General features: G+C 41.6%; 2 protein-coding genes across 10 annotated transcripts in view; one reads left to right on the forward strand and one right to left on the reverse strand.

Moving 5' to 3' along the window:
• Positions 1 to 1,343: 1,343 nt before the first annotated feature.
• Positions 1,344 to 59,688, forward strand: PRKCD (protein kinase C delta). Of its 3 annotated transcripts, none has more exons than XM_027886488.1 (18): positions 1,344 to 1,452; positions 33,487 to 33,621; positions 37,689 to 37,888; positions 39,150 to 39,210; positions 47,265 to 47,421; positions 48,105 to 48,136; positions 48,829 to 48,914; positions 49,239 to 49,368; positions 49,979 to 50,079; positions 50,831 to 50,927; positions 52,071 to 52,201; positions 52,834 to 53,007; positions 53,546 to 53,637; positions 54,508 to 54,570; positions 56,669 to 56,807; positions 57,641 to 57,829; positions 58,080 to 58,208; positions 59,077 to 59,688. In XM_027886488.1, exons 2-18 carry the CDS (start codon positions 33,507 to 33,509, stop codon positions 59,233 to 59,235), a joined length of 2,055 nt encoding a protein of 684 aa, XP_027742289.1. In that variant the 5' UTR covers positions 1,344 to 1,452; positions 33,487 to 33,506; the 3' UTR covers positions 59,236 to 59,688. The 3 variants fall into 3 exon arrangements, with proteins under 3 accessions (XP_027742289.1, XP_027742291.1, XP_027742292.1); XM_027886490.1 differs by having other exon boundaries at positions 52,074 to 52,201; XM_027886491.1 differs by lacking the exons at positions 1,344 to 1,452; positions 33,487 to 33,621; positions 37,689 to 37,888; positions 39,150 to 39,210 and adding an exon at positions 41,764 to 41,897.
• Positions 59,689 to 62,018: 2,330 nt separating this feature from the next.
• The window catches only part of LOC114058792 (6-phosphofructo-2-kinase/fructose-2,6-bisphosphatase 4), a 51,322-nt gene continuing 42,028 nt past the window's right edge, over positions 62,019 to 71,312 (reverse strand). For 5 of the 7 annotated variants that reach the window (XM_027886495.1, XM_027886498.1, XM_027886496.1 and 2 more), the window contains exons 14-15: positions 69,658 to 69,713; positions 62,019 to 64,874 (exon numbers count right to left, since the gene is read on the reverse strand). In XM_027886495.1, the coding sequence (XP_027742296.1) occupies positions 64,868 to 64,874; positions 69,658 to 69,713 (63 nt within the window). In that variant the 3' untranslated portion in view covers positions 62,019 to 64,867. Of the gene's footprint in view, positions 64,875 to 69,621; positions 69,714 to 71,312 lie in introns of all 7 variants that reach the window. The other 2 variants (XM_027886493.1, XM_027886494.1) reach the window with 2 other exon arrangements.

A 71,312-nucleotide genomic window follows, 5' to 3' on the forward strand; every position in this document is an offset into this window, starting at 1 on the left:
CAAATTAAACTCTCCATATATAAATCAACTATTGACAATGCTGATTTATTTACGCACTATAGTCTTTCTAAGATGATATCAGACAGAACAGAGGAGGAACTTTGACTTTACCTTATGAATAACAAGTGAAATGTTCTGTAAAGAATCCTGACATGAAATGGGTGGAATTTGGCACTTCAGAAATCTCTCTGCAGCCATCCAACAGCTCGGGCACAGCCCCTGCAATGCCCTGACACCCCCCCTGCCCACTGGGGTCTGGCATCTGCTTGGAGAAACATCCACAGTTACCACAGCATCACAAAAAGCCTCTGGGAATTTCCTCACTGTTTTCAGCTGGAGCAGAATGAGGTCATTTAAGACAAAAACATGAGAGCAATTATACCTGACCTGTATCAGTCAAAATATGATGACAAAGGTCTGCCTTGGGCTCTTACAAGAGTATGGTGGTGTTTTCTCTGGTTCCTACACTTCACACATTCCTGTTCTGCAACCCATCCCTAAAACATCTCATTTTAACACAAACAATTACAATACTTAAAAAAAAAAAATGAGTCCCATCCCTTAGAGGAGAGAGCATGGACTGGGGGCCCAAGCTGGGGAAACAAAATGTCCTGTGAAGGCCCTCAGCTTCGGGCACGTCACCTAAGACCGTCTCTGCAGTGAGGTCGCTGAGGTGACAGCAGTGCCCACAGAACCACAGCCTACCCAGTTTTGGCCCCATTATAAAACAACAACCGTGATTTTTTTTTTACCTCACTTAAGAGAGGCCTTTAATTAAAAAGGTCAGACGAAAAAGCGTGGCAAAGGCGTGAGGGCACCTGAGTGCTGTGAGAACACCTGAGCGCTGCTCGGCACCGGGCAGGGGCTCGCTCCAAGCTCCGGCTCGTCAAACCCAGGTGCTCTCCGCTGGTCTAAGTTGACCAGAACACACACACACACACACACACAGAAAAACAAACCAAAAAAACCTCCGCAAAACAAACCAACCAAAAGCCAGCCGAGCCCCAAGGCGCTGCTCGCGCTGTAGCCCCCTCACAGTGCCACGCCGCCCGCCCAGGTAGGTGCGGTGCTGTGTGGCCAGCGGCCAGCCCGGGCATCTCCGGCGGCCACAGACCGAGGGTCAGGGGCGTTCCCACACGCAACCGCCTACTCGGGAGAGAACGGGGAGGGAGCAGAGAGGGGAACGAGCCGCAAAACACCGGAGAAGCGCAACCACCACCCCCCTCCGCACCTCGGGACCGGGGCGGCCGCACCAGGTGAGCGCGGCCGGAGCAACGCCCCGTGGGCGGAGCGGAGCGCGGGGCGGGGAGCGCCGGGCTGGGCCGGGGACACACTCGCTCCCTCCTTCCCTCTCCTCCGCCTGCACTGCTTTCGTTCACTCCTTCTCTTTCTCTCGGGACAGCGCCCGAACCTCGGCGGCGGCCGCGGCCCCCGACGGCTCCCAGGACGCGGGTGAGTGTCGGTACCTGCCCCCGGCGCGGGGCTCGCCCCGCTCGGCAGTTCCTGCCCCGCCTGGCGCGGGGTGAAGGAGGAAGCGAGACGGGCTCGGCTCCCTCCGGCCCGGGCGGCTTCCGTGGGGCGCCCGGCGGGCAGGGAGAGAGGAAGAGAGCGAGGGCCGCCCGGGGGCTCGTCTCGGTGTCCCGGCGGGGCGGGCGCGGGGCCGGGCGGTGCCTCCGGAGGGGCTGCGGGGCGGGAGGCGGGGGGGCTACCCCGGCACTGGGGCTGCTCCCACGGCGCCTCCATGTTGGGCTCCGGGGCGGGGGGCTGCGGGCTCTGTCCGCCCAGACCTCCCCGCCGCCTCCCTCGGGGTGCCGGGGATGGGTCCGTTTCGCTCGGTCCTGGCGAAGCGCGACCCTGGGCGGGGAGAGTCTGTCCGGCTGCGGGAGGGACGGGACCGTGCCCCGTGCGGGGAGGCAGCGAGATCCCTGCCGCCAGTCCTTGACAGAAACATGGAGTTTCCTCCTGGCAGAAATGCCAACTTTGGCAATACCAACTTCTTTTTTCCCCACCCGGCCGCCTGGATACTCTGTTTCAGTCTCCGCGCGACAGCGAGTTAGGAGATAAAATGCACAATCTTTTACGTGCTCAGGTTTCCAGCTGAATGGAGACAGACAATAAGGACTGAAGGAGCAGGAATGCCTGATGCTTTTGTGTATGCACATGCCAGCCGTGCATCTATTAAAAAAACAATTTTCAGTTCATCACTAGAGAATTCCCCGTTTGCATTAGGGGATGAAATATTAAAATAACTGGATCGTGTCATTCTGCGGTTACGTTTGACATCTGTTTACTTGTGGGCCCTGACTCTTACACCACTTCACTTCTAGACTGTTCAAGTAGCTCAGAGCAGAGTGTTGATCTGGACACAGGAGCTCTTACAGGACATTTATGTGCAAGGATAATATTGCCCTGTATCCTGTCTCTTGACTTTATAGGGCAGAACTGAATGTGCAGAGCAGATGGGTGTGGGAGAATCAGTTCTCATGCTAAATATTTTCCTAGCTTTAGAAACTCATTTAAAGACTGTATTGCAATATCTAATATATGTACAAATAGCCAATGTCAAAATCCTAGATACACTTGTGTGTTTAATGCCTTTTAAATCTTTCTTGGTCCTTGGCCTTGTACAGTCATTGCTCTATTAACAATGTAATAGCAAATGACCTCTTTGGCTTTCCAGCTCTCAAATAAGGCAGTCTAGCTTTGTGCTAATCAAATAGGAAGCTATAACCAAGCAAACCCAGTGTAGCTTTCTGAGCATGACACTATGAAGAAGTGCTTCTGAAGTGGTTAAGCAATAATTCATAAACATCTTTTTTTTTTTTTTTTTCAAAAAGTGTATATGCAGAATTTCCTGTTTAGTTCCTGAAAATGGCTGTATTAAAAAATTAGCTGCTTGTTTTTGGACTGATAGATTTTGGTCACCGCAAGACATTACTGTGAGAAGCTGCAAATATGCTCCAAGGAGAGAAGCAAACTTAGGGCTGCAAAACACAGGATTAGATTTTTTTTTTTTTTTAACAAAATGTTTCTCACCCTCACTGTGGTTTTCATAATAAAACGCAAGTGTGTGCATTAGTTTAATAAAGGATGAAATACTGGAATTTTCAATTTTCTTGATCCACATAGTTTTACTCAAAGTTATCTTATTGTAAAACTGAATATAGCCAAGTTTTAAGGATGTGTGATTATCAGAATAAAGTATATCACTTTTGAAATTTTGACTGTTTAAAAATTGAAACGTGTAATAAAGGTATTAATTATTATTGTTTGTATGTAGTGCTAAACTCAAAAAAAAAATTAGAGGCAGCATGAAAGAATCAAGAGTTAGCAATACTTTGAAATTTTCATCCTACATCGCATAATTCAGATTTAGGTATGAAGGAATTGCTGCCACTCAGTGGCTGATACAAACATACAGAGAAATATATTCAGTTACACAGATGTGATGTTTGTGTGGTTAATGAATAAGTCATATGGTAATTCTGTTCAGTCAATACGTGTGAGAGAATTGGTCAGGAAGATGCTTGCATTGTTCTCAATAGAAAAGAGCTGATTCTCCATTTTTTTCCCATTTTGTATTTAACGAATGATAACCCACCTTTTCATTAGGCATAATTATACAGTAGGGTCATACTTTTCTTACTGAATGGAACAGCGAAATAGCGTAATGATTTTTACTTTTTGATCACACAGCATAGGCAAAAAGATACTCTGTAAAGAAGGAATTATTTACGAACTAGAAACTATTTCCAAACGAGAAAACTTAGGAAATTCAGCTACTTTTCTGAAAGAGAAATATTTAAAAGAATCTCTCAAAGGGAGCTTGGCTATTTGATGCTATATAGATCAAGGAAATAACAATAAAACTTGGAAAGATGCCATCTTTCATTAAAATAACTGATTTCCTGTGAAAAGCAGGGAAGCTTTCAGGCCTCTGAGTTTATTTTGATGTCTAAAAGCCACAGTCATTACAATTAAAGTTCATCTCAGGTTGAGTCCAATCCCTGGCAGTGTTCAAGGCCAGGTTGGATGGGACTTTGAGCAACCTGGTTTAGTGAAGGTGTCCTTGCCCGTGGCAGGGGATGTTGGAACCAGATGATCTCTAAGGTTCCTACCAACCTACACCACCCTGTGATTCTATGAGTACTTCACAGCCTAATAGTCTAAATTAACCATCCATCCTTGTTTCCACTTGAAGGGCTGCACTGTCACCTGTCCCTGTGCAGAGGCACAAATCCTCTGCCCTCTGGAGTGCTGCCCATCCATAGCTGGAGCTGCTGCTCCCAAAATGAGGAGCCCCTTCATCACCTCTCTCCAGAGCTGCACAGGGACTGGAGGTGGGACTGTAGCACATGTGGATGTATGAAAGCTCACTCAGTGCAGCTGATCTGTGTCAATACTTTACAGGTGTCAGCCAGCACTGAGGTATGTGCCCACATTGTGTTCAGTGACACCGGTATTTGAGGTCCCAAAGCTAACTCAGGTGTGTCTCTTCGTGATGCAATCCAAATTCATTCTGTACCTATAGTCCTTGCATTTACAAAGCAGATACCTAACCTACTGTGAAAAGAATGGAGGAAAAAAGGAATAGGCTACGGATTGAAATGTTTGTTGCAGATGAGTCAGAGCTGAATGTGAAGGATGACAAGGAGGGATTTACCAGTGGAGTCTGGGGGCTGGTTGACTTCATTAGGAACCAAATTCCTCTGTTAATCATCTGCTGATGAGAAAGATTATGTGACTTTTCTCTGGGTTCATCCTTGCATTAAATGCATCTTCTCCATTCTGCTTATCAGGCTCTGTCCAAAAGCTGCCTAAAAAGCACCAAAACAGTCTGTGTTCCAGTAGTTCTTTTAATCTGTTGATCCATGGCAAAACTTGTCATTTCTCTCTGAGTCGTCCTTTACCTGCACAGTCTGAGTGCAGAATGTGGTTCGTAGAGCTCTGTGTGGAGCCAAAGGACAAGGAGCAGGAATGAGGAAAGGGGGAAAGCTACACCACCCATTCAGAGCCACTGGCGTAGCACATTAAAAGTAATCATTCTGCATCCGCTTGGCTGCACTTTGCAAAGATGCAATTAGCTGAAATGAGCCTGGGAGAGCTCTTTACAGCCTTAGTAAAATAGTGCTGAAGTAGCTTGTGTTGTGTTCGCATTTCAAAGGCAGTTATTTCTACCCGAAAGAGTTTTTACACTTTCTTAAAGAGGCATCACCTCTCTAAGTCAGAGCTACCCCAAAAGCTTTTTATGGTATTTGAGTACTTTTGCAAAAGTCTGCTCTGTATGAAGCAATGTACTGCCTGTAGCTCTACAGAGCCGTCTAGATTATCCATACTGCCTTTATGATTGGAAGCTGCACCAGTGGGCTGCTCCTGTGCCAGAGACACCAGGAAAGGTAGAGACCTGAGGGATCTGGCACACAGGAACACTGGGAACTGCACAAATCTCACCTTGGCAAGAGTCGTGCAAGAATTATTTTTGGTCTGTTCTAGACCAGGCTCTGTTATTACGAGATACACAAAATGGAAATCTGATGTGTATCTGTATGTTTCAGATTATTTTCTGGGTTTTTTTGTTTGTTTGGTTGGTTTTTTTCCTTTCAATTACAATTTATGGACATCATGTCTGCCTTTCAGTGATGGGAAGGTGCCCTGACATCCAGGAAGTAAGCTATGTTTTGAACCTGTTGCTTTTTTCTGATTGACAATAGAGTTGACAGTTTCTGACTAAAGGATGGGAGCGATGCAGCCCAGATTTATATCAATAGCTGCAAATCCAGGAGGCAGGCCATAAAATAAATTCTTTATGAATATTTCTCAAGCCAAGAAAGTGCATAAAACCACTGAATACTTTTTATGGTATTCTCTTACAGAAATTATTATGTTTCCTGGTAATTGCTTTGCCATTGAGGGTAATGCTCTCTCTGGAAAAGTTTATTTAAGGATATTTAAGCATATTTGGTACTCATATGGTAATAATCACCATCCATAAAGTCTGGGAATGACTATCACAGATAACTTCATGAAGCTGAATGCACATGAAGCTTTTAGCCCTGCATGGTACTTGCCTGACTGCTAAGTCAGGAGGGTGTGTTCTTGCCATCTCCTCCCATTTTATCAGCCAACCATCAAACTAAAAAAAAAAAAAAAAAAAGAAGCAGCACCTCTCTACACCCCAGAAGAAGATTATTTTTAATTCCAAGGTGCTGCCTACTTATGAGAATAAAACAGATATGCAAAGTGTATATATATATATTTATATACACACGTGTGTATATATATACACACACGTGTGTGTGTGTGTGTGTATATATGCTGCTGTTTCTAATACTTTTCCTTAGAGCTGTGAGCAAACTATGGTCTTGTTTGGTTGAAATTAACCAAGTAGTTTCACTTTTACCCTTTGGTAGTGAGAGTGGGGTTGGGATAGCTCCTAAGAGACTGGCTGATAGGTCCAGGTATGATTGCACTGGGCAGTCTGTGGCAAAGAGACCCTGCTAAAACAAGCTCTTCCCAAACAACTTAGTAAGGGTTCCCCTCCTTTCTGCAGAGGTGCCTGTGGGCTGCCTTCCCTTCCACCTCACTGGGCTCGGAGGAGTTGTCTGAATTAGTATCTTGTTTCTCACCTCCTGGATGGCTGAAAACCCCTGAAATGTCGTGTAGATTCTGTGCATGAGTGGCTTTGATTTGCATTTGCAGTCTCATAAATGATTTAGGTATTTATAGACTTGGTTTAATCCTGGCTACCCGCTATCAATACAGCATGTCTTGAAACATATGCAGTAAATCCTAACTTCAGCCTTAGCTTTTTTCCCCTTGAAGTAATTCATGCTACTGATTTGGAGCTGGAAGCCTAGACCTCTGTTGGTTTAGCCTCCTTGTTTGTTGTGTGACAAATTGCAAATGATGAGATGACAGAGAGAAAACTGCATGGATGTTTAGCCCTCAAGTGTCAAGTTAGTTTCTGAGTGTTTGGTTTTATTTTTCCCCATCAACACCAATTTATTACACATCTAATAAAATCCTTGTCCGTATACTTGACTCTTTATCATGTTCTCTGGTTTCTTGAGGAAGTGCAGTTGAAGCCTTGCCATAGTTTTTCTGCTGAAGGAACTCATGAAATCTGAGTGTTTGTCAGAACCACTTTGTTCCTCATCATAACAAAAATATTTAATTTACTTCGGTGCATTGAATGTATCAATGTTTACTATGAGGACCAGCTTAAGGGAAACAGGATTTTTGGTTGTGATACAGAATTTGTCTTTCTGTTAGTAAAGCTTTTTTTTTTTTTTAAACTTATAACCAGATTGTTTTTGTATATGATGTTTGAACATATAGACAGATACTTGAAAAGATGATCAAAACTGTCTAGCAGCCAAACTCAAGGTTAAGCTTGGCTTCTGCAGTCTGCCTTTGTGTGGGGAATTCTGAGTACAAAGTTATTGCTAACACGTTGTTTGATGGCTGAACTGTGCTCTTCTGGGAGGAGGCTGTATTTGATTCTCGTTTGAACAAAAGAGGAATCTTGTATTTCTTTCTTTAAAAAAACAGTCCCTCCTTTTCCAAAAGCCCTCCGTGCAAAAGTTTGTTAGAAAGATGTGGTCCAGCCAGTAACAAGTAGTGCTCATCGTATGCTTTCAAGTCATATTCTCAAGGAAAATAAATAGACATATTACAATAGTGTTGAAAGACTGTCATGTTTGAAACATGACACTGAGTGCCCTGTACGTTTTATCTCAAGATATTTATGCCATGTTTTGTAATGCCTCTGGGTGACTGCGTTTCGCTGGCAAGACTGTGAAACCACAGTGGGCATTTTGTACCTCACTGACTTCGTTAGGGCCTGTTGAGAAAATATTTCACTTGCTAAAGAACATGGTTGTGTGACAGAACATCTTACTGAAAAACTCTTGTGAAAGTAAGATTTATTCCTGATTTATTTTTGTAAAGTGTGTTTAATGTATAGTCCTGTAAGAGAGCACAGATGGCTGTCTTACATCAAGCAGGTGCTGCCAGGATCTTTCATTTTGATAACGAACTCTGGTTTTTCAGATTAAATTAAAATCTAGATCTGAAACCCTTAGTCATACAAGTATCTCTGCAGGTGAAGGAGTAGATTTGATTATAGATGCTTTCAGTATTGATAGATACCTGGCTTTGGTATTCTTAATAGTCTGGTTCCTGCGCTCCCTGAGCAGTGATGATCACATTTCTTCAGATCCAGTGTGCTGGTCTGTTAATGTGGTGTTCGTGCTGAGCTGTGAATTGCTCAACAAGAGTTTAGCTGTTTCCTTATGTGTCTATTGGCTGATGACTGTGGCCTTCGTGAACTCACATCTTCTCACTAATGACTTGGGGATGCTGATTGCCAAATATCCAGAGCACATTCACGTGTAAGGGAATTCGTGGGAGCACTCTAAGATTACATTTATGTTCCTCGGTAACAGACAGGAGCTGACAGTAAAGATTTCTGTTTGACAAAGAAAGCAGCATCCCAGGGGCAAGAGCTTCTTAACATGGCCCTGCACTCTTCCAGTTAATTTGAGAGCTAAAATGCATCCAGTTTTGCTTTGGACTAAATACACTGAGCCATTGGCACTTGAAAGTGCCTTGCTCTATTTCTTAAAAGATCAGGTTATTGCATCTGCGCCACAGACACCCCGTGTGTCCACTGAAGGGGATATGGAGGTTGCTGATGAGGGAAAATGGGAATGCCAAAGCTGCCATTTAGGCAAGGAAGCTGATTGATTTCTGCTGTAAGAAGGCGAGAGCAGGTGGGAGAGAGAGCAGCAATAAGAGTATAGAGATGGACCTGGAGTGCTGCAGGGGCATCACAGCCCAGAGTGATGAGAAGAGCCAGGCTGTGCGATGCTGCTCGTCCGTGTTTGTCAGAGGGTGCTACCAGTCCTGTTGTGGTCCCTTCATCTTCATGAACTCCAGCTCCTCCCCAAAACTTTGTAATGCAACCCAAATGCCCACTGGCCAGAGCCAGGGTGGGGAGAAGAAATGGAGCTCTCGTTTGTTGCTGTACTCTGTTTTGCTGTTTCAGTTTAATTTGCAAGTTTGCTTATTTCTAGCAGTGCCACTAAGATTTTCAAGGCAACCCCAGAGTTTTAATGTAATCTGTACCAGTATCTGTCAGATTGGTTTTCCTGACCTATTTTGGGTCTTGCAATTTGGAGTTAATGTTACTTTCCTTTTCCAGTGGGTGGCAGTTGAAGCAAAGAGAAATGTTTATTTGCTTGGAAGTTTATATAGATATGTATTTAAGGAATGGAGAATAAGCCAAAATAGGCCGGTCCTTCACTGTCTCTCCTTATGTTGAGTTCTGTTCTTTTTTCTATTGCAGCTCCTAGCTGGAGAAAAGAACAAATGAAAGGACCTCTTGTGACCAAAATCTGCTTTTAGTTTCAATCTCCTGCTTTTGTTCATTGTTCTGTTCCTTACTTCTTTATTCTCTTACTGGTTAATAACTGCGAGCCCAATCTTTCCATCCCTGGATCTCTGCATTGCATAAGCCTCATTTCCAACCTTTGAAGCAGGGAGCTGCTGACTTCTTGCAGCAAAGTGTTCACCTTCTCAGAACTCTGTTTTGATTTTGAATATAACACGTAGCAGCATTTCTTTCTTCTTTTAACAAGCAAATCTTGGCAAGAAACCTTTCATACTGATTCATAGAAATTTGGTGTATGTTATAACCCTAATAGCTATTTCCTGAAAGGGCCAAATCTTGACTGAAATGTACTTTAGTGCACATTTCTTGTATGGAGTTTGTGTATATCTTATGCACAGCTGAGTTCAAGCATATGTTTTTAAAATGAGCAGTGATTGGAATCTAGAATGCTAAATAAAGTACACAGTGCATTTAGTAAATATAAAATTATAAGTAAAACATAAGTAAAATACATATAAATATATCTGTACTGTATAAATTACTGAAGTTCTAAATCTAGTAATGATTAGGTTAAATCTATTTTGTAAAATTGTAAGAAGTGTGCATATCAGTGCTGAAACCAAAAGTCAGACTGCGAATTGTTCTTGAATCACAGAACAGAATTTAATGTACTTTAAGAATCAAAGTTTACTTCCCCCCCCCCCCCAATATTAAAACAGTGCAGTGAAAGGCCTTTTGCAGCACTTGCCAGTGCTTCATGTTGTGGGTAAATACTTAATGCTGCAGAAAAAGCTGGTGAAGTCTTTTAGTTTAATGATTTTTTTTCTAGGGATGAACTAGCCATTCATCTTCTATAATATGTGATTATAGCAAATTTAGCAATTAATCCCCCATCATCCCCATCTTTTCCCTGAAGAAAATGAGCTTTTACATAGGTATTTAATGATTGAGTCAGTTTATCATAGCTAAGCCTTATCTAAGCATATGTGGCAGTCCACTTTAAGTCTGCTCTTTCGTTGGTGCAGTTAAATACAAAAGCTTATGCAAACACAATAATTCTAAATGTTTATAAACTGATTTGCCACTTGTGTGGATACAAATTCTGCTGCTGCTGCTAGAGCAGGGTTCAGTTTGACTGACAGATGAAACTTGTAAAATGATTTAGGACTCTAAATGGAAAAATATCCAGGAAGAAATTTCCGTCCACATGAAATAAATGATGATGACTAAATTACCAGAGCAGCAAGAGCCTTGTCTGGTTGATAACAAAACTGATTTTACTTATCAGCAGTACTCTATGACCGTGATAACCTAAAATGGAAATTTTTCATAAGTGAAAAATCCTCTGAAAGCCATGACATAGCATGATTTCAGTTTTGTCAAAGGAACACACACTGAAACAGAATATTACTCTTTTGAGTGTCATGACTTTTTTTTTTTTTTGCTACAAGACTTTATAATCACATATGTGATGACGTATTGCAAGTCAGTAAGTGGAAAAAAACCCGAGCCACTTTTATTTTCAGTTCTTTAAAGTTAACTGTCAATTACTGGAATGTCATTTGCTGGAAAATGAAGCTTCTATAGATGGTGAAGAAAGGGCTCTAAATTCTTTTAAAACGTTTTGATACACACATAGTTCTGGAGGTTTTTACACTTTCTTGATGACTCTATCACACTGACAAACAAATCTTGTTTGGGGGCCTATGGAAGGATTTTAGCATTATTTCTAGTCTAGATTGAAAAAATTATGTACTTTTATTATGGTGTTGGTATTTTTCTTTCTTTAATTTTTTTTTTTTCAGAAACCTGATTTTCTTACTACTACTTCATGCTGCTTTCCAGTCAGTAAGCTGATCCTAATACTAAAAAATTTCTGAGTCTCAAACAGAGGGATGTTTTCTTTGTTTGCTTTAAACAAACCACGCAAGTTACACAGCTCTGTTTTGAATTAGCAGCTCTCCAAGCTGGGCTGTACAGTTAATACTTCTCAGACACTGTGGTGAGGCAGCAGTATGAGCATTCAAGCACTTCAAAGGAAAGACAAGCATATCTAGTGTTTTATCCTCTTAAAAACACAAAAAAAGGGTGCCAGACTGGTGTAATTGAAAACGTTTGCTGTAGGCAAGGTGTCCCAGGCAGACCTTGGTGCAAGAATGTATCCCTGCTCCGCTGTATTTGATTTTGCTTTAGTTACTGGGAGCACCCTGCTGCCTAATAAGGAAGAGTTAAAGGCAACTTAAAACCGTGCCTGTTTGTGTCTCTGTGATTTTGATATTACTCCTGTGGTCCTTTAGCTCTTATTTGGGCTTTTGGTGGGTGAAGTTGCAGTAAGTAAATGAAGAGCAGCGTATTTACACTCTTCTGATCAGGGTCTTATTTTCTGAAGTCCACTTAATACCCCTACTGAACTGCTTAATCATTCAGTCTCCCGAAGGAATTTGTTAGGATAGCTACAAAAGAAATACACGTTGCAGCACATCAGTTTCTGTATTGTAAAACCTTTTACAGCCTGTCTATGAATAGTGTAGTGTGGATCTATCTACCATTTGTGCTCAGTGCATGAGGGATTGCAGGGAAGCAGGGGCAGGTGGGGGGAATGTTTGGAGCTGGATGCAGGACTCTGAAGAGTAGGACAGCAAGAGCAGTGTTGTACTGGATAGCAGAGCTCTGCTTCTGCTTGACCCCTGACATGTTGTGTAGTTTGGGTAATTGGTTGCTTGCTGCGTGCCCAGACAAACACAGGTTTTCTTCATTTTCACCATGTTTTCTTCATTTTCTTCCTGGTTTTTCCTATTGCAATAGCCCAAGTGTGGGTGCCTGGCTGGGGAACCCCACTGAGTGCTGACACTGTTCCCTGGTTTGCTGCCAGCCCTGTCTCACATGGGGTGAGCCCTGAGCTGTCCAGCTGATAATTATCCCTTAGCTCTCATCCAGGGATACGGGACTGAGCGGGCTGAGCTCAGCTGTGTGTGCTGCAAAGCAACACCCCCTTCTGTCCTCGCACAGCCCGAGCCCTTCCCTGGTGGAAACTGGAGATATTTCCATGTAACTGACACTGAACAATATTGTAGCAAGGCTGGAACAAAGATGAGGTAAATGTTTCTGCCCACATCTCGGAGAAAATGCTCTTGAGACTTGTGAGTTTTCTTGTGCGTTCGTTGTGACTTTATGATTATAAAGTTTCTGAGAGATTTCTTTTCTTGAAGTTAGGTTTTACGTGGAGAACCCACATACTTAGTGCCTGTGCAGGTGTGTTAATAAGATGGGGATGAAATGAGTAGAGTAGCAGAGAGGATTTTGTCATCTGGAAAAAGAAGCTGGAAAAGCCTTTTTACTTCATTGAATCTTTCCATGGATTCCAGGTAGACTTACACAGTATCACCTGGAGCCGTATGCTGATACTGACTGCTTCTCTCTGGAAGCACTTGCAGGATAACAACATCATATTGTCCTCACATTTGCCTGAGAATATGGTTGGCTGAGCTTGCAACTCCTTGCACTCAACTAAACAGAATTTCTCTTTTTAAATCTTCTGAATGTTTGATCTGATAAGTTGTAAGAAAGGCATATTCTGGTTGCCAGGGAGCAGAACTCCTTCCCCTTGGAGGCAAAATGTGGTGACAGGGAAGACAGAAGCTATGGGAAGCCCCTGTTGCGTGTTTGGTGCAGACACAAGTTGGAGTCACAGGTTGTAGATCAAAGAATGGGAGATGTAAGCCTGTCCTTTCAGCCTCTCAGACTTTATGTGCAGTGCAGTGACTTCAGCTGTTGCAGTATTTTTTCTTAAACTCTCAATATTCCCATCCTATACGGGATTACCAACCTGGTAGTTTGTGTTCAGCGTGGGTTGGAGGGAATTGGCTGAAGGATCTTGGCATCGTGTTTCCATTAGTTGCATCTCCCCACCAATTCAAAGAGTACAATTGCTTTTTTTCCTTTGCAGTTGTGTAGTGCCATATGACATCAGGTGCATATGACGTTCATCAATAACGAAAGTGTTTGTTCAGCTGAGTGATAAGAACAGCTACAAGTAATAATGTCACTAGCAAGCAACATAATAAGGGGGAGTAGGCTGGTGGCTTCTGTTCCTTTAATGTGGGTCCTGGAATACAGAGCTTGGTTGTCTCTGATTATGCATGAACACATTTCTGAGCTGGTTCCCACATCATTTATGTGTTAAAGTTGTCCGTGTTCTGAACTGGCCTTTTGGAGCACAGGATTAGCGCTCTGGGCAGGCTCTGACTTTTCAGGTGTTGCTAAATACTAAGAAAGAAACAAAAACGCGAGCTTTGACTTTGAAACGGTTTTCAAGATGTTTGGTTGTGTGTTTCCAACTGTGCAAATCAAAACACTGCATTCTTTGCAGGTCAGAAGAAAGGGCTGAAGTGGCAGCAGTGATGTGGCCACAGCCTGCTTAGAGGATCTCACAGCAGCGTGAGGGGCTTGCAGCTGTTCCGATGGGAGATGTCAAGAAGGGATTGCAGATGAACTTCATCCTGTTAGTTATATCCAGTGCTAACAGTGCTAGGAGTAACCCAGCAGGGAAAGCAAAATGCTGTTTTATTTCCATAGCCCAACCAGAGGCCAGAAACCTCTGTACTTCACCCTGCCTAGAGCCTTTCCTGGTGCAAAGACATCCAAGTTTATCTGTTGCTGTTAGACTTTGCTTTGCCTACACATACTCAAACACTGCACAGCCCATCATATCAGGAAGGAATTAGATAGTGACTGGAGTTACTTGGGCTCACCAGACTTTGAACAATGTTTGAGTAAAACCAGATTGAAAGCAGTATAACCAGTTTTCCTGTTGCTGTAGATGTGCTCACAAAGATCTCAGTGTGGTCATAATTTGGGTGGCTTGATAGCACTGTCATTGGCAGGGAAATAAGGGAGCTCTCACATTCATGCTTCTTGCTTGCAAGATTGTGCTTCAAGAATTAAATTTCCCTGATTTTAACCAGACAACACATTTTATTAAAATGTCAATGAAGATGATACTTTTTTCTTCCACTACAACTGTATTAACCAGTAGCATTGCACCTGTTGAGGGATGTGTGGTGTGTGTGTGTGTGTCCACCCCCGAAACAAACCCTGAAAAAACCCCACCTTTTGTTGATGAAGTGAGAAAATAGCAAAACATAATTTTGATACTGCTTTAAGCGAGAGAGAAATTAATTTGAGACCTCAAATTCTGTACTTTAAAAGACATTTTCACACGAGACATTCTGGTGGCATCAGTCTTAATAGAGCATATTTCACTGAACTGAAACTAATCTTTTACTTTTTCACTTTGTATTCCTGTGCTCTGTTTTTTTTTTCCTGTACCTTTTCTGAGCTTTGCTGAAGGGACAGATGCAGTTCAATCCTTTTGTTTCTAAAAGACAAAAATACAATTAAGTTCTGCAGTGAAACCTGTTAAATCATGAAACTCCAAAAAGCTTTGTTTTCCTGTTGCCCAGCTCCCTTTCTTCCTTGACCTTTGATTTCTGTGATGTATAGTAGCAGTCAAAAACTGATTTTAAGAAACTTTACTGTGTTACTTTGATTCTCTCTTATTTTAATCCTTCCAGAGACTAATGGCAGTTCCCCAGTGCTCCTAGGAAATGTCATAGTGAGTCCATTATTAAAACAAATAACCAATTCCAGTGGTAATACTTGCAGGAAGCTTTATACTTCAATTTAATGAATTTCTGAGATCAGTCATTAAGTCATCTTTCTGGATCCATAATTTGTTATATGGAAACTGCTGGGTTTACAGGTATCCGAGTTTTGGAGAAAAACCAAACCAGTGGTCTCTGAAAATGTGTACAACTGTAAGTATCTAGTTTATTTAGAAATGCCTGGTGAAGCTCCAGAGGAAAAAAAAAAAAAAGTGTTAAAATATGTTTCGCTGAAAACTGAATCTCTGTCATCCTAAAAGACTGTGAATATTTGGGTGTTTTTCTGACTTTTTTCTTCTGAACAAAATCCATTGTGCTGCTGTCAAGTCTTCAGCAGTTTGCAATCAGATGTTTTCAGGATCTGTCACACTAATCAATTTGCTTGTCTGAATCTCTTCAAAGGAGCAACTTAAAAGATTTTTCTTTTATTGTTGAAATTTGGTGCTAACCTTCCCCACGGGTGTTTTTTCAGAAGTTGCTCATAGCTGGAGGTTTTTGCCTTTCAAAATGCTTTGTAAAATCAACAGAGCAGTGGAAAGTCAGTGTAAAATTCAGAGCAGCCTTACTGTGATCAAACAATTCTGCAAGTGTGTGCAGCTCTTTGCTCTGAGTGTCTCCCGGTTCAGGCTTGTTTCATTTAGTGAAATACTTTGAAAGAGCTGATATGACATTAGTGTGAAGTGTAAGGTTATACAAATAAAGTCATGTATTCCTTTAAAACCCCACCTTTGGAAATATGTTAAGCCATAGAAAACTTTTGGTTCTTTCACAGTAGCTGGTTTGTTCTTTTTAGTTAGATTTTCCTGTGTTTGAAAGGGTCTTTGTTACACTCTTTGGCTCTTCTTGCCATTGATATACAGGGTTGAGGTTTTCCTGTTCAGGGGAAAATTGGCTACGCTTACTGTGCTGCTTCTAGTAAAGCTCCTAGAGCAGTCTTGGAAAATGTAACAGATTGGGTTTTATTCAGCTGGTATATTTTGGACCTTTACCATGTTCTCATTTATCTCTCACTCACAGAAACACTGCAAAATGGCAACCATGTAATCTTTTTTAGATTATAAAGCCTTTGTTATGGCTCCAGAGTTTGATGACTGACGCTTAACTGTATGCTTTGATCCTCACTTTCTGGTTTTTGTTTTTATTTGGTTTGAGTTTTTTTCCCCTGGTGTCTCTGGAAACATTCAAAGTCCTGATTTTATGGAATCAAAATGAAAAAGGTCTTTGTTAGATTAGTGAAACGTACACTTTGCTTCGCTTCATTTTGCAGAGTTGTGTTTATTGCTAAATCCTAACTCTTCTCTGTGAAGTACTGATTTTACTTTCTACCTCCGAACTGGCTCTTTGTCTGTGAAAAAGGAAAAGACTCATGGTGATACTTCATCTGAGACTTGAGGGTTCCTCTCTTGCCTCTGCCCCTTGGCTTGGTTTCTGTCATTCATATTGAAGTTGCTGTCTGAGCTCAGGATATTTAGGTGTGATAAACTGTAGCAGTTGCAAGAAGCTTGTGTCTCCTTGTCAGGAGCCACGTGTAGGTTTTCAAATAATTATTCCAATAATTATTCTTGACTTCAGTGTGAGCACTCAAGAGAATGAGGCTCATGCCTTTTGGTTTGATTGCTACTCCATTTACAACGTGGAAAGCTTGTTTCCTGTGATTCTACTCAGTTATCTGGAAAAGCAGGAAAATTTTTCAGGCTATGAGACTCATTTAGATGGATTTTTCTCAGTTTCAGTTGTCTGCTGTTATTTCCTGGCAGGTGCAAACTCTGTATCTAATCCCTGAAGGACTTGGTCACTGTGATGTAGATTTGCCACAGCTTGGGTCTTTAAAGCTGTAGGTTATCTAGAAGAAAACTCATCTGTCTAGGAAGATACTACCAAAGAAAAATCAGAAAAAAAGGAATAAACAGTGAGTCTGCAAAGTATTTCTTATTTTTATTATTTAAATTAGAGTTAATAGAGTTTAACTCAGGAGAGTTAAATTTCTGTGGTTAAGCTGTACTAGAAAGGGTTAGGAAGCACAGATTGTTGTGCTGGGTTTCCTAAGGAAGACAAACGTGATGACTTGTCGGGGTAACACATTACTCATGGACTACCTTGTGTATTCAAGGAAAAATCCCAGATACTCATCCGATGATGTGCCTGTTTCTGTCTTGCCTAAGTGTGGTTACGGCCCAAATCCAAGAGGTTTAGAAGACAGAAGGAAACCCTTGCCAAGTATGAAAGACAGGTATGGCAGGCAGGTACTGCTGGCAGACTGTTCCATTTATTATGCAGCCATGTGAAGTGGCAAGCTGCCAGTTTTCCACATATGAGGGAAGATAATTGCCTAACAAGGTCACTGGGAACAGGGAATACAGTGGGATAGAAAGTTTGTCCTGTCCTTTGGTGGAACAGATCATTTGACTTCATTACATTCCAGGAAGACCCACGGGGCCTGAATTGTGCCAGTTCCAGACACTGTGTGTATCCCGTGTCTCCCATGGCCAGCCAGAAAAATGGGTTTATGAAATGTTGGAAAGCACCCAAATGAAGATTAATATGCAAAGTAGAACTGAGGCGGTCTGTAGTTATGTGGTAGCTTTCTTAAATGTGTAAAGACGGGAGACGGGTTTTTTTTTTGTTGTTCTCATCCTTTAATTCTGTGGGAATGGTGTCTTATTTCTGATTTTTGTTTATTTGCTTAAACTGCTCTGAAGATAGTGTCAGTCATTTTCTTGTCCCCTATATTGTGTTTGTGATTAACTCAAGTTTCCACAGGGTAGCTTCACAGTGTCACTGAGATGGAATTAGAACATTTTAAAGGGGGGAAATTGTTATAAGAAAATAGAAGATTCTCATCTAAGATGCTAATATCATATTTTGTTTTTAGATATACCTGTGTCTCCAAAGTACATTACAGGTGATTTATAGCCATGTCTTATTAAAGAGCTGAAATCCTTTTGGATGAAACCTAAAAACTCCTCTGTCCCTTTGAGGCAGAAAACCTGCAAAGTCTGTGGAAATTCAATGTGATGATTACAATGACACATACTTGTAAGTAACCAAAACCACATCTACTAATCAGAGAGATTAAGCAACTTCAGTGGAGTTTGTTAGCAGTCATGCCTGTAGTGCATGTCAGAGACTGTAATTGCTGTTTTGAATGAGTCATTTGGGTAACAGAGATCATAATTTAATTTGTAGCTGTGTACATAAGTACACAGAGCACGGGAACCACCTGTTAAATACTTCTGCTTTATAATATTTTTTTTACTATAATTCAAAAATGTACTTTCAGAGGAAGAGGAGCTGTCTGAAAGAAATGTGTGCTTACATAGATTAAACTGCATGGATGCAGATGGAGCTTTATCTTTCTGATGCCACACTGAAATATTTACATGGTATTCAAATAATGCATGTGGAATAGGCACAATCAAGTGTTGGGCAGCTTCCAGAAAAGATGCTCAGTGTTTTCTCAGAAGGCACCATCCTTCAGCTTCCTGGCAAAAGAGGAACTATGGTTTGAAAATGAGCCAGTGATCCTTCTGATGAATTTTTGCAGCTCAAATAATGATCAGCACCCAGTGGAAGATTAAAAAACCTGTAAATAGCTGGTTTGCTGCTGGTGGGGTTTTGTTCCTTCTGGAAAAAAAACACAAACCCAAACAAAACAGCTGCCCTCACAACAACAAAAAACAAACAAAAAAGGGAGGAAAGAAAAGGAGAAAAGAATAAAGCCTTGAGTAATGTCTTGAACTGGAACATTCATGGAAGAAGCAGATTAGCTGAAAAGATTAATAGATATACTGCTGAAGTGAGCTTGTCCATGCAAAATTCTTGCAATAGCAACAGACTACAAATGTAATAAGAATGACTGTTCATGATATTCCTGACATCCTCCACAAAATCTTCAACGTCACAGAATTTTATTCTAACCTGTTCTCCCCCTCACTTCCCCCCCTCCAATGAAATATCTTTTCAGTGGCATAGCATGGTGAAACATCAAAATGCTGGGCTCTGAAAAGTCTGAACTTGACCTTGCCTCAGCAAATGGCACAGTCCTCCAGGGGAGTTCTGTGAACCTTTAAATTTAAGCTTCCCTTAAATTGTGGAGGTTCTGATTCCCACAAAAATAGTTGTAGCCTAACTATTTTTTGCCCCAGACTACTTAATTCCTAGGTCTTGAAACTAAGAATTATCAGGGAAAAAATTTCAGTGTCATGTCAGTCCTCTCATGGTGTTGTTGCTTCTTGTTCTTTGCTGTGTTTTTTTAGTAAACTGTGTGTTCCCATGTATTCCCATAGTCTGTTTGAGCAGGAATGTTTATGTCTGTAAGCTATGCCAAAAAGAGGGATTAAACCACTCCAGAAGTGATAGGAGCTAACTGAGAAGTGATGAGAGGGAAAGAATTCTTCTAAATATAACTTAATCAGGGCTTGTCACTTGAAAAAAAAAAAAAAAGAAAAAGAAAAAAACCAAAACCACAAGCAGACTAAAATCTCTCATAATCCAGAACTCTGTATCTGCAAACTGCTAATTTTCTGAAGGAGGTAAGAACTTCTGTGTGCTGTCTGTATTCCCAATTCTAGGCCATCAAGGTCTGTCCCGTGGATGATTTATACATAGGTGAAAGCTTTCAACCAGAGGAATAATTTTTAAGTTCCTCTCCATCTTCCTCTCCCACCTCTTTTTAGGCAATGGGATGCAGTTCTCTAAACTCTGGACAGTTTTGGGCTTTTTTGAGTTGTTTGTTCCACATCTACATCTCTTCTCTTTGCACTATGAGTTTGCTTTTACTGACTTCTCTCTGCGCAACGTGTGGTCCGAAACATTCATTTCACCTGGTAGATACCTATGAGGAAACAACCCTGAGTTCTTCAGGAGCTCTGGTTATTTCTCTTTGGTGAGCTTTGGTCGTATTTTGCATTGCACACACTGTTGGCCCTCAGTGTCATGTTTGAGTCTCTCTCCTGTTAGATGCTTAAGCATTATTTATGGAGTGTTTGTAAACTCACAGGCAGAGTGTCTGGGAATGTTTGGTGTGTTCCCATGGAGCTGAGCTGTATTTTGACAGCTGGTTAATGCCACAAAACCTCCAGAGGTTACTGCTCGCTGTGTGCCATTCCTCCACCAGTTAGATGACTTGTGATAGTTGTTCTGCAGACACAGCTGTGACTGACAATCTAGATTTTAAGATATTGCTTCTCTCTTGTATCTGGTTTTTTGTAGGATTAGTTCAACCTGAGTAATCTTGCTTTCATTTGTAAACACAAGCCATTTGTTCAAAATTGAGCTGGGAGCTGGTGTTATCAAATTCTATTTCTAATATTACAGTTTGTGTCATCAGTCTACATAATTAAAGCACTTTGTCAGGTACATATATATTGCTTTATTAGAGCAAACTAAGGAACAGAGAAGCTAAAGGATTTCTTGGGATCATAGTGCATTCAAGATAAAATTCAAAGCAAAACAGCACAGTTCTACTTAGGACCCTTTCTACATTCGTGGTTACCAACACCTCTCCCTGTAGTAGCAGAAATCACCACTTGCTGCTGTGTAATCTAATCTCTCCTCATCCTTTTTCATTTTTGAGTGTGAAAATGAGGTTTCAGTCATCGTTTGTAGTGAGTCCAATGAATATTGAAACCTGAAAGAATGCTGTTGTTCATCTATTCTTCAGCTCTTCAACAGATTGTCCTTTTGGTTGAGTCCAACATCCCACTTGTTGCAGGGCTCTTGAAAGGAAAAACTTTTGGCGAAAAATAAGTCAATTATTCTTATAATTTTATAAATACATATCTCAAAGGTGAGTAGACAGTCTACAGACTCACTGAGATACCCCTTGGATATTGAGTTTGATGATTTTGTTTCAGATTGGAAAAAGGACTTTGAAAGAGAGCTTTAATAAGTGTAATGCTTTAATAAGTATTTGGAATGGCAGATTACCTGTCCGTGCAATTCTGAGCTGTGCACTTACTCAGCACTCCTGGTCCTTGGTCTGTGAGTAAGTGAGGAAGTTGGGAGTTTCCATGAGAATGACTCATATCAAGGAGGAATCCTAAGAGCCTTCTCCCCTGTCTGCTCCTGGAAGCAAATTAATTACCCTGCATGTGTAATGCATCTTCCCAAAATTACAGGAAGACAGATTCCCCTTGCTGTGGGGGACAGGATGAAAAGTTCTGGGTTCAGTAATGCATTGCCTCAGAAGTGGGTAGAATTGCTCTTGGGAACCTGTAATTGGCCATCCTGACACCTTGTTTGAAGTACAGTATTGACTCTTCCTCTTGATTGTTTTTGAAAGAAATAGTAAAACCTTTAAGACTTCAGAGTATAATCCTTAGATATGATGATGTCTTGCTACTATTAGACAAGCCTGTCTCTAACCATTTGGTCATCTTCACTTTCTAGTAGGTAGGTGGTGACGATAAAAGGGAACAGAGGCATAGTAGAGGTCAGCAGTAAATGTGTCACAAGCCTGAACCTTGTTCTTTTGACTCTCTCATTCCAAAATCATAAATGCAATGCTGTGTTCCACTGGACTCCTCACAAGTGCCTGGCATCACCATTTCTTTGTGTAGCTCGTGTAACTGCACTGGAAGATGCTGGAAAAATTTTAACTGTCTTTTCAAGTCACTCCTGAAAATTGTTAAGAGAATGCCACCAATTTCTGTTTGGGGAACAGAAATTAATGTTTCCATTGTATAGCACACTGAAAGTTTATTCTGAATTAAGCAAGACGGCAAAATATTTACCGACAAGAAAAACCAAACTGAGCAGTGTTTTCTCTTCTGTAGGCAGAGTTTATTGTACTTGCTTGTCCTAAATTTCAACATGGTGTTGGAAGTTTCAAACAGTGACTGTGGAAACAGCTCTACCCCAGTACTGTTTGAGTCTCCTAAACTGCTTTTGTATTATGCAATAATGCAGATTAATGCTTAAAACGCTTCTACTTTCATTTTGTGTTCAGAGATTTAAAGTGAAATGCAAGGACATCTCAGATCTGCTTTCAAGGTGGCTGAAGAATATTTCTTGGGCAGTGTCTACACTATGCATAATTGCTCCAGAACAGTACTAAATACTTGAAGTATTTTTTACTTGCCATATCTGAATCTTTCAGAGGCAGCAACATGGGAAAAATTTAACAAAGTCCAGAATAACTAGGGATTTAAACTCTTCTCCCTCAAGCCCTCAGATCTTTGGATGTATCATATGTATTTGCACATCTCACCAGATACAGTTTCTCAGTGCACATCTTAGATGAACAAAGGGCACTGGTAGCTGCAAGAGAATCATGAGGTTCTTTTCTCCTTTGACATCTCGGGTGAATTTTAAGTGATGACTTTTATAATTCTGACATTTTCTGTCAGATAGAAGTTTCACAGCTTTATTTTCAGAAGCAGATTTGGTTCTAGAGCAGTTAAGAAAACACTAGTGCTCTACTTGGAAAGCTGCATGTTGGACAAGGAGATATATTACAGGAGCATAAAATTTATATTTACCAAACTGCTTTTTAATTAAGGCTCTTCACAATACAAGCACATGCTTTTTCAGTATAACTGTACTTCAGGTCTGAGTAAATTTTTTTTTCTTTTTAATAGTCCCACAGAGGCAGAATGGGGTCGTCTATTAAAGGCTGGAAATGCAGCTCTTTCCCACAGAGTTGAAATTCATTGGACCAAAGTTGATTTAACTTCTGTTTACTCAGTACTGGAGACTCTCAAATTATCCAAGATGTGGACTAACTTTTCCTAAGAAGTGGGTTATGGGCATCTATTTACCTCTTCCTATTTGTGTGAATTGCCTCTCAGTGTTGGTCACAGAATATGTCTGTGGGTTCAGCAGTAATTGCTAACATGGAAAAAGCTGTATTAGAACAGGATTTATGTACATAAACTGCTGTAGTGGAAGCAAATATCCAGACCAGCGGGGGAAAAGCCAGCATCCTGTGGCCTGGGGAGTGCTGAGTTCTGTAAACCATGAGGAAGAAAGGAATTTTTCAGGCTAACTTGTGCTGGGGATGTGGCTTGTTGTAAATACCAGGAGAGCTTTTTGCCAGCACTCACTCCTTGCTCATTTGAGCTGTGTGGATGTGTGAGACAGAGGACGTGGCACTGCTGGAAGTGAAAGGTATTTCAGGTACACAAAATGCCAGGGTAATTATAATTAAGCAAGCTGTGATTAAGCAAGCTGCATAGTAAACAGCATGAAAGAGCCTCTTGGCATTCAAAGAGGGAAAGAATCAAAGAGTGTGGATAGCACTGATACACAGAGGAAGATCTGGAGGCAGGACTGGGCAGACCATTAAGGGTAGATCTACTCAAACAAGTTACACCATGTGGAAAGAGAATTTCCCACTCAGTTGCCTGGGGACATGCAGTCTTTCCATGCTGCGAGTTAAGAAAGGGATCTTCTGTAATTGGAAGTGGGAACCTTTGCATTTGGAACTACAGGGAGCATTTTCCTGTGGGCTTCGCTCCTGTACTTGCAGTCTGTTCCCTGCCTGTCCCCTTTAAAACTAGGATTGCACTGGAGAGATTGGGAAGAGCTTTGTGCCCGAGGTGTGTGCTCTTGCCTTGGGAGAACTGGAGTTTACAGCTGTTTGGTTTTCCTCCTGAGTTTCTCTGTGCCAGTAGCAGCCATACACCATCCCTTTAAACTGAATGATCTAAGAGCAATGACTTCTCCTAATGATGTGCTTCCCAACCAGGACAGGATACTCAAAGTACTATTCAGTGCTAGCAGCTTGTGATTATGAAAAATTGATGTAAAAAAAAAAAAGCACTTTGATGGCAGAAGAAATATGTGCAGCAAAAAAAAGTCAGAAATAATTGGAAGATGCAGGGAAAATGACCAAGATTTTAACTCATTTATCCATTTAGTGATGGAGAAAGTGAGAGGCCATAATGAGCCAGGAAAGCTTGTCTGTAGGAAAGTCATTGAATACTCTGTTGCTTCTGTGGGTTAACTGGAACACCAGAGTACAGCTGTAATCAAAGAGTTTGTCTTCAGGTACTGTTTGGGTAATCTAAATCTGGCAAGTTCGTTGCATATGTTTTCCTGAAAGTATTTTTTAGGACAAGTAATGAAGTTTTGTCTTGTTTAGCAGCGTTTTCATTAGTGCAGTGACCCAATAAAGTGACAAAAGAGATGCTGACTCATAGTGTTGCAAAGTGAAGTTTTTGGGTATTGGTTTATATTACCCTCTGTGGGGGGTGTTTTGCATATGAAAACCAAATGTCTCATTTTTAAATGATTCTCCAGTTTCTTATGGTTTTGACTTTGAAATTACACCAGGAGCAAATGCTGTTTTAATTAAAAGTGAATTTTGGTTGTGTTTCCTTTTTTCCAGTTTCTCCTTATCAGTCCTTGTGGCCATTCATTATTTAGCATCATCCTGTACATCCTTCAGTGGATCTCAGTTGTGCTTATTTTCTCTCTTCATTTCAAAAGTGAGAGATGCTTTCACAGGTAGTGATGCATGTAACTATGTATGAATTCACTGTTTATCTTCAGTTAATGAACCATAGAAAAAGTCTTGATGAAGTTGACTTATATTGGTTATTTACATTTCTCTTGTGGGTTTTGGCCTGCATGTTTCTGATAATAAAAAAAAAAAAAAGCAAACAAAAGGATAAAAGGATGATTTCTACCTACCCTGAGAAGCCTTTAAGTATCAAAAAATAGCCAGGAAAAGGAGCATCGTGCTCAGGAAGTCAGATTTGGCCTATGTTAAAATCATAGAATGGTTTGGGTTGGAAAGGACCTTAAATGTCCTCTAGCTCCAACGCCCTTGCCATGGACAGAGATGTCTTTCAGGTTGTTCCAAGTGCTGTCCAACCTGGCCTTGGACACTTGCAGGGATTGGGACATCCACAGCTTCTCCGGGCAACCTGTGCCAGGGCCTCTCCACCCTCACAGGGAAGAGTTTCTTCTGTGTATCCAACCTGAATTTCCCCTCTTTCAGTGTGAACCCACTGCTCCCTGTCCTATCACTTGCAGTCCCTTCTGCAGCTTCCCTGTAGGGCCCCTTCGTATCCTGGAAGGTGCTGTGAGGTCTCCACACAACCTTCTCTTCTCCAGGCTGAACAGCCCCAGCTCTCTCAGCCCGAGGTGTCTGACTGAAGTGACTGAGCACATTTGTGCTCCCCAGGGAAAAACAGCATCGCAAAACCCCAAACCAAACAACCCCAGGAATGCCAGATGGAGTCAGGAGGGTGGACTGGATCTACTCCTACAACTTGATACAGAGTTAATGAGCAAAAATTTTGGTCCACAGCTCGTGTCCTTTTAGTTGGAAAGGCTTGGATGGACGGAACTGTGTTCCCTCTGATGGGGTTATCTGAGCAGCAGATTTCCAGCGTGTATGAATGATGATATAGTTCTCTCAGCTAATGAATATTCTAGTTTTCCAGATACTTGGAGGATTAGGTCATGGTGCTGGCAATAGTATAAATTTCTGGCTTAGAGGCTTGTGCTCTTTGAGAGGCACTTAGACTGCATGATCTGCTGATGTTTACAAAAGTGCAAAGTAAAATTATTTTCTTACTGGAATGTTTTAGAAGGCTTCTTTTTTTATATATTTCTGTTGAATGTCCAGTTTATCTATTTTCATTTTTTTTGCCTCTTCATGGTTTATATAGAGACATTAACCCAGTACATTTTAAATAAGACACATTACAAATCTCTCTTTTTTTCTTAAACTGTGATTGCCATACTGTCTTTATGGCATTTGGCTTTTTCAGCGTGAGGGGAATTCAGTGGAAAATATAAAATAAAAAAGACAAAAAACCAACACAAGAACCAGCACAAAAACCCTCCTGGGTTTTGAAGGAAAAGGCAGTGTTTTCTGTTAGGTTTGCTAATATGTTGTTGGCATTTTCTATTATTCTTTCTGGGAAATATATTCTCAGTTTCTGGGAAGCTTGTAATTGAGAAGAAAATTGTGGAATTCTAGAAGTGTTTGTGTTGGAAGGGACCTTAAAGATCATCGAGTTCCAAGCCCACTGCCATGGGCAGGGACACCTTCCACTAGCCCAGGTTTCTCAGAGCTCTGTCCAACCTGGCTTTGGACACTTCCAGGGATGGGGCAGCCACAGCTTCTCTGGGCAACCTGTGCCAGGGCCTCCCCACCCTCACAGGGAAAAATTTTCTCCTAATCTCCAACCTAACCCTGCCCTTTGTCATTGGGAAGCCAATCCCCTTTGTCCTGTCACTCCAGACCCTTGTCCAAGTCCCTCTCCAGCTCTCTTGGAGCCTCTTTAGGTACTGAAAGGCTGGAAAACGTTATAATGAATCCTAGATAAAAAGGTGGAGGATGAGCTTGCTGTGTAACTCCTCTGTTAAGGGATATTACTGGAATACGCCTGAATGTGGATCCCTGTCCTTTTGATTACAGTGGTACCTAAGGAGCTACTGTACAATTGCATTTTCTTTGGCTCTTTTCCTTTGATTTGGTACTTCTGGAAGCTGTGAGTAGCTCAGCTTACCTAGTGTAATGATTATCAGAGCAAAAGCCTTTGCAGGATGGCTTGCTTCCTTTGGAGATTTTGTATTCACGTGATAAACTTGAGGTACAGTTTTGCAATTTAGTCATGCTGACTAAATACTGGCAAATTTCCTGGCCATTGTTGAGGAAGTGGGAGCTGAGAGCTGGTCAGGGGCTCAGACTCAGCAAGACTTCCAGTGCTCTCCTTAGGAACACAGAGTATGGCTTGGCTATGAGGTGTATTGTTCTAGTGGAATAGAGATGTAACTTCATCCCTTTCACCTAATAGGTTTTTTCATCCTCACTCAGAAGGGATTGTGTTATTTAATTGCAGAAAAAAACCACCTCAACCTCTACTTAACCCCCCATGTCAAAGGAAAAAAAAGAAAAAAAGAAAGCAACCTACTTATGCTTAAATCATGCATGGATAGAGAAAACCATGGTTTGCCTCCTATCTAAGTATTTTGGACATTCTCCCACTTTATAGTGTAATTTGATATTAATTAATTCTTCATTCACCTAGAGGTCCATAAGGATCTGGCCAGCCAGCCTTGTTGTATTAATCCTTCATGTTGTTGCAGCTGCTATTTAAAAAATGATATCACTTGTGCTACCAGAAATAATGAACAAAGTCTTTGGGTTCCAGACAGTGTTTGCTCTCTTGGATGTTTTTAATGTTGGATATTTGGGTTTGAAGTTTATGAAGAGGATTCATTTGTACTTTTGTTTCAAGCTTGATTTTGGCAATGGTGACAAACAGCAGCTCACAATATTATCATTATTATCATGCTTAGTCCTGTGTGTTCACAGAGGAAGGAGAACTCGGGACTTTAAAAAAAATAAATACTTAAATGGTTATTTCTTATGCTCTTCTAAAGAAAAAACATCTGACAGTACTTCCCCCTTCTCCCCACCAAGCAGTGGTTGTGGAATATTGGAAAAGCCAACTGTGTTGCTCCAAATGTTCTTTTTCCCCTTCCGAAAGAAAAAATAAAAGGATGTTCAGTGTAAAATGTTTTTTTTATCTTGCAGCAAATGCTGTGTGACAGCCTGTCCTGCTGCCTATTTCAGTCTTGAATTTCCTCAACTTACTGATCTTTTAGTGTAAAACTCAGATTTCTCTCCCTCGATGCACCTGAAACCACTTTAAGAACAGTCAACTGTTGTTGCTGAGCTGGTTGTATGTTATCATGTGGTCAAATAAAAAACCCCACAGAATCAAGGTCTGCTTTAGCTCTCTCCTGCCTGCAATCTGCTTTCCCCTCGAACTTCCCAGGAGTTTGCACTGCCAGGATTGAGAGAATTGGCCTGTCCAAATAAAGGCTTCTGGAGCTCATATTTTGGAAATGTTTCTCGTTGTAATGATAAGGGAAAGTATCAGTAATTTCTTTCGGCCTTGAGAGTGTTGGGGCAATACCAGAAATTCAGACAGCAGCCACAAAATTGGGCAGTTTGGGGACTGCTGAATATGCAAAAAAAGTGTGGAAACTCGGAGTTATCTGTGCTGCTGGCCAAGTGGGATGAAACCAAGGAACTTCTCTTGCTGCATGGCTTATCTAGATGGATTCTTCTCCAGACTGTTGCAACACAGTGACAGATTCTATTATGTAATTGTTTCTGCTTCTGGCCTTGGCCTAACCCAACAAAAGCAGAAGTGTCTGAAAGAAAATACTTGGGGGAGGAAGGGAAGGAAATGGTAACTACATTTTTTCCAAGTTAGGCTTAGGACTCGTATTATTAAAAAGAAAAAAAAAAGATGAAGTAAAGAATTTAGTGTAAAGAATTGTCATTTTGAAATTATGAACCAAAAAGAAATCATTTGCAGTAAGTTTAACAGCAAGTAAGTTGAATTTTGGTGTTAAAATTTTTAGAGTTTTCACTGTTTTAAAAATGTTACTGCAGAAACTGGAGTTGATTGGGCTGTTTTAAAGCTGCTCATTTCATCCTTCGCTTCCTGAAGATAACTGCACTTTTAAAAAATATTACCTAATGGATGTATTTTACTTTCATAAGTGCATAGTCCTACAATTCTAATTTTAAGGTTTATTTTAATTTTGTTTGTAAAATCTTCTCCATAAGGTAGTTTATTAAAACTGTTGCTGAGAAGCTTCATTACCATCCTGGAATTCCATAGACAGATTAATCCAGTTAATAACTGGAGTAAATTAAACCATTCACAGGAGATTGTTGCACTTTAATGGCTAAACCTAAACAAAAGCATGAGTGATGCTGCTGCAGGGACAAAAAAGGAGAACTCTCCTTTTCCTGCAGGGACCTCGGTGCACCAGGTGAGTTAAGCCCTGTTTTGTAGAGAGCACTTTTCCAATCCTTTTGTGGAATTTAAACTTTCAAAGCAGCACCTACAGATAATGTTTCTTTGCCATCTCTGGCAGCTGTGAGTGTTCAGCATCATGATGTGCAGAGATCTGAGGTTGGATATATGTTTTTCAGGGTTTACTTGGGTAGCAGTAGTGCCTGGGGAAGTCCAGCTGGTGAAGAATGCTGCCATGGATCTTTTTGACACAGTTGATAACAACAAATGTAATTAGCTTGTTTTAAACTGATGCCATTTTTTGATTGACTTCTACCTACAGAGCATCAAATAGAGACCAGGGATTTTAACACAGCCTGCTAAAAGTCTCTGTAGATTAATCATAGGTGTGCAGTGTAGACAGTGTAGACGCATTGTTACTCTGGTTCAGTGAATTTTCCTGCAGGACAAGTATTGTTTTACTCCCTTGGATCATCAGCTGAAAGAATATATGTGAAGGGAGTGTGGGTTGTCACACCTGGGAACAATAAAAACACCGTGTGTATGGGTGAAGGTTGATAATCCCTCTTCCAACATCACTGTTTGCAGCCTTTTTTGTGTTATTGCCATGAAAGTAGCATCATCACCTTTGTAGGCTGTAGAGAAAGAGAAAGGATGACTTTTTGGGAGTGCTGTGGGGGCAAAATTTGAGCAGTAAATTGTTGCTGTCTTTCTTGAACACCTTGTCCATTGTCAGAACGGAGGACGGGAAACCCTTGTGGGAAAAAAAGGATACCTGCAAGTTGGAAATAATCTATCCTTTTGCATCTTAAAAAAATTACTGCTGCATCTTTTCAGGGAAGAACATCAACTGGTCAGCCAAATGAGGTGCTGCCTACCCGTGCTTGTGTTTCCCAAAGCAGTTGTGTGGCCTTGGAAGCGGCCTCAGAGGGAGCTAAGCAGGGAGCAGGCATTGCGTGCCAGCCAGAGCAGTTCTGTGAGACAGCATGGAAAAGCCGTGGGGTGTGTGCAGCTTTACATCTGTTTGCAAAACATTTTACGGACTCCTGCAAAGGAATCAGAGGCACAAATCAGCAGGGGAGCTTTCTCAGTTGTGTTTCTCTTGGATATATGGTCCGTATCAGTGATGGAACAGTCCATGCTCTGCTTGTGCCCATTAGTTTTTTCGTCTCTTCAGTGCCCTGTTGCCAACCAGTATCAGCGTTTCCTGCAGATGATCCACTGTTTTTCCTCCAGATGATCCACTGCTTTGATGTTACATCCTGCTTTGTGTAACAGTTACAACCGTGTCTTTGTTTCTGGGTCGTGTTAGAGCTGGTTTGCCCTCTCTGTTTATAACAAGGCAGAATTACAGCAACAAAGGAACCCTGGCAAGTGCCGCCTTGGGTTGCAGAGCGAGTCCCTGATTGCTGCTGGGCACTACTGAAGGGAGAGAAACTACAGAATTTACCCTTTGTCCCTTCAGTCTGTGTGGAGAAGAATTTTAATCTAATGCGAATCTTGCGCTAACAAATCTTGATAAAATTCTCCTTGGAATATTTAAGATTTTAATTTGCTTTGAAGATGTCTTTAGAACTGTGTGTTATATCCGTGTGAAAACTGAGCATTTGTTCATCCAGCAGATGTTGACATTTGATGATGTGAAGATGTTTCCATTTCCCCCCCCTCACTCTGTAGCTGATAGTAACACTGTTGATTTCCTTTCCATATTAAATAGTAGAAAGCTCTCAATTTTAGAGCTGCGTGGAAAGCACCGTGGATTTGATAGAATCTATCCCAGAATGTAGAACACTGGTTAGAGTTTGCAATAGAGCAGATCAGGGATCCTTGATAAAATGAACATTGTGCTAGACAGCATCCCATTGTGTGCTCTGAAACAGTGTGGCCACCACCACGTACCTCATATAGAGTAATGTTACTGGAAGATTTTTCCCTTAGTTTTTTTTTCAGATAGCATGTGGCTTTGAAACTGTTTGAGATACCAAACCTGTCATTTGGAATAGCAGTGCTCTTGGAGCTCAGGTCTCAGTTTTTCCACCATTTGGTTTGGATAAAATCTGGCCCTTTAGGGAAAACAGTTTGGCTTTAATACTTCATAGCTGCAATGCAGATTGTATGAGTAGATTGTAAAATCTGCCTTGATTCATAGCTGGTGTTTTATAGCAGTTTCAGTTTCTGACAGTTCTTAAAACAAGAGTCAGTGCTTGTGCAGTCACATCTGTGACAGTCATGGAGACGAGAGAGGGACTGTTGTCTGAAGTGCAACAAGCAAAGCTTATGTATTTGCTTTCAATGTTTTAGCTTTTCAAATGTGAGAACACTTTTGGATGCATGTATTCAGCAGGGATTTTGAGAAGCTTGGTTGAATTAAAATGAATCTGTTTTGCCGAGTTTCACTGCCAAAAACAGGTTTAGTGGGGTATGTTTTTGTTTACAGCAGTGCAGCTGATACTTGTCAGCTATCTCACTGTGCATCTTAGTGTAGACAAGGGCTGGAAAATATATCTGAGGAGCAAATTCAAACCCTCCTTTCTCGCTTAACCTCCCTGTGTCACAGTAGAGTCTATAACATATAGTGAGAATTTGCATGCAGACATTTAAGATCTCAACCTCTGTGAAAAAAGCGTAATGTATAAGAGTAGAGAAACTTGGCATGAACAGGTAGCTGTTGAGTTTGTTATGGTTTTGGGTTTTTTTTTTAAGCTGTTGTTAAATGTAAAAGCAGACAGTTATCTTCTAGTTTTTCACTGTGACCTTGGACTTTGAACATCATCAGAAACTCTGGCATATTGGTGTTTTCTCCTAACTGCTCAATTGCTTGTGTGTTGCATTTCTGAGAGAGAAATGAGCATTTGAGATGCACTGAAGCTGAGTACAGTGAATACAACAAATACTCATATTCAAAACTATGAAGCAGAGTTGAAAACGTGGCCTTCACGTGTATTTGGCCATTGAAAATAAGAAAGGTTGTGGGATTACTCAAAATGCATATGCATTGTACCTGTTCCTATTGTATCTCAATCTGGAGTTAAAGAACTAAATTGTAAAGCCTTGTATTCTGTTTCAGGACTAACGTTGGTTTGAGTCAGAGGGGCTGAGTGAACTCAGTGCAATTGTTAGTTTAGCTTTGTCAGTGTTTTCCTATTTTTTGTTCGTATAGTCCCAGACTTACTGGAAACTGTGACTTCTAACTGGGCTGTCCCTTCCAACCAGAATTATCCTGCAATCCTGTGATCCTGTCAAATAAACTTTCCAGTGGGAGCTACACGCTGACCTACCCAGCCTGTTGCTACCTATGGCCCGATCGGATCTCAGAGCTGCTTCCCAGAGGTGAACAAGGATGAAATCTGGCTTCTTGTACACCCATGTTGAGTAGTAATGACATGTGATTTGGTGCTGGCTGTTCACTTGGGGGTAGTTCTGAACACATTGAGCATGAGGCCCCTTGAGCAGCTGGAATATGTTCCTCATTACGGCTCTTGATGAGCGTTGCTCTTATGTTGCGCTTGTGAAAGTGAGCTATCAGATGGTGTTTGTTAATTTTTACAAAAGCTGTCTATTTTTCTTTCTTTGTGAGGTCATCTCAATCTCCAGTCTCATCAAATAGTGCCCCAAGCTGCAATAACCAGCAGATGAATGTGGGAGGGTTGGTGCTTTATTGTGAGTCTGGGTGACCGTCTGCCTGAATGTGAATTACGGTCCTGGCTTTCAGTTCTTCAGGGGGATGAGCAGTGGTGCCAAGTAATCCTAAACCTGTTTTCTAACTTTGTCTTACTCTTACAGAAAAGAAAGAGGAGAAGCAGTCAGTTAATAAAAACTAGCTCAATAAATGTTGGTCATAAAAGTTTTCCATTTATTATAAATGGTCTCCGCATGGGGAGAGTGTATGATGTGCAAATGCTGGTTTGCCACAAAGAGTCTTCATTTCAGTGCTTTATCTAAATAACTGTATGGGCCTTAAGAGATAGAAGAGGAATGTTAATTGTTTCTCAGGTCGATGTCTGTACATTAAAAAAATGCTGGCATGGGCAGGATTGCTTGAAGTGCTCTTCCTAGAGCTGCCTCATGGAGCTGGTTAACAATCTACGGTCAAAAGGCCAGCTCAGCCCAGTTTCAAGTCTATATTTTTTTCGCCATCTCTTCCTGTTACCTTGTTAACTCTTTTCTCCTAATCCCTCCTTCTTGCTATCAAATGACTATTTTCTCTTACCTTTTGAATAAGGAATTTTTGTTTCACAAAACAATATTAATGTACAAGCTATAGGGCTAACTCTGTTGCTGAAGATGCTGTGAGTTGTAAACTGAAATTGCTGTAAGTTCGGAAGCTCTTAAGAATGAGGGAAGACTGTAGTGAAATACCTGTTTGCTGACTGAGAAATTACAGGTGTTTTGAATTTTGGTGATTCCTGACACATTAAAACAGGTGACACAGTGATGCTGGTGCTTTTTCTGTCTCTCCCTCTTCTGTTTGCCTGGTATGTGCAGGTAAGGAGGCTCACAGTTGGATCACCAGCCCTGGATGTTTCCAAGGATGAGTACACTGCCACCTGAAAGCAATGCTTGAATAGGAGCCATGTGATTGTAGCCTCAGTAGAAGCTCTGGTGGCTGCTGGGAAATGTGTGTCACTCTCTTACAAGTCTCAGACCAGGTCTCTTATTGTATGATTTTTATTTCCTTCTTTCCACTTAGGTTGTGCATCGCTGTGAGCAATGGCCCCCTTTTTACGGATATCTTTCAACTCCTTTGAGCTGGGGCCTGTGCAGAATGAAGGAGAACAGATACAGCCTTTCTGTGCTATCAAGATGAAGGAAGCGTTGACTACAGGTGAGGTACAATGGGGGATGCTTTCCTGAATATGTGTTTTTGAGAAATACTCCTTAGTCTGTGAATGGTAGTGAGTCCTGCTGTTCTTGTCGTGCCAAGCACTTCAACATGAGCTTTTCTTTCAGAGTGGGAGAAATAACAATGGTTTTTGTCTCCATCCCCACCTTGAAACAAGGCTTCTTTATTAATGCTTTCTTGTCCTGTGGCCAGAGAGCTCAGCACTTGGTAGGGTGATGTCTAAGATTTCTGATTTCTTACTTCAACACCACCACACAACTATTCACAAAACATGTGGGGAAGCAGGTGAAAAGTCACCTTGGCATGGTTAGGGTGAATTGTGAATTTTGCATGACTAATATTTGCAAATGTTTAATAAAGCAATGTCCTCTCCAGCTCTGCAAGTGCCAGACATAACTGAGGCATTCTGGCAGAATTGTTTGCTTGAAGTGACTTGCACCCAAGGTTTCTATAGCACCTCCCTATTTACTCAGCCTTCAAAGACCTCATCTTTACAGACACTGGTCCAAAGGCTGATAATATTTTGTGACATTTGGCTGGAATACACGACTGTAGCCAAACAGGATATGAGGGGATTGCTGTTTTGGGTTAGGCCGAGCAGTTTAATCCTGCAGTATGGCTCTAGGGCTTCACAAAACATCAAAGAATGCAGGAAAGGATGAATTTTCTTCTTCCTTACAGTGTGATTGGTCTTTCCCCTTATTTCTGAGGGTAAAAGCTGCATTTAAACTTTAAATACGAGGCATGGTGCCCTTTCCAAAAAGTGTTGTCATCAAGCGAATGTATTCAGCTCCAAAGAAGCAGTTTCCTGGTCTGTTGGGAGAACCTCTGAAGAAATGGTGTTGAAGGTATTGCAGCTGCCAAAATGTGTGGAGAGGTAAAAGTGATCAGCCATTTGCTTTTGAAAAGTAGAGTTGTGCCAACATTTCCCCTCTTTGCTTCCATGTGTCTTTGAGGCACTAAAAAATGGGGGAGGAGAGAGCAGTGAACCTTGGAGAAGTAACTGATTAGGGTAATCAGGAAAACAATGTGATGCTTCTGTTGTCAGTTTGACAAGATCTGGGATAGCTTTTTGTTGGACTTGCCTGCTGAAACGTGATCAAGGAAAAGCTTATTATTATCGTATAGGAAGAAGGAAATCATATTGCCTAATGATTAGGCATTAAGCCAATTTGCAAACACGTGACATGTTTTGGAGCCAGTAGTATTAACAGAGAAGCAAAGGAGGCCTGAACACAGGAGGGGTGGGAATAGTGTTCTTACAGGCTGTTCTTTGCTGAACTCTTAACTGTTCATTTGCAGGCCGGCAGTGTGAACCATGACAGATCTTGATTAGTGTGATTTTAATTGCAAGAGCAGCACGGCCAGGCTGGAGGTTGTTGCCAGTAATTCAGACGCCTTCTTTATGTTTTTCTGTAGGGCAAAAATTTATGTAGTGACTGATCAAAGCAGATCTTAATTGGGACATGGGAACAGAGAGAGTCCTGTGAACAGACTGAAATAGTTCTCTCCCCATCTAAGAATCTTACAAAGAGTATTACCAACTCTTCTACAAAGTGCTGCTGTTCCTGCAAACCCTGAATTATTGTCAGAGGTTCTACAAATAAGTGCAGTTTCTCCTGTTCTCAAGGCTGCCTCCTGAAGTGTGCCTTTTTGATGAAGGGGTCTGGCTTTAGCAAAGAAAAAAGGAGTCCAGTGTAAAAGCCTTGCTGTGCAGAGAGCCTACTTTTAATCTCCCCTTGCCTTCACTGTGCATCTCTAAATTCTGTTTTGTTTGAGCTCTCCCTGTGTATTTTCACCACAAACAGGGAGGTGATTGTCCCCCTGCTCTGGGCACTGGTGAGGCTGCGCCTCAAATCCTGGGTTCAGTTTTGGATCCCTCACAAGAAGAAAGACATCAAGGTGCTGGAGCAAGTCCAGAGAAGGGCCTGGAGCACAAGTCCTGTGAGGAGCAGCTGAGGGAACTGGTGGGGCTCAGCCTGGAGAAAAGGAGGGAACCTTCTTGCTTTCTGCAAGCCCCTTGACAGGAGGTTGTGGCCAGATGGGGGTCGGGCTCTTCTCCCAAGTAACAAGTGACAGGACAAGAAGAAATGGCCCCAAGTTGTGCCATAGAGCTTTAGATTGGACATCAGGGTAAATGTCTTCACCAAAAGGGTTGTCAAGCACTGGAACAGCCTGTCCAGGGAAGCAGTGGAATCACCATCCCTGGAGGGATTTAAAAAGACGGGCACATGTGGCACCGAGGGGCATGGGTTAGTGGTGACCTGGGCAGTGCTGGGGTAATGATAGGGCTTGATGATCTTAACACTCTTTTTCAGTCTTAACCATTCTGTGGTTCTGTGATAATATTTTCACATTTTTCCATGATTTGGGGCTCTGGAAGTAGGTTTGCACTATGAAGGATTTGAGTTTTTTCTGTCTGCAGAGTTTCCCAAATTCAAGAGAGAAGCTTTTGACTGAGGAGATGAGGAATGCTTTGCAAGTTTGCTTTGCAATGGAGGAGGTCCTCAGGTGGCCATTTCTAAGCATTTGGGAATGTCCTTTGGCAGGCAGCTCAGGTCTGCTGTCCAAGCTGTGATTTGCAGTGCTGCTGTTGGCAGGAACTCCCTAATAAAGCAGTACAAGGACACAGTTCCCTGCTCTCGTTTGCAGAGCTCAGCACAACTGAGTGGAGTTGTCCAGCGAGCTGTTAATGAATGAACACTGACTTTGCCTTGAGTTTCCAGGAAGATTTTAAAATATTAAGGATCCAGCAGACCAGCTTCTTGTGGAAGGGTCCAACTATTTAATCTGCTTTTCTACTGCCTTGCTATCATAACAACAAATGGATCATTCAGAGCTGGAAGGACACTTAAAAAGCTTTTTTATTGCAACAAATGATCTTGATAAATAGCAGAAATTGTGTAGAATGTAGAAAATTATATTCATTTACCTGCGCACAAATGGAGAAGAATTGGCCTGGCAGCAAATCACAGAGAAAAACTGGGAGGTGCCATTTGTGTGCCAAGGTCACAGGGAGGAGTTGGATGGGGTTGCTTGGAAGGCAACAGCATTTTGGATGTGTTGATGGGCCTAAGAGACCCAGATCTAGAAATGTGCTTGTTACAGATTGTGCAGTCACGGGCTGTTTTCTCTGCCTGAGGTAAGGACAGGAAGAAATTACCTTAATGGGTAGCAAGAGAGATTTGAAGCTGTGTATTAGAAGCATAGAATACTAGGCGTGAAATGACTTCCAAGGATCATCCACTCTAACCTTTGCTGGTGAAAAGAAAAAAAAAAAAAAACTATCTAACAAGGATAGTGAAGCACTGTAAAACTCCTAACAAAGGAGTCTGCTGAGAGATTCTTGTGGGAGATTGGGTAAAAAAAAAAAAAAAAAAAAAAGAAAAGAAAAAGAAAAATACTTTCTTGGATGTAATTTCATCTTTTTTCTTATTCCTTAATGACACAAGGACTGCATGTGCTAGAGAGGACAGATAAGGCCCTGAAATGTCCTTTAAAATGTAGCAGTCATGGTATAGACAGAGTACAATGTCAAGGAGAGTGACTTATCCCAACATTTCACTTGTATTCATAATGTGGAAGTAGATTAATGAAATGTGAAGCCTTTCATCTCTCAGACACTGGTTTCAATTTAAACTGGGTCAGTGTAAGGTGTATCTTAATTTATCTTTGAGCAGTAGGTATTCACTCTGATCAGACGACATGTCATGGAGATTTATACCAGAATGGAGCCATGAAATATTCCCTGTCCAGTTGTGACTGCCTAAACCAGCTTCTGAAATTCCTCAGTGGGGTTTGTACCTCCTGGTCTCTGGCTGCATGTTAACACCTTCACTGCCTCTGCATGTCTGTCAGGGTGAGATTTGCCTTCCAAGTCATGAACATTTGAACTGAATATTTAAACTTCATCCCAACCACAGTAAAAGAAGTAGTAAGTCTGCTTTTAGTATCAGTACAAGTATTCTCTCTTTTATTTTGTTAAGAACTAGATCTACATTATTTGATTTTACCATTTCTGTCCTTTTTGGGGTTATTTTGGCTTTCAGAGAGAGGAAAAACTCTGGTTCAGAGGAAACCCACCATGTATCCCGAATGGAAATCGACGTTTGATGCGCACATTTACGAGGGACGGGTGATCCAGATTGTGCTGATGAAAGCGGCAGAAGAGCCGCTGTCTGAGGTGACTGTGGGTGTGTCGGTCCTGGCAGAGCGGTGCAAGAAAGGCAATGGCAAAGCAGAATTCTGGGTAAGGGCAGAGGTTAATTCCTCAAAATTTCTTTCAAGCTGAATGAATGCCACATATGCCTTTTAAACTTGAAGGGGCTTAGATTTTCCTTGGTCAGTTGGATCTCACTGGTTTGTATTCACCTGTTACACTTGGGTTTGGTTTTTTTTTCCACACCTTAACTTGAATTCTGAGACAAGAATAATTATTCAGAAGAACAAAAACTACTAGTGGTCAGTTTTAGCCAATTCAGTGGCCTGAAATCCTCTGCTTATTATCCACAGAGCAGGTGCCACATAGACATCATCAGTGTTAAACTTGCTTTATACAACCTGTCATGGCTTGGACAGACTGTCATGGCCAGCAAGGAGATGTTTGTTCAATTGGCATGGCCTGTAAGGTTATTTTTGTGTGTGGAGAGGCAGCCCAGCAGTAGTAGCTGTAACTGAGGTCTTTGCCTTCTGGGAACTTTGTTGGGCAGATGTTTTGAGTGCCAGACATTGCCTTAAAGATGAAAATTTAGTCATTATCCCAGTAGGATGATGGAATTTATGGGGATATGTTTGTGGGTGTATCTAATCTAATTGTGGTTTGATTTTATTTGGGGATTGCTTTTTTTCTTCCAAAGTTGTATTTAGTGTAACCCAGGGATACTTTGCTCTGGGCTGCAGATTGAATCACTCTTTCATGCTTAATGGTTTCTTATCTTTTTTAAAGGCAGCATTTTAAGAATTAGTGGCTACTTTCTGAGCACAGGAACTGACCTCAGCTACTGGCTTAAAAGACACTTTCTATTGGTTTTGCTGGTCTGTAGAATTTGCCACAGAAACCACGTGTAATGGTCTGAGGGGAAAAGGAAAACAAATTTTGATGATACCACTTTTTTTTCATTACAGGCAACAGCATTTGATATCACTATGGTTTGCACTGTCTACAAACATATAAAGGATTGTATAGGCTTTTTCTTTTAAACCTGGGTTCCTGTGCAGATTGAGTTTACTAATATTAAAAACAGAAGCCAACAAACTTCTTTGTAGAAAGGGGAGAGGGACATGCACAAACAATGTGAACTCTGACTGTGCTGAACTCTTGGGTAGACATCAAAGCAATACACACCAGTAAAAGCAAGAGAATAAAAGCCCCTGACTCAGCTGCAACAGTGAGATATGGAAGAGGATTGTAATCAAACATTATTGAATACTCTACTTTGAGTCCCCAGAAAGAGCTGTTTAAATTCCTAAGAGATTCACTCACTTCACTGTTGGCATCTTTCTTTCCACAGCTTGACCTGCAACCTCAGGGGAAGGTGCTGATGGCTGTGCAGTATTTTTTGGAAGATGCAGGTAATGTGAACTGTTTATTTTCAGTCAGTTATGTGAAAAAAGGTATAACTTTTACAGTCCTTTTGCAGAAAACAGGATGTAGCTCAAAAAAAAATACCACCTGGTGTACTGAGTAGAACTTTCTGATGTTATTAATTTGTTTTCTAGGGGTTTCTTTGTTATGTGTTAGGCAACACATGTATCCACATAACATGTGTTGTCATGAAACCATTATTGCTTGGAATAATATTATAATATAACTGCTCTGCCATATTAGTCTATCAGTCTTACAAGGTTTATTACCATGTGTTTATAAATAATAAATGGAGAGAGTAAGCAGGAAGTTTTGAAGGATTGGTGGTTTTTTCCCCCACAGATACACACAGGGAGCACAGTTTTGCTCTCACAGAACAAGTTAATTGTGAAGGTACCATATATTTTTTGCACCATATGGGCAATCTGTATAGCAGATACTAGAAAAGCTACTAAAGAGAGGATGTGATGTACAGTACGTGACATTGCAGAGTTGACATTTTATCTCTGTGATAGCAAAAAATCTCCAACCTATATGCTTGTTATTTTGTCTCTGAAAAGTGGACTCTTTAAAGCAGAATTTAAAAAAAAAAAAAAAAAGAAAGGAACTTTTAAGAGTCATTAGGTAAGAGTGTTTCTCTGAAGACCCAAAGCTCTCTGTTTATGCTGCAGGAATACTCTGGTTTGCATTCAGACTGCTGTGGGCCATTACATTAAAACACCTAAATCTTGGTCTTTGTCATGATTTCCTGTGCAAGGCTGATTCAGAAGGCAGTGGTATTATGAGAATCTTATCAATTTAATGACACATACAGAAATCAAATTCTCTTGGAAACATGAAAGTTTCTCAAGCAAACCTCTACAAACTCAGTTTCTGTATTCTCAGTTGCTTATTTGATGAAGCTGAAATGTGTTTCCTGCTCTCCACATAGACATGAGGAAAAATAGAGATGGCATAAGTGTAAACCTTCCATAATTTATTATTAGCTGTTAGTAGGAAGGTAATATACGCTTGTGCTGTAAGCATAAAAATAATTGTACTCACTAATCAAAATCATTTAAAAATAGATGCAGTGTTCTTGCAGTTCTTCTCATTGCCTTTATTAGGGATTGCAGATGGTTGTGGATGAAGCCTGAATACCAAACAGATCATTAGTTCATGCAATCATACTTTAATTGGCAAGTTAATATTCAGATGTTATTGCACTTTTTCAATCTTTACTTTGCAACAACTTCCTATTTACCTTCTACTTTATATAAAATTAGTCACTGATACCTTTTTGGCAACTAAACCACAAAGGTGGTGGAAAACTGCCTTTCAAGACATTTCAGTACATTTATACATCTACATTTTGTGGAGGAAAGTTACTCAATCTGATACTTGATGTGAACACTGCAAATATCAAGACATTTGAACATACTACTACTCCTTAAAATTATAAACCTCCCTCATGTTACTGCTAAATAGGCAAACATTGATTTTTGGCTTATCACTGCACTGCTGTAAATATTTCCTCTAGTTAAATTTGCAGTTATCAGTATTAGATGAGAGAGGTTTGTTAGTGCATTACAAGGCTGTTTGTGTTAACCTCCATTCTTGACATTGCCAAAACTCTTAGTTAATAGTTGAAAGCTCAGAGACACTTCACATTCCTTCCTATACAGATACCAGTTTGTTCTCTCTCTGACCTGCTTTTCCATACAGAACAGTTGCTGAGTTTCTAAAATACTAAAAAAGGCTTGTTCTGAAACTGGTATTCCAGTTGTTCCCTAGTTCATTCGAGGGTATTGCTACCATTAGTATCTTTGAGTTATAGGAGCTACCTTTTGTTTGAAAATCTCCAAGCACTTTGCAAAAGTCACTAATTCTTTCTGTGGCTTGTTTTACAAACTAAAGCTGCTGTTTTTCAAGCCTTCATCTTGAGTAGCAAAACACCTTGCCATCTTTAGAGAAAACTGCTTTCCTCTGCTTCGAAGGTACAGAGCATGTTGTTGCTCCATTAACAGGTATATTATTAGAGAAGAAAAAGCATGGAATCATGGTATTAAAATTTCCTCCATGATAGGCTACATTGAGACTCTTCATTCGTATATTGTTTTTTCAGACTGGGGCCTGGCCAGTTAATTTAGGGCTATGTATGAAAAGTCTTCCCAGTCTTAGAGGTCTTTTTGCTTTCTAGACCCTGCAAAATGGGGACTGCAGAGCCTTGACTTAGAACTGTCAAAGAAGTTTTTTTGTCTTCTGTCTTGTGATTTGAATATAACCTTGTGCTGGAAATTTGAAAGCTTTTTCTTCTGGTATGTGAAACGTGAGAACAAAGGTGTTGACCTCAATTTTAATTTCAGAACACTGTTTTCCTTCTGTCCCTCCTTCTCTAGTTGTAGTATTGAAACTAGGTTATAATTCTCTAAAGCAGCTTTAGTTTTAATAGGTGGGAGTTGCAATACATTTACTGCTTTGCTTGATCTTTGTTTATTCAAATGTAGTTAATGACCTTATCCAGTAAGAAAACCCAGGACCTCACTCTGCTGAGTGTCTTGTGCAGTGTTAGCAGCTTTGGAAGTGTGCTTCGTGTCTTGGGTTCAGTTTCTGAATTGCTGTTTTGCTGGCTTTAGCTTCCTGCAGAAAGGGTTAGTGAGTTCCTTCCTTAAAATGCCACTAGAAGTACCAGAAGGTGAGTAATTTGTGTGTGAACTTTTGATATCTCAAGTGTCTGACTTATGGGAGAGGAACATGAACCGTAGATTTTGAATGTTTTTCTCTCTGTGTCGAGATGAATGTTGGGGATTTCAGAATTTTTCTGAGTTACCTTTGAAAAATAAGAGGGTAAATAACAGATTTGCTGTCACAGTGTGCATATTGTCTAAATTAGGATCTGAAGGAAGGTTCCCTATGGACGAGGTGCATTGTAGAAGGATTGTCACATTATTAGTGTGTAATTGCGATGAGGGCTGAAAAGCCCTCTTATAATTGAACATGGGGATGTTGGTATGATTTAATTATTTAACTGAGAAAATACTATTTCTAGAAATTTGGCAGATGTGGTGGTCCTTCAGTGGCACCCAGAATCTGCTTTAACCTGCTCCTTGAAGTGTGATGGCATGAATTTAATGAAAACATCTTCTGGCTTTGTTTTCTGATTTTCTTTAAGAAAATGAGACATTTGCAGATGTAGTGATTTCATAAACACCAAGTTGGAGGTGTTTGTGGTTGGTAAGGTAGATAACATGCCGTGTGGAGCAGAGAAAATTTGATATAGTTCAGTTTGACTTAGATGCTGTATGTCTAGAGGTTAGTTTTACTGTGCCTTTGTAATTTGAAAAAGAACAAAAGAGAACTTATTTTCTAGTTTATTCCCTGGTTTACCACAACAAATGAGACAGCAGGTATCTCTGCAGAAGGGTTACATAAAGCACTTACTGAAGTGTAAAATAAGAAGCGCTCTGTGCGCTGAGCACAGCCCGCGTTCGCACAGCAGCTCTGAGCGGGTGTGAGCGCTACAAAGCCTGCAGTGTGTGGGGTTTTTATTCCTGGATTGAAAGGCAGGGCTTGTTAAAACTCTAGTGTTTTGGTTTTAGCACTTTTCTAGAAGACCATTGGCGTCATTAATGCGTCTGAAAGGCCAGTAGAGCAGAGACACCCTAAGGCAGCCGCAGAGCAGCCCCTCAGTGCTCTGTGAGTGTCAGTCGGGACAGCGGGAGGTGCTGGCTCAGCTGCCAGGCAGGACATTTAATTGTTCAGCCCAGGATGGACAGGGCTTTGAGCAGCCTGCTCTGGTGGAAGGTGTCCCTGCCCATGGCAGGGAGGTGGTACTAGGTGGTCTTGATGGTCCCTTCCAGCCCCAACCATTCTGGGATCCTCTTCACAGAGGGGCTGGCAAGAAGCCCATGTCCCACGGGTGTCCCAGCCCTGCAGAGCAGAGTGTCACTTATTTGTGGTGTATCTTACAGTGGAAATGTGCACACGGTCACATGCAGCACACACACCTTTTCAGAACGTGCTGCTAAGAGTTTGTAGCACTTTTTTTAACTATTTGAGCTAAAGTTTGTTGTATAACTGCTTGGGGGCAAGATAGGTAATTTATGTGCCAGCCTTCAGACACAGTAGTATTGCCTCTACAATAGCAAATTATAGGTATTTCTACTTTAACATCAGCAGTGTAAAATCCAAAAGTACTGAGAATGAAGGAGAAAATTTTGTTTTGTTAAAAAAAAAAAAGGCAAATTTATATTAATACTCTGTAAATGAAATGTTGTGATGATCACAGAGACCAAAATGATTTAACATAGCAAGTTCATGTCACAGAATTGTACGCTTTTGGGAAACTTTTATTTCTGCAAATGTTTTCTGGGGTTTTTTTGGGTTTGGTTGGTAATTTGTTTGTTGGGATTTTTAACAGATCTTTAAAGCAATCCTCTCCACGATCAGGTTAAAGAGCAGTTTTCCTCTGAGACAGTTCATGCTAGGAAAGTCGTCTTTGTGAGGAACAAACTTTCCCTTTTAATGATTGCTCTATGAGATTAATGTTTTTCTTGACCTGAAGGTGCACTTAAATTTCAAACTTTCAAACAAAGCCAAATGCAAGACTGTAGAACAACAGAAGGAGACAGACACTGAGCAGAAATGGTGGGTTTGCAATTTATGATACAGTGTCAGGCAAATCTCAACCTGAGCCATCAGTTAGCTCATAGAACGCTTTGCCTGTCCCTGTTTGAAGTGAGGTCCCAGTTCCCAGTCTCTGGCAGTAGCACTGTTATCTTTCCTCTGTTCTCAAGCAGCACCGTGAAATGAACAGGTTAAAATGAAAAATGAACTCTGAAGATGGTAAATATTTTTTTCAGTTCTTTCTTCTGAAAAAAAAACTACTGGGGTTATTCTGAGGTTGTTTTCTTTTGTCCCTGGACTTTTGAGGTTCAGTTGAGACAGTTTGACATCTCACCTTGAGATTTATTCCAGTTCAGCAGAGCCCTGGCAATACTGCTTTAGTAAATGTTTTCCAGGCAGTGGGTTGGGTGTTGTGTTCGTGGTGTGAGGGCTGTGAAATGTTCAGCAGGACTGCTCCTGCAGTTAAATAGTGAATACAGTGGCCTGTTTACAGCATGTCTGGAGAGCTGCACTGTCAATTCGCAGCCGGGCTTAATGGTTTCTTAATGAATATACAGCATGGAGGAGTTCTGGGGGGCTTTTGTCAGATCAGCTGCAGGTTTTGAGAAGGGACCTTGAAATACATGAACGTGTCAGTGACAAATATTAACCACAGCTCTCAATAGAGGAAATAGATTATGTTTAATGGTGTGTGCTGGGTCCAAAATGATTCATTTCAAGTCCAGGCCATAGAGGTCACTTGTATTCTAGTTGCTGATTCAGCTGGTTTGTACATGACTCTTTCTGATCATGTGCTGGTTCATGACACCCATTTTATCTGTGGGAATCCTGACTTGCTTGGAGAGGGAAGCAAAGTTTTTCCCTTTGTGTTTCTCTCTCCCCCCCATCTCCACCCTGCATGCATACAGTTGCTGTGATAGTTACTTCCCTGCAATTGTTAATTGTCTCTGCATCTTTGAAATTAAGCCTTTATTCCCCAGTTGAGTCCATGGTTGACTGAACTGCTTAAAACTTTTCTGGAGCAATACACGTTAAAGGTAATTTGCACTTTAAAGATAACTTGTTAAACATGCCCATAGTAAATTGGAATGAGCTACATTATCATTTCATAACCACCTCAGCTTCAGGTACACTTGACTTACAGATGCTCTCTAAACCTCTCAGCTGCTTCTGAACCAAAATACAAAAATGTCTTCAGCTATACTTGGATATGTTAGTTAGTTTTGGCAAAGGTATTTAATAAGGCAGCTGGTTGTGAAGCCTGTGTGATCTCATGTGCAGATTTTGAAGTGCTGCTGTGCTCAAGGATACCTCCTTGTAAAGTATGTTTAGGAAAGTGTGCAAAGAGGAAAAACAAAAAAAAGAGGGAAAAATCCGAAGTGATTTATTTATTAATTGCACTCTCAAAAAACAAACAAACAAACACAAAAAATTAAAACAAAACAAAAACCCAAACCAAAGCAAAAAAAAACCCACCAGTGTCACATATTTTTCTTATATTTGGTATCAGTGCACCAGGCAGGGAGGAAACACCACTGTTTCCCTTATCTTGATCAAGTTTCATCAGAGACTTTTGCACACAGTATTGGCAATTGCTCCAAGCATTTTAGCATTTTAACCATGTCCAGTTCACCTGTAAGTTCCTCACTAAACACTTGGTTTACTTGTGTTATGGACTTCAGGGAGGCTTTTGTCTGGTAATCTGCTCCCATCACAGGTGATCTCCCCAGAATAAGTGCCATAAAGCAAAACGTCTCTCTCTGTTCTGTTGCTGTTACTGATTAAATCTTCCTTACAAAGACATCTTTTTCATGCAGCAAACAATATGAAGCATTGCTGACTCTCAACCACTCTGTTTTCCTTGCACACACACTTCGGTGTGTGGTTTCCCTGAAGCATTTGAGGAGCAGTGGGTGAGGTTTGTAGTATTTGCTCAGCAGGATTAAACAAAGAGATAGTACTGTTTGCAGACTTCCACAAGCTGAAGTGGAGCAGCTGATGAGCGTTTTTGTTGGGTGAACTCAGTAGCCTGTTTGAAGAACAAAAATGAATCCTGTTCCTGCGGGGGCAGAGGTAACTCAGGGTCATGCTCAGTGCCAGGGTGTCACAGTGCACACTCTGAGCTCCTTTCAGAGGGTGTCAGGATGGGTTTTTCTCTGAACCAGGTTGCCAGTTTCTCAGAAAAGTGCATTAATACCTGGTAGCAAAGCTCGGAGACCTTCCCTGAACTATGTTTTCACTAATATGCTTAATCTTCCCTTAATCTCTGAGCTGATGTTGTCCTTTCTTTCCTAAGACAGTACATGCTGTCTGGCTGCTGCTGGCTGACAGATTGGTTTAGGACACTCGGAATGGTGTCAAATGATGGATTGTATTCCAGGGTCAGAGGTCCAATGAAATAGCAGTGGTGGCAGCCAGCTAATAAAATGACAAGAACCAAGTGCAACCAGCAACAAGAAAGCCAGAGCTCCTGGGTAACTTCCTAGTAAGCTCAGGCACTGCAGTGTGACTTGGCAAAGGAAACAACTCTGCTTCTATCAGTACACAAAGCAAGGCTCCCACTGATTTTGATAACAGGCAGCAATGCAATGGAGCAGATTAAGAAAACTTTTGTATTGACAATGGGAAAAATGTTCTTCTGGCTTTTTTCTTACTCTGTTGCTGTGGAAATTCCCAGCCTGCAAATGGCAAGGTCCTGTTGCCCTGAGCTTTGCTACTCTTGTGGCAAACCATGTCCACGCTTCTTCCAGACTGGGACACACAAGTTACTGACCAGAGCTGACGAAGTCAGTGATTGATCAGTTCCTTGTTGCCAGTTCAAGCCTTTATCTTTTCCTGATGGATAGAATAGTTCCTCAACAGCTCCTCTCATGTCCTAAGGTTACATCCCCAGTTACCCAGTCTGTCTTGATACACTCTCATGGGATTACCTTTGTTACAAACTCGTATTATTCTTAAAATGTACAATTAAGGCTTTATAGTCTGAGTTTGTGTCTCAGTCTTAAAGCCACAAATACTCATTTTTGTAAAAGAAACTCAGAAACTTCCTTGGAAATGGATGGAAATAACTATAACCTGTAATGAAGGACCTGCATGAGCCAGTTGGACTTGGAGCCCGAGACTTTGTTTGTCCTTTTATTTCTTGGCTTACTACTGCTTAATTACTGCTTTTCCCCCTCAGCTCATCTGCTGAAGGCTTTTCCTGCATAGGCAGGAGCTGGGAAGTGCTTGCAGACAGGTACAGGGAGACACCTTAGGAAGCAGTGTGTGCATGTGTTCCACCCTTGCTGGGCTGCAAGTCAGCAGGATGCAGGTGTCAAATTAACAGAAACACAATTCTGAAACCAAAAAACCAACTGAATGTTTGGGAGAAGCAAATATTCATCTTTGTAAGGTCTTTAAGTATTAAAAGTGTGTCTTCTTGTCTCCCCCTTAGACTGCAAACAGTCAATGAAGGAAAATGAGGGCACAGTAACTATTAACAGGAGAGGAGCCATCAAACAGGCCAAAATCCACTACATCAAAAATCATGAGTTTATTGCCACCTTCTTTGGACAACCTACATTTTGCTCTGTCTGCAAAGACTTCGTATGGTAAGAAGGAAAAATTAAGTTTCTTCCACCCCCAAATAACTTCCGAATTCACTTCAGGTACATCGAGACAAAACATGACACGTAAATTCATGTGTGTTTGGAAACTGAAATGATATATTTACTAAGAGCATTTTTATACCTAAGAACTATAGTTGTCTCTTTCACATTAAAAAACAGAACTTAAATATTTTTGCCACTGAAGTGATTGACAAAAATTCCATCAGCATCAAGTGAGATCTGGCCAATAATCAACAGCAGCTCTGTCACAAGAGAATGGGGTGGGTGGATCTGAGAAAAATAATGCTCAAACTTTGAGCTGTGAAGTGGCTGATGGCAGAGTAAAGACCCATAAGGGGCCACAAGTTGGATCCCTTTCATAGCAAAGCTGTTTTCATCCCAAGGCAGAGCAGGAAGATTTCCCATGTGATTGAAATCTTGTCATTTCTGGGTTCCCCTCTCAATTTGCTGGTCTATCAAAACACAGTACCTTACCCTCTAAACCTTGCTTTCTGAAGACAGAGGATTCTGATTAGCAGAACTTGGACTGGTTTATTAATAGGAAAAGTATTCCCATAGACAAATTGGTTGTCACAGTAAAAATAATAATAATTTTTAAAAAATCCTGTCTTTTATTCCTGTAAATGTATGGGGTTTTATTTCCTTCTTTAACATTTGTTTTTCAGGGGACTCAACAAGCAGGGATACAAATGTAGGCGTAAGTGGATTTTTTTTTTTTTTTACATTTTTCTTCTACTGTTTTCTTCTACTGATTCTGAAGATCTAATAGTTACTTAAAAAAAAATCTTCTGTAAATATGCATAGCCCAGTGCATCATCACCATAGGTGGTAGTAGTAGATGTTAAATATCAGTTTTGCACAATAATTGAAGGAATATAGTTGAGATTCCTACCTGGGTTTTTAGTATCAAGACTTAGACTCAGCTATTCTCAGAAGTGTTTAATGCTGTGGAAAAGTTGCACTCATTTATGACAGCAGCTTTTGTGAAAATTTTTCTAAAATTAAGTACAACTATGAAGGGTTTTTTACAGCTGAATTGAAAAGCTCTTTTGACTGAGCATAGATCTCTGTGCATTATTCCAAACAGAGAGGAGATATCAAAGGGTAAAACTCAAAAGCATGATATTATTCTTCTGTTATCAAATGCTGATAGCATTGCCTAAGGGAGGCTGATTTAGTTTAGAAGTAAAGTTTATGATTAAAAAAAAATGTGGGGTGTGGGGGAATCAGCTCAAAAAAGATCATCATCTTGATGGAAAAGAAATTTTGGGGAGTTGTGGTATGATGGAAAGGTGTGTATTTTTCACATTCTACTATGAAATGCAAGCACCTCATCCCATGTATTTATTATCTGAAGGAGTCCTTTTTTTTCTTGTGCATGTCTTGAAGAATGCAATGCTGCTATTCATAAGAAATGTATTGATAAAATCATCGGGAGGTGCACTGGTACTGCAGCCAACAGCAGGGACACAATGGTAAGAGCTGGAACAATATACTTATACCGTAATTATGTAATTAAACACTCCTGAACTAACAAAAACCTTGTATGGAAACTGCCAGCTCCAAATGGGAGATGCTTGGCTGTACAACCCAAGGAACTGTCTCCTCAGGAAGTGGACAAAGTTTCCAAAGCCCCGCGAGCAGTTGGGGGGTATTTGATGGGCAGATCCTTTCCCTGCTAGATGAGGGATGTAAGACTGATATAAAATTGTTGTAGGCTTGTAATATCCGAGCAGTTTTCTGTCAGAAGCTGGTCCTGCTCTGGGCAGTGCCTCACCCCTCCCTCTCCCTGTGCTCAGTTTCAGAAGGAAAGGTTCAACATTGACATGCCTCATCGCTTCAGAGTTTACAACTACATGAGCCCGACCTTCTGTGACCACTGTGGCAGCCTGCTCTGGGGGCTGGTCAAGCAAGGGCTCAAATGTGAAGGTGAGGAGGAGGAGGGGAAGGCAGCTGGGACCTTTCCCAGGGTTCCACCCCCAGGGCTACACACCGGGCATTTGTGGGTGTGTTGTGTAGGATGGGATTCGTCTCATCCGTGCGGGTTGAAAAGGCTTCTGTACTCGAGACAGACAAAGAGGCACTGGGCTCATGTGGCAGCTCAGCCAAGGTGAGCTGCTGCTGATGGAGTCAGGGAACACACTGTGGAGGTGTAACCTTGTGTATAATCAAAATTACTACTCTGGGAAGAGCTGAAATTCAGTGGTTCCGACTCAAGGTAGCGCCTAAAAGTGCATGGAAAGCGTTTACTGTAAATACTGCTTTTATAATTCTCCCACAGAAGGCAGGATGAACCTTATTGTAACAGATTCTGAGATTAAAATAATGGTGATAGGAGGTTTTTTCCTTGTGAACAATTTTTATATTTCCACTGTGTGGAAGATAAGATAAAAACTGCAATTTTGTTAACAATGACAGGCTCGTGTCCAGCCTGGTCTTACAACAAGGTTTCTGAACTGCTCAGAGAAACAGCCTTTTTGTTCTAATGTCAGACAATGTCTTCCTGATGCTTGTATAACCAACTTTACATTTCTTTTAGAATGTGGGATGAATGTGCATCATAAATGCCAGAAGAAGGTGGCAAACCTGTGTGGAATAAACCAGAAGTTGCTAGCTGAAGCTTTAAATCAAGTTAGCCAGGTATGCTTTATTGCCATTTCAGGTAATTCCTTGTTTTCAGAGCATCTTGGGGTTTTCACATCATCTTTTCTGTATTACTTTTATAGGGAACTGAGTTTGGAATGGAGGAAATGCAAACAGCTTTCTCCTTTTAATTTTATATATATAGAAATTACAAAGATATCAATAGCCTAAAATGGGAATGGAGGGGAGGAGGATCCCACCTAAAGAATTTTTTAAAAGGTGTGTGATTTCCCAGTTCTGTGGTGCCAAGATTATCCTCACCTTATCTGTTTAACTGATTAAACAGTGGCATCATAATACTGAAGTCTGGTTTTACATGTTTCAACTTTAAAATTCCACTTGAATGATAAAATTAAATGAATAAAGAGGAATATACCAGATACTACCAATTTTTATTAATCTTATATTACATACACACAGACAGAGAAAACTCCTCTGGAATTAACACTGACCCCATAGCTTACATTTCTCATCTCCTGCTGCAGCTCGACTGTCTTTTGTGGCTGACTTCTGGCTTGCAGATAAAGATTCAGACACAAGTCCTGAAATAAAACAGGAAAATATATCACAAAAGCCAACAGTGCTTCCTCTGAGCTGTGTGTTCCTAAGCTTTCACTGGATATTTACTTTGAAAACAGAGAGAGCTGTTGCGCCAGCTCTTTCATGACCCAGAAAACCTCAATCTTTTCCTTACTAAAATTCCTTACTAAATTTCCTTACTGAAATTTCAAATGTTCCTTCTCCTCAGAAATCTACACGAAGGTCCGATTCGGGGTCTGTAGAAAGTGTTGGTATTTATCAAGATTTTGATAAGAAACATAAAGCTCCAGGAGGAGATACAACAGGTAAGGAAAGTGAAAATGTGTCTGTATGGCCATTTACCTACCAGACAATTTAAGTAGTTATTTATTTTTGCCTTGTGTTAGACAATCTTTTTCAATAAGCACTGTTAAAAAAAAAAGGCATGTATTTCTTTTTACTATCTCCTGGCCACACAAAATTCTTACATAACTTTTGACAAACACCTGGAACCCCATCTGGGTTCAGAGTAAAGTTTCGTTTGGTGTTTGTTTTTGCACTATTGCTAAAGACTTCAAGCATTGTATAAGCTTATTTTCATTACTGCTGACCTATGATAATTTATGCAAAATTAAATGCAACAGTAAAAGTAATGTTTTACCAGATGGAAATGCCCAGACTCAGTAAGAGATAACATGTGGGTCTGGCGTGTACAGGATTTTATATATTCATCCATACATTGAATTAATTCAGTTCAAATACCCACTAAAAAAAAATTTTTATATTACTTAGCATACTTGTTTTGTTTTGCCAGACCAGAGCGAAAAAACCCAAAACCTCTTGCCAAGTACATCAGGGTGCAGCTGCTGTTACTGCTGCCTGGGTTGTCCCGAATGCTGGGCAGTTACAGGGCATGCACGGGATCATCTTATGATTAACATCAGTGTCTTGTTAGTGACCCAACAGATCTATGCAGCAGAGGGCAGAAAAAAAGTTATTAATTTTAGGATATAATCAGGATTAAACTGTATGATCGTGCTCCTTAGCCAGCACTGGGCATAAATCAGATCTCTTTATGTGGACAGGCTGAGAGACTGTCCTGTTCTGCTCAGGGAAGATAAATAAATAGTTTGTTTACAAGCAGTCCTTGTAAAGTATCTTTTTCTCCAAATTATGTTCTACATTTTAGTCGCAGGGAAAAGTTAAGGGTCTTGATTTTTATAATACCCAAGTATTGCTTAAACCCAGCATCAGAAACAATCACAGGTTCCATTCAGATCCAGATCGAGTACCCTCGAGTAATTTAAACTTGGCTATAAACCACAGGAGCTGACCCTTGTGTTTAGGTTCACCAGTATTCCAACAGCAGATGCACTGAAATACTGTGCCAGTACCTAATTCCTATCGAGGGATATGAGTCATGCAGTGTTTCTGCATACACTGAACTTAGACCTCCCTGTTTTGATCAGCAGATAACAGCGAGTACGATAAGCTCTGGGAGGGAAGCACAGCCAAGACAGCGTCACGAGCTGCAAGGAGAAAATTCAACATAGACAGCTTTGTCTTCCACAAAGTACTAGGCAAGGGAAGCTTTGGAAAGGTATGTAACAAACTTGGAGAGCTTAAGGCGTCTGCCTTGCTTGATCTCTGCAATGTGACGGGCTATTTCCATTAACCAGCAAGGTCTTACACCTCCTTGGGTCGATAATCTTCTAACAGAATGGTATAGAGACATCTTTGTCAGAGACACTAAAAACTCATCCCCTGGATCCTGTCTAAACTCAAGTGTGGTTCATAATGCACAGCACTTTGGTGGTTGTTTAGTATCGAGGCAGAGGAATTGCCCTTTATGCACGACGGTGCAAATGGATATTTTAGGTTCATGCCCTCTACAGAAACAGTCTCATAATGTCCCAGTGCAGGGGCAGGGGGATATTTGGGAGAGCAGTATGTTCTTCATGGGCCCTGTCCACTGCTCTCTGTGAAACTACAGCCCTGGGGAAGGAACAGGCTTTACGTGGCTGCTGTTTATACACTCACAAGACACTGACAGAACAACCGCTGTCTCCTCATCTCTGCCCAGCAGCTTCACACTCCCAAATCTCCCTTATCTTTCCCATTTAAATGTATTTTTTGAATTGTCATTGCACCTGCTATGACTTTCCCTGACTGATACCATCAGTAGGAAGTCTTTCCTACCCATGCTGTAACATCATCCTTTATCTTTTGTAGGTTCTGCTTGCTGAGCTGAAAGGGAAGAACGAATACTTTGCTATCAAAGCCCTGAAAAAAGATGTGGTGCTAATTGATGATGATGTGGAATGTACCATGGTGGAAAAGCGGGTCCTCGCACTTGCATGGGAAAATCCATTTCTCACACATCTGTACTGCACGTTTCAGACAAAGGTAAGAAAAAGCCCAGTGGTGACAGCAACACAACAGATCAAGCCTTTTAATGGATGCTGTTATCTGCAGTCAAGTGAAAGTGGTGCAAGAATTAGGCTTCCTTTTCTTGTGCTCTGTGGAATGGGCCTTGTGGAAAGTAAATATGAGTAGGACCAAACATATGTGGATGAGGACAGAATGAGATCAGAAAAATATCTATGCAGTCTGAAATAAGAGGCAGTTTAATTTAAATCCTTGATCCAAACTTTCCCCTAATGAGGGGAGAAAAGATGACTGTCACAGGTAAAAAAGTCAGTAAGTCTGTTTAAATGTGTATTTTTATTAAGCCTAGAAACCCACAGAATACAAGATTAGTTATTTATCTTCACAAGCCCAGGCCACTCAACTCTGTAGGAGCTTTCCAGACTCTCAGGGTGTGCATGAAACAGGAAAATCCTTCAGCAGAGGAGGCTGCTTGGTCCCCCGTAGGCACATTCTACTTCATTTGTGGTTGGGACAGCATCAGTAATTGTTTCATTCCCTGGTTATTTGCAAACAGGATCATCTGTTCTTTGTTATGGAGTTCCTGAATGGGGGAGACCTGATGTTCCACATACAAGACAAGGGGCGTTTTGATCTCTACAGAGCAACGTAAGTCCACAACCCTTCATTCCCCATCTCCATGAAGGATTTTAGTCTCTGGGTTTACTGCTGCTAGTTTTGTGCCCCTTACTTGCCCTGGCATTTCAATGGCTGATGATTGGAAAGGCATTTCCAGGCACTGGGTTAATACAATGAAGAAGTTCACTGAATCATCTGTGGAGTTAGGCCTTCTTAATTTACATAGTGTGATGTTTTACTTTGTGGGATGCTTGTACCTAGAGGTGCAAAACAGACTGCAACATCAGCCAGCAGGTGAAAAGAAAAAGGTACAGCCTCAGTGTCCTTTGGAACAGTATTTTGATGAAAAAAAATGGAAAAATAATCAGTTTTTAGATTATTGTTATGATAAGTTGTCATGATAGCACAGGACCACCTGTACCTTTCACAAGATACTAATAAAATGGGTGCTTTGTTCAGCAAGTGCAGTTGTGTCAGTCACCTATGGCTGAAGATTTCAGTTCTGGCGATCCTTAAAAGATGCAAAAATATTTTATTATTGTTACTTTATCTGTCATTTTTAGTTTAAGGTCAATTTCTATTTCTCTCACCCCAAGCCATGAGAGTTTTAATTGTAATATTGAGAGGAGAAAAGGGACAGTGTTCTCTCAGGGAAGTGGAATGAAGTGTTATGGCAAGTTGCAGTCGTGTCCCCTCTGCTGTTTGGTATTGGACACTGCCGATGTTTGGTGAAGGGATTCACCTGCAGCTTTACAGCATCTGGCTACATAAACTGGGATTTAAAGGCTTGTACAGTGCTTCTCACTCCATGAAGAGATGCTTAGAGCAATATTTTGGCTATCTCTCTGCATGGCTATGTTTAAACTGAGCAAGGATTAAAAGATGTTTTGATCTTTTCAGGTTTTACGGAGCTGAAATTCTATGTGGGCTCCAGTTCCTTCACAGCAAAGGCATTATTTATAGGTGAGTACCAGCCAGCTCCAGGGTGGAACCTGGAGTTTGTCTCAGCACTTTGTGCATCTCTGAGTTCCTGATTGATGTAACAAGCACAAGCTGCCTGTCAGTGATCTGATGTAGTTCCAAGGCCATTCACATGCTTGACATGAATCTCTGTTTGTGTGGGTTTTTTCTTTGGCAACTAGAGTGATGGAATGATATTTGTGTCACACAAAAGCAGTTCTGTTTCAGTTGTTTTTAAGGACTGCCTTCAAATCATAAGTCTGTTTAGTTTGGAGGTGAGGGAGAGGGTCCTTGAGGCTCATCAATCTCCACTGGCAAACCACTGAGGTGAAAGTTGCCTGGTTTTGCCTTCTGTTGAAACCACAACATTGATGCTTCTGTCACACCAGGTTGCAGCAGCAGAGGCCAGACCCTGATCCACTGCTTCTGACTATATATTCCCACTCTACAAGAAATCAGAAGCTTATTTTAATGTAGTTTTCCTCTCCGTTTCAGCCCTTTCACCACACCCCTCAACTTGAAAGCACTTGTTTGGTAACTGCTTGCTAAGACATCTCTCACCTGTATAATAAACAGGTGCAAAGAATGATGTGTGTGTTCTTCAGAGCCTTACACAAGGCCTTAGGTAAACATGGCCCAAATATCTGCTATTGTCCATCTCCCTCTATAGAAATAGGAAACATCTGTTGGAGCATCCATCCTTCAGAGCGATTTTCTGAAATTAGAGTCTAGTTAAAAAGCATTTGTAAAGGAGAGGAACCTTACAGGAATCCTTGGTGAAGAAAGACAATTCTTAAAAGCACATCTGCCTCTCAGAGAAGACAGCCATAATCCAGGAAAGTACTTAACGTTCCCAGCTCTATTCCCACAGCGTCCTGCAGGTTTTTAAACAGGAAAGGATCAAACTGTTGTCAGCAGCATGAAATCCTTCCATCCCAGATTTTTTTAAAGCATTTTTAGGCTTGCTGTTAAATTTCCCTACATTAAATTAGACTGTTCCTGGGGGGAATTTCACGGTATGAAATATTTTCAGAGAAATGGTTCTGCTTCCAACAAGACACCAGCAAACCCAGTGGTACTGGGTTTTTACCATCTCAAATGGGATGTTCACCAGTATAACCCCAGAACCTGACTCAGAGCAATTTTAAGTAGGTGTTACATGTAAGTGCACATCATGCAAAAGATTTTAGGACTTGTTGTAGCTGGGTAAGTGCAGTGCCCTAAGTTACTGTGAGGATTCCCCATCTCAAATATATTCAGCTTGCTCAGATGAGCAGCAGCTGGCTGTCCCAACATGGAAGGATTTATGGTGCATTGCATTAGATCAGGAGCTCTTGGTTTGAGCTGCAGCTCACACTGATAAATGTGACTAGCTGATACTGGGAAATTCAGCTACCCAGAGAAAAGACTGCCCTGTTCTTATGTAAAACTGTCTGCTCTATTTGAGTCCTCCTGAGGACTGCACAGTTTTCTTTCAGCCTGCCCTACTTGGTATGTGCATTTGCAGCCAGATGGACAAAAAAATGCATCATGGTCAAAGGGAGGGAATGTAGCTTTTGGAAACTGCTGGGAAAAAGCTCATACTTGATTGAGTAGTGTTATTCTGAAAAAAAAAGGCATGAATAGGACACTTCACAGGCCGTGGCCACAACACATGAGCTGGTGCTGTAACCAGGAACAAGTCACAGGTAGTGTTAAGAGCTGGGCAGGCTTCAAACAATCACATTCCTGCCAAAGGCGCTCAGAATCCAACACAATCCTTCTTTTGAGCTCCAGAGCTGGTGCAGCAGTGCTGTGTCAGCTGCTGGGGCATTAACTCACACCGCCTTCCAGAAGCAACAGAAGCACTGGCTGTGCTTTTAGATCTGAAAGCAAATGTGGAGGATTATAAGGTCACACTCTCTGTATGCACCTCAGCCTCTTATTTTGTCTGACAAGAGAATTCTTCCCTTGCCTCCAAAGCACAAATGTATGGATTGTGTTGACGGATGATTATTTTCCTGGAAAAGCTTCTGTTATGCTGTAGGGAGGTGTTTATCAGTGCATCTGAATACAAAAATGACTCCCTTAAAACACAACTCTTTTTAAACGCTTTTTGCAGAGACCTAAAACTGGACAACGTGATGCTTGATAAAGAAGGCCACATCAAAATAGCCGACTTTGGAATGTGCAAAGAAAATGTTGTTGGTGAGAACAAAGCGAGCACTTTCTGTGGAACCCCAGACTACATCGCTCCCGAGGTCAGTAAGGCACAGCCACACACCACTGGGATGGATTTAATGCTCTGATGTCAGAAATGGCTGCTGTGATTAATCATCTCTTTGTACACTAATAGTTCAGAAAAGTCAAAGTCTCATTAGCAGAGAGAAAAAAAAATTATACCTGAGTTTTTATAGAAAGTACTTGAAATTTCTGAATATTCCATAACTGCAAGTTTAAAAACATGGTTTTAAAAAGTTAAAATGCTCAGTTTTGTAAGAGCTGGGGTCTTTTTTGTAGCCAGCACACACAGAGGGCTCCCACAGAATGAATCCACATATGTGCACTGTAGATGGAAAACAGACTAGTGCCCCTGCAAACAAGTAGAATTAAAACAAAGGCAGCTTCTAAGGGGAATCTCATCGAGTTAAATTCCCTGTGTTAATTTTTTTTTTTTTTTTAAATCTCATTTGCAAAGTAGCCCAACTAAGGTATTGGGTTTTAAAGCTATAAATTATGTCAAAGCTTGTCTTGTAGTAAGTTACTTTTCATCGTCACTTGCTTCTCCCTTCACCTTGTAAGACAGTAGAGAAGATGTTTTCCAAGTATATTGTTATTTAAAGTTAATGGAGAAAACTTCTGAATGAGAGCAAAGACCTGTCCACAGAGCTGGCCACATTCCCACAAACAGCAGCCAAGGATAAAACCGCAGATGTGCATCAGTGTCCACAGTTTCTCAGAGAGATGGATTTCTCTTCTTCCCCTAAATGCTCTAGTTATTATTTATGATTCTCTCTTAAAATGCCTCTCCTGTTTTTTGGGATATACTGCTTCCTTTTCTTAATTGCTTGTATCTCTTGCTCTGCGGAACAAGATCCTGCAGGGTTTGCGGTACACGTTCTCTGTGGACTGGTGGTCATTTGGGGTCCTGCTGTATGAGATGCTGATTGGCCAGTCCCCTTTCCACGGGGATGACGAGGATGAACTGTTTGAGTCCATCCGAGTGGACACCCCTCACTACCCACGCTGGATTACCAAGGAATCAAAGGACATATTAGAAAAGGTAAGGCTGATGATCAACAGGGGGGTCCCAGTACTGCCTCTGTCCAAGGAGAGGCAAATCCAGGCTTTGGAAAGGAGCTGTTTCTCAGCAAGCAAATTGCCTTTACCAAGGAAAAGCCAGGTCAGATGAATTACTAATGATCTGTTTACTGTCAGCAACCTCAGTTCTTTCAGCAGCATACCTGTTTTTCTTCCACTTCCACGTACCTTTTGAGCAGATGGAAGGCTTTACCGGGTGTCTTCTCTTGCAGCTCTTTGAAAGGGATCCAGCAAAACGACTTGGGGTCACTGGGAATATCAGAGACCACCCTTTCTTCAAAACAATCAACTGGACAGCGCTAGAGAAGAGGGAGGTGGACCCTCCTTTCAAGCCAAAAGTGGTACGTGAGTTGTTCTTTGTTCTGTGGCAAACAGCAGCTTCAGGGGAAGGGGGGACTTCTGTAACCTGCTCCAAGTATCCCACTGCCATTGTCCCCTCACATTTTACAAATGAGGAAGTGTGTATCTGAAACCCCCTTGTTCTTGCATGGTTCACTTATAAAATGGTGCACTGTATTGCTTTGACTGCCCAGAAATCTTCCTGTTAAGACTGTCCTCCTGTGTGCTCTCAGGGAGCTCCTTCCTGAATAAAATCTCCAGGAAAATCAACAGATAATTCTCCTCTCTGTTAGAAATGTTCGTAGTTCCTTGTGGTTTCCTTTTCTGCAATGCCACCTGGGAGAAGCACCAGTAGCTTGAGGCTACTGTAATGGAGTAATCTTTAGTAATGTCAATTTTTATGAAACACACACACACAAATATTTTATCCACACACAAAGCAGCTGATATAGGATACTGCCCTTTTTTTTTTTTTTTTTTTTGAGTAAGTACAGCCTGTAAAATGCTCACAGGAATTTAAACATTTTGGTTAATGGCAAGAAATATTTGGCTTACATATAAGTAAATGCTGCATTGCTATTGCCAATAGATAATATTTGGGTAATTGTGCAGCATTATCACAAATCCATGTGGTTCTTTCCAAAGCAACCTGGTGCTATTTGGGGTTTTTTTGTTTGTTTGCTTTCATCTACTAATAAGCAATCACCCAGTTATAATTTTAGTCTTGTTAAAATAGGCTAAAATGAGATTTTTTTTTTTTTTCTCTAAAGCAAGGGAAGAAGGGAGGGAGCTCAACCTTTTGTGTTTAAGTAATTTGTTCTGGAATAAATTAAAAAGCTTGTCTCAAACCATCTTTCCTCTCTAACACAGAAATCAGCAAGTGACTACAACAACTTTGACAGAGAATTTCTGAGCGAGAAGCCAAAACTGTCCTACAGTGACAAAAACCTGATTGAGTCCATGGATCAATCTGCATTTGATGGATTTTCTTTTATTAACCCTAAATTTGAACAGATCTTGAACAAGTAAGTCTCTGAACAGTTGGACTTCAAAGCAGGGTTACACATTACAAACCCACACGCCCAAGTGTTAATGCATTCCAATGACGTTGTCGATACTTCAGAATAATACACGGTAGTGTGATGAATTATGTCCCACTCCTGATTTATTGGCAGTGTTTTTATGCATGGTTGGGTTTAAGGTATGTGAATCATGTGCATTATTTTCTCAGTTTGGGAAAATGTAAATTCTGTTTGGTACTTGAATGTAGTTATGTTATATATATATATATATATATGTGCTGTATATTTTGCTCGAGAGAAGACATTGGGGAACAGAAGATGTCTTTTTAAAATGTGTTTGAGCCCTTGGTTCTTTTATTTGTCTTCAATTAAAAGAAAGTTTAATGTAACTTTCATTCATGACTCTATGATTTTTAACAATATACAATTAAACTCCAGTTGTCTTTAAACTACAGTGGAACAAAAATAATACTTTGTAAGCCCTGGTTGCTTTCCTAAAATATTTATGCTGGTTTTTATGTGAATTAACTAATGAAGAATCAGGCAAAAGCAGAGATTCCTAGTGTAACAGCAGCTGCTGTGGGAAACGGCTCTGTGCTGCTTTTGAAGAATAAATGCTACACATTTATTCCAAGGCAGTCCAAGCAGGCAACAGAGGCCTAAGCATCCCAGAAGTGCCCCATCCTGCCTGGGAATGGGGGGTTTTGCCATTAAATGCCAATTCCTATTAGCACAATGAGGCACCATGATCAGAGCAGCTGATCCTTGTAGGACAAAATTGCCAGGTAATGACTGTGTGGAGCTCTTGAGTTACTTGCCTGCTCTGCCTGAGAGAAATTATCCTGCTTTACTGCCAAACACAATATCCAGTTTTATTTGCTTGTTTGTAACACAGCAGCTGTGCCTCCTACTTGCTGTTAAGGGCACAAAACTAATCCTGCTTTGTTGCAACACCTACTTCTGAATATTGATTTTTTTTAACCACTAATAAGAAAAAAGAATTGTATTGCTGCAAAGCTCCTTCTAAAACTCTTCTCCTTGCAATCAGCTCATAAAATACAGACTGAGGCAAGGTCCCTTGCTTCCTATAACACTATTGCAAATGATTTCATTTTCTCAACACTGAGCAGGTGGAAAAAACAGTCTGGGTGTCAGTTCATCCATGAGTTATACAATGCTCCAGACCTCTAAGGAGCACCCTGGAGCTTCTGGGTAGTTTCAGACTGTTAATCCTGCTGAAAGAGCAGGAGAAAGCTGTAATACTTTGTAGGGACTCAAAGGAATACAGTGCTGCCTTTGTTCCTCTCCTAAAGAACAGCTGCAGCAGTGCCAGCACCACTCGGATGCCATGTGAGATTGAGGCTGGAAGGGGCAGAACACAGCTGGCATTTCCAAACTGCCAGGGTTCCCACCACACACACTTACACAAACCCTTGTCGAGGGGGAACAAGCAGTGAGGTGCTCCAGGGAGAGCAGAAAACTCAGCTTCTTTCCTTCACATACCCTACTAATTTCTAGTTTGCTGGTTTTCACCAGAAAGGGATTTTGCTTTCCAAAGTGACAGTGCAAGTGCACTGGGCACTTGCTCCTGAACAGAAATGCTTTTCCAGGTAAGAACTTACAAATGTGGGTGCCAGCAGCATGGCAAGGAGCTGTAATGATTTACTAGTAGTACTAAGTGTTGTTTGTGGGAACACCTGCTCCCTGCACTTACCTTCTCTGCTCTGGAGTAACCAGGGCCAAGCCTGCTCAAGAGGAGATCGTGGTCTTCATAGAGCAACTCTTCCAGCTGGCATTTGACTGACTGACCAGGAGCAGCTCCTGCTGCCACAACTGTGCCTTCTGCCAGCCCAACTGCACTCACAACACCTGGGCACAGGCACCTTTCCTCCATGAAACAGCTACTCCATCCCTCCCCTCCTGTTCTGTTCACAAGGTCCTGCCCTGCACCACCAGTACCTCCTGACAGCACAGACATAAAAGCTCCACAGCCTGTAACAGCTCCTCAAGCCTCTTCTGCTGACCTGCTGCACCCCAGGGCCATCTGCCAGGCAGCAGAAGTCAAGATTTTGCTCACCCATCAGGTCTGGGTAATCCTCATACTACAGGAAGATGGAGGTATTAAAGGATTTGTTCCAGAAAGCGGCCTTAAAGCTCTAAAACAAACAATAAAATCACCTCCCCTCCAAACAGAAATACACAGTGGAGTGAAAAACAATGAAAACACTCCTCCCACCTAGCAGAGAAGATACAGTGGTTACCATCCAGACACATACAGCCATCAACAAGACATGAAAAATCTGAATATATAACTCTAAACCACAAAGCAGTAATTAATTTTGTCCTTATCCTTCAGAATGACAAACACCCCTGCAAATTTTATTCCCTCCACCTAATGTCTGCATGCAAACTTGTACTGACAGGCAGCATTTGGAAGACAACATAAGAACAGTGTAGCTCTGAGGGCGTGGATCAGATCTTAATACCAATGACCAGGTAAAACTAATAAAGTCTTACCTTTCTCTTCTGCTGTGTGAAAATCTTGGCTTGTATTTATTTCATCAGTTCTTCCACTTCCTTCCTCCGTTATTGGGTTTGTTACTTAAATTATAATTATTTGCAGAGTAAAGCAATCAGTGGGGTGAATGAACTTAATTCTTAAGCTGATGGAAAAGCTCTCTTAACCGTGGTGCAATTCCTGTGGAATTGTGGAAACCTGCTGAGGTGCAGGAACACTCACCTGGCACTTCAGCCACTGGAACTGGACAGGGAAAGAAACACACACAGGTGCACGTTGTAGCATTTGATCTTTATTACTTGGATCAAAGGTCAAATGATTACATTTGTCTGAAAGATCACAACGAAGGCCAACGATGTAAGAAAAGACAATTTAATCCCATTCAAGAGACTGCATCTGAGCCAGGCAAGTGCAGTAACAGTCAGAGGCAGTAAAGTAAATGGGTACAAATACAGACGAGGGTTTTCCCCTCTCCTGTCAGTGACCAGTCTGTCAGGAGGGGGGGACATACACTTTTAGAAAGTGACAATAATCTGCATTTCTCAACTGTGCCTTCCCAGAAAGGCAGTGATGGTTACACCCCAGGAGAACCCATCACTCACTCCAAATCTACATTCACCTCAACTCTACATTCAAATACAAATACAAATTTACACCTGCTCTTGCCAGCCAGGGTCGGATGCAGTCACTGATTTAGTACCTTCCTAATGCAGAACAGACAACTTTTTTTTTTTTTCCTCTTCAAGTATCAGCACAACAGTTTATTTACACTTGTATACAATTCTTTTTACTGAACACCCATTGTAGTAAAACACTCATCACAGTATATTTGAAAGCAGGCTACAAAAATACCTACTGTACATAGAACATTAAGCCTCGAGGATGTTACAGCACCTCTGACAGTTCAGAGAGGTAAAACAAAGGGAGAGAGGAGACATTTCAAGCCATGCTCACCAGCAAAGAGAATCAGCCCCTGGGCTCAGCTCTCACTGGGGCAATATTTTCCTTCCACCAACATTTCTTCAGCCAGGTCTGAGCTCAAGAAGTATCACAATCTGCTGGTAAAATCCTGCTTTTTTAATGCAGCCTCCTGGGATTTGCCCTCTGTAGCTAGGGATAAACCCTGGCATTCCCAGTGTAAAAACTGTTTAACCACTCCTGTCACGGCTGGACGGTGCAGGAGCAAGGGTTGCCTCGCTTTCCCACGCCAAACTGGGGCGAGGAGGGGGAATTACTCCTACAGTTTTGCCACAAAGGTGGCCTTGTTAACTCCACATCAATAAATTAACTCCTCTGAGCAGCGCTGTGTGGGCTGTCTCCTCACCCCATAACTACAGACACAGCTGAATTAATAAAGGTCTGAAATGGCATTACCAAATGCAGGGATGACACACACACACACAAAGCTTTAGACAGCAGCACTTGAAGCAAGTCTTTCTGGTCACACATTCCTCTTCTGAAACAGAATCCAGTGATGCTCTATGGCTTACTTCCAGAGCTGAATATATTGCTGAATTTAGCTTATTAAAAGAAATTAATCACAACAGCAGCACATTATTTTATAAACCCTGCACAAACAGAAGACGATGTAGCCCTTGCCTGCAAAACGATGTTACGAGGGCCTGGTATTTCACACAGGAATTGAGGAAAGAACAAAACAACAGAACCACCCCAACAACTTACGTGGTAAAAGCTCAATTAACTGAAGAGTTTCCTTAGAACAAACACAGTCAAACTATCAAAGAACAGTTCTCCTCATTTCAGAGCTAGAGCCAGCAGCAGTGCTGGCAGCACACTTCAGTTGTCTGGTAACACGCATACAAAATATACTTTGATTTAGTACAGTTAAAAAGGTCGTGGCCTCAACAGACAATTCCATTTTTAGCACTGGAGTTTCACTAGGCGTAAAAGAGCAGAGAAGAACTGGGATGATGGAAGGTGCTTAAAAACAATACAAAAAAAACTCAAGGCAGGAGGGCCATGTTAAAATTATTTCAGAATTTACCTGGTGTTTTTCTTGCATGAGCTGTTAGAATGGTTAAACTCACCTAACCTTTCTGTACTGTTTCCTGATGTACGTATTAAATGTTGCTATAAAAGAGAAACACATACTTTTATGTTGAAATTCATTCCAAAAATTGCCTAAAGAAAGAAAATAATCACAACACTAACAAGACAAGCAGCTTCTTCAGACCCTGACAGTCTGAATCCTTCTCCCCTCCCTTCCAAATTCAGAGAAGCTGCTCATCCCCTCCCATAACTGCAGCAGACAGGACATGTCTCTCTCTCTCTCTCCATTCATTCCCCAAGCTGCCAGCTGTAGTCACACTTATGCCCCCCACTTAATACTGTGTCCCCCACTGCCCTCCAAAATACAGCTGAAGTCTGGAAAATGTTAAAATCTTGCTGAAGCAGCAGAATCTTTCACAGGTATAGGTAGTAAATCTAGCTTTAATGCTTTGATTTTCCAAAGGGAAAGTCTCCCCTCAGAAATTTCAGAAAAACTGTAAGTTGTTGTTGGCAAACCAAAGCTCAATTTAAAACACGTAACAGCTATCAGAGCTGATGGGCTTCTCCATTTAAAGCAGCTTTGCAACATGAAGCCTCCAATGCTCAAAATGTAAAATTTCACCCATTTAAAATACGCCATCAAAAAATCTCCACGTAATTCTAGGCAATCATTCACAGTAAAAATAAGAGGAACTCTTAGAAAAACACTTAAAAAAGAAAGTAAAGTCTACTTAAAATCTGACAGTAAAATCAACACGGGCAATTAACCATCTCGCACAGATGAACAGTAAAAACCCACTGAAATTGCACAAATTTACATATGAAAAAAAAAATAATCTTAAAACCAACTCTATTCTGCTTCCCACAATCTTTTTACGGATACCTTTCGGCACTGGGAGTTATCCACAACTACAGGTTTTCTCCAAAGAAGCGGGATCACATTCGAAATGTCTCAAAGTGAAGGGGAAGGCGCGTTCATCCCGACCTGCTCCGACACCTTCTCCACCTCCGGGCCCTGAGCTGCGCTGGAGGAAGGGCTGCTGCCCCGGGAGCTGCAGCTATAGGTGGGTGGGCACTGTCCTCAAAGCCTCTTCTCTCGACCGATCCACACCTACATTCTGCAAATTTAAAGACAGAAAAAAAAGACTGTAAAGCAAAGGTCTCACAGCCAGGCGTGGTTTGGCTTAACAACAGGGTATTACTTAGAGATAAGTCTGAATGCTTATTTCCTCAGAATGGTTTGTGAAACACAAGGAACAGCCCCAGTCCCTGAGCTGGAGTCAGAACCAGGCTTTGACTTTGTTCCAGGCACCTCACAGAGCCCCTCAGATACCCAAAAGCAGGATCTCTGCTGTTGGTGAAAAGCATCCCTAAGACATGTATTATTACACCAGGTCTGGTAGGACAGTTGGTCTCTGAACACCATATGCAGGTCACAGTGTTATGGGTTTTAAGACCTTTTTATCCTTTTAACCACAGTTTTAACCACATTTTTCTAATGCCCTGTCTCTCCTGGTCTTTATGGACATACTAAAAGGAGAAACAGAACCCTGCAAAGGTCATAAACCACACAAGCATCAATAAAATCTGGAGGGAGGGACACCCACCTCTCCTTGTTCAGAGAACACAGCAGGAAATGACTCCTTAACACCAACAGCCATAAAGCTAATTCTGATCCTCCCTGTGAGCAGCCAAGTTACTGGAAGAACTCTGAATAACTCCCTGAAGAACTGGTAACATGAAGTGTTCCCTAAAGAGCCGGTAACATAAAGTTTAAATGCGCTTCAGGGTACACAGGCATGTTGGCAGATGTCACACTGACATCAGGGTATGTTTCAGTGGCTTTATAACCACATTCATTAGAGTTCACTTTCAAAACAAGTCTCTCCGGTCCAACTCCAGGGAAAGGAGAGCCCCTCGAGCACCCAGCAAGGGGCACTCTCAGCACACCAGAAACACAACACCATCAGTCAAAACATATCAACTTAAAAAGCAATTCAATCCTCTCCCTTTCTAGAGTTTTAGCCATTTCTTAAGAAAACAGGATATAAACAAGCAGCACCAGATCTTCTTTGGGGGTTAAAGTGTGCCAACATCACTTCTGCCCTTACCAGTTCTCCTACATCCATGTCAGCCCCTTCCTTTCTCATCAGTCTTCAAGCTCTCAGGTAAATTCCCTTGTTTTCCACCCTAAACACCACACAAAGGTTTCTGAGAAATCACACACAGAGAACGCTCTGGGCAGAGTCCTGGAAACCCCTGCACCCACCAGCACATGGCCCGACCCGCTCTGACTTCTCTCTTTGAAGGAAAGCAAAGCAACAACCCAATTTCAGAAAGGGACACACAGAAAGCACCAACATCTGTCTAAGAACACAAGGAGCTGGCAGAACAAGTCATATTCTGCATGACTGCACAGCAGGGGAAAAAACAACCAGCCAACAGAACATGCTGGCATTTGGTGTGTTTGTTTGTGTTTTTCTTAGCAACTTACGCAACTTATACCCAGAAATTCCTTGGGACTGTGGAGATGTCTCCACAGGCACTCCAAGAATATTGGCTGAAACCTTTTAAGCTGATCATCTGATGTTGATTCAAAGAAAATTAAATGGAGCATGAAATGGAGCATCAGTATGCAGGAATCCAGAGGTACTGGGAATTAATCCCCAAGCAGCAAGGACTAGAGAGCTCTAACATGAAACTAAAAGGAAACAAGGTGATTAAGGCACGGCAGAAGATACCTCTCACTGACTGAAATAAGCTATATTGGATGGAAGCAGCATCCTAGCAAGTGAGACAGACCCAGGGGGAATATCAATACACAGGCAAGAAAGTTGAAACCAAAAAGTGGTTGGATTTGAATAAACACAAACAGGCTGGGGAAGCGAAGCACTGAACTGTCACAGTGAGGGAAGAAAACTGGGATAAAGCCTAACAAACACCCCCAAGGGCTTCTTAGACAAACACAATAGATAAGAGCGAGACCAGATGAACAGAGGCTTAGAAAGGGATCGGTATCCTCAGTAACAATAAACGGATTCCTACTCATAGGAATCCCATTAGATGAGATGATGGCAGCTGGGATTGTATCCACTTCCAGAACAGCCAAGGGCATGCAGAGGGAAGAGCTGTGCAACAAGGACAGTGCTGTTGCTCAGAAAGGTGACTGAGGTTACTGTCCTATTTTTGGGACCAAAAGGTGTCCCTGCAACTGCTCAGCACTACCTTCCCAAAGCACACACCTGGACAAACCACCATCCTGGGAATAATACTGCCACACACCAGCAGCAACATGGTCTGAAGAGGCTGGGAAACACAGCAGTGGGAATAAAACCCACACACACCTCTTGTGAATACTTCTTCTACCAAGGCATACGGACTCGCACTCAGTCAGCCCAGGCAGGGGTTCACTGCTTCCAGTGCCCACTCCCTGAGGCAGGAGCAGTGTCACTCTGCCTTACACAAGGGTCCATCTCATCCATCTGAAAAACAGACAGATTAACTCAAAAAAACTCCTACATCACCATCATTCTCCTCCTCATTACACTCTTCCCTTTGTACACTTTTTTCCTACAGAGCAGAGCCTGCCCCGGTGAAGTGCTGTGCACAGGACAGGCCCTGCCATCCCAGTTTTACTTTGATTTAGCTACATGTGATCTGTGATCTTCACAGCAGAACAGGAAGATTTCACAGAAAGGCTCCTCTAAGGAAAAGGAGAAGCCTCTAGGGACAAGAACCAACACAGGCACAAAGAGAGAAATAAACAGCACGATACAAACATTCCAGCCCCCATCAGGCAGCTCTCCCTTGGCAAAGCTGTGCCACCAACTGTTCCTGCCACTCCCCGTCCAGCATCAGGCCTTTTGTTACTGAGGAAGTAAGTCAGAGAGGACTGTTGAGCAATCCTGCTGTAAGAGGAGATCCCTTAGAGCATTCTGCTTTTAAATATCCGCTTCAATCCGTTGCACACATCAGCACAATGAGTGCTGTGCTCAGCAGAGAACACCCCGCAGCCACAGCCCCAGGAAATCGGGCTGGCAGCAGCTGGCAGGGGTGGAGGGTCCTGGGTGCTTCTTCTGCTTCTCCTTCCTCTACAACCTCTTCCAGAACAGGCAAGCTCAGCTTTCCTCTCCTGCCAAGTTCCTGCCCTGTCCATCCTCCCTGTCCATTTTCTCTGACAGCCCGAGCCCTCCTTTCTCAAGCAGCAAAACTCAGTTTTTCCACAGCAGACGCCTGCACATGTTTTGGCTCCATCAAAAATGCAACACATTTAGTTTAAACTCTTTCCAGCAGAGGTGACAGCACTCCAAGCTGTCTCCATGCAGCTACTCAGTACCTGACTCTGGCCAGATCCCTGCTACCCCTTGGGAATGCCACCTCAGCTGTCAGGTAAGAGCAACCAGACTCACTAACTGGTGTGTGAAAGGGGGTATGGCAGCTCAGGTCTCCTCCTCCAGAGCATCTTTCACAGCAAAGCCCATGCCCAGGGGCTGGAGCAATTAAACAAGAAAAAGTGACCAAACATTTCTATGTCATGGTCGCAAACAGCAACAAGAAAATGATCCAGGTTCCCCCACTCCCAGCCCATCCTGGGACGCTGGTTTAACTAAATACCAAGCAGTACAGCAGGAGGCTTTTTGGTCAGGAGGTTATTTGGTTATGGCAGACATTTCCGACTTCTGAAAACTTCACTCTAACTTTAGAAGTGCAGATATGCAACACGTTCTTTCTGAAATCCTGGTTTTGGAAAAACGTACCACCTGAGACACCCAACAGATAAAAGCTTTCCACAACCTACACACTTGCTTACATTCAAGATTAAAAGACCCCCTTAGAAAACAGTTCCAGGATATGGTGGGTTTTCTGCCTTTCCCACCTCAGTGGTGTCTACTCAATGGCACAGGTTACTCCCATGGCCTCACGTTGCCCATCGCGCCCAGAAAGGCACTGAGGCACCACGTCCCCAACAACCTGCAGCCCGTGAGAGGCTTTGCTATCGTTCAGTTTTGGATTCACGCCCTGCTGGTTTGAGATCCCCTGTCTGCTGGAGCACAACCCAGCTTCAAAATCCTCTAACCCTCCTGCTCCGAAACAGTCAGTGCTGCTTACTGGAGCCCAGATAAAATCTGGGTACAAAACAACTGGAGCAGAACTGTAAATGCTTGATCAGCCGTGTCCGTACAAGAAGCAGGAAAAGAGGGAATTTAAAATCACTTCTGCTGATGGGAAAACCCTAAAGCCTACTTAATGCAGAACATCTGTTAACAAAAGTCATATATTAAAAACATTTATACACATTCCTGTTCTTTGAATAATTGTCCTGGAACTAAGTGAAGACTTGCTACCCTTTTCCAACAGTACATCATTAATTAGCACGTGTAGAGCACTAGTGCTATGGACCAGCAGGATTAGGGGTTTACAACTATGGGTTGTTACTTTACACTACACAGCAGTCCAGTCACTCCCAAGGGCACTGAAACAGATAGTACTGGTGCCTAGAAAACAAACTTCAGACCTTCTTATCTCACACAGGATGTCGTGTTTCATGGCTTTCATAAATACACTGCAACTAGCACTAAATGACTGCTGGCTGCTACAGTAAAACTTAATGCTGCAGGGTATTTAAATTACAGCAATTTACAAAACCAGCACTCCAGCAAGAGCCGATCAATGTTTGATAAGTCATCCACAATAAATTAGCCAGTGCAATAGTTTTATTGTGATCTGATAATCTTTTCAAGTCATATGCTGTACAGACATTTGGTTTGGATTATGAGTTGGGGTGGGGTGGGGCTTTTTTATTTCAAAGTGATTGAAATCATTAGTTTTTCAATTTATTTTGAAGTAGTAGGATGAAAACAGCACCCCAAGTTCGATAGTTGACCAGCACACAGGATTCACTGATGAGCAGGGACTGTTACAAGAGCGTCCTCGGGAGGTCTGGAAATGTCTACATTCTGTATAATAATAAAAATACAGAGAATATTTATCATGCAGCAGTAAGAGCAACAAACCACCAATCAGATTCCTTCACAAGTACACAGCTGCATTGATTCAGAAGCAGTGATTTTTTTTTTTTAACCCCCCACACCCCAAGAGCGCAGCAGAGTGACAGTCAGTCGCTGTCCCAGAGCGAGACAGCAGGAAAATGTATTTACAGCAATCACTGACCCCCCGCTGACAGCACTACCAAAAGCTCAAGTCACTCACATTTAGGAAGAAGTCTTTTACAGGCCCAAGCAGGAATCTACTTAATCATGTGCTTCAGCACATACACATCTATCCATTAGGCAACTTGCAGTGTTTTACTGAACTATGCCACATACTTCTGTCCCAAGAGAAGACTTGTAACGTTTGTTTGTGTTATAGGCACATACCAACCCTGACAAAATTAAAAGATATATCCTCAGACATGCCAATCTTTCAAGGCTGATTACACCAACTAGGTGTCACCTCATTTTGCAAAGGCTGCAGAAAAAACCATGCCATCCAGTTATTCAAAACCAAACAAAACCAAGAGCCCAGCACAGCCAAATGCTCCTGCTGGGAAGTACAGCTGAGTGCAGCCACATGGAACCAGCTCAGGAATCACACCTGCCTCGGACACCTCATGCAAGTCCCAAAGACCCTGCAATCACTATTCTCCCTTCCATCAAGAGAGCAGACTATAATAAACTGTTCTGAAACTCCTTATGAGACCCATTTTAGTAAGACTGTTTCACACCTTTCACTACCATCTCCCTCTCCCCCCCCCAGACTCAAAAAGGGTTTCATGCTACGAGCAATCTCCCTGTCAGTCATTCACCAACTAAGCCAGAGATGCAAAGCAGACATTTCACCCCAGTGCTTGTTTTCTGACCCAAAGAGGGGACCCAAAGCAACTCCCCTGAATTATTTTCAGTAAAAGACCATAGACTCCTTCACTGGAAAAGGTCAGAACTTCGGCCACTGTACTGCTGACAAACACAAGGCTTCAATCTGCTACAGACAAAACCACCATGGTACAGTGAAGTTCACACATACCAGAAACAAACACTCCAGAGCCCTGCCTGCATTTCTGCCACGTGAAAATAGACGCTTTCAGCTGAGCCCAAAAGGAGGGCACTGTTCTGCACTACAAGGGACTGGTGGGGGCACAGAACAGCCCACTAGGCAATTCTCAATCCAACAGTTTCATTGTTTAACAATGTTGTTATGTGATGCTGCATTTAATTAAATGCTTTGACTTCAATAGACGACTTGAAAACTTAATTTTACAGAAGTAATTAACATTTTTGTAGGTGATGAAAATGAAAGCTTTTGAAATTTTCATAGTTCTGTGAGCAGCATTTAAATGCAGACAGGACCAACTCAGTCCTTTAATCAGACCTCCTAAATGAACAGAGTGTCACCATCCACAGTCACCAGGCTGGGTCTCCTTCAGGGCAGAGGGAGAAGAGAATTTGAGAGGTTTTAATAAAAATGCCTCTGCTCCTTTTTTTTCCTTCTTTTAATATTCATTAACTCAATTTACAATTAGTCTTGTGTCTTTGTGTCCACTGCAATGGAACTGTTTG

The sequence above is a fragment of the Empidonax traillii genome, unplaced genomic scaffold (genome assembly GCF_003031625.1).
Source record: "Empidonax traillii isolate 1590-97213 ecotype Southwest subspecies unplaced genomic scaffold, ASM303162v1 scaffold187:size1931383, whole genome shotgun sequence".
In the NCBI taxonomy this organism is placed as follows: domain Eukaryota; kingdom Metazoa; phylum Chordata; class Aves; order Passeriformes; family Tyrannidae; genus Empidonax; species Empidonax traillii.

What these genes read in the sequence shown, in the direction of transcription:
- PRKCD (XM_027886488.1), top strand. Translation starts at nt 33,507, where the DNA reads ATGGCCCCCTTTTTACGGATATCTTTCAACTCCTTTGAGCTGGGGCCT. An exon ending in GAAGGAAGCGTTGACTACAG is followed by an intron (nt 33,622 to 37,688) that starts GTGAGGTACAAT and finishes TTTGGCTTTCAG; the next exon opens with AGAGAGGAAAAACTCTGGTT. An exon ending in GTCTGCAAAGACTTCGTATG is followed by an intron (nt 47,422 to 48,104) that starts GTAAGAAGGAAA and finishes TTTGTTTTTCAG; the next exon opens with GGGACTCAACAAGCAGGGAT.